This window comes from Copadichromis virginalis, linkage group LG1 (genome assembly GCF_057382275.1).
Source record: "Copadichromis virginalis isolate Kocher_CV1m ecotype Utaka linkage group LG1, C_Virginalis_male_GT1.1, whole genome shotgun sequence".
Classification (NCBI taxonomy): Eukaryota; Metazoa; Chordata; class Actinopteri; order Cichliformes; family Cichlidae; genus Copadichromis; species Copadichromis virginalis.
Window position 1 is genome coordinate 39,084,380 of NC_140618.1, and position 72,089 is coordinate 39,156,468.

Consider the following 72,089-nt stretch of genomic DNA (forward strand, 5'->3'; position numbering starts at 1 on the left):
CTCTTTGTTTTTGTTTTATTGCTTGTTTAAACAGAATTATGCACCTCACTCTCAGCTGTCATGTATGAATTTCTCAGAGACTCAAAGCAGACACACTGAAACTGCTAATTTAAAAGTCACATTCAGACTTTTCCACAGATCCACAGAAAAATTTCTAGTTCAAATAAGAATGACAAGCACGACTTATTAGTCACTCAACTCAAGTCCCAAGTTAGTTTATACACATATTCCAACTGCAAACTGCCATCATGCTTTGTATGCGAATTACAACAACTTCAGATTTATGGTGAAACACAGACATTGCCATGCCACGGCCTTAAAAAATAAATAAACAGATAGAAAAACAGAAAGTTTCACTCTTTAGTACAGTGCTACCTAATTTCATACTTTCATGGGTAAAGTGTTGAACAGCGCCAGGACTACTTTGTTGAATGTCTTTATCCTGTTTTCCTTCTCTCACCCCAACCAATCACAGCAGACGGCCCCGCCCCTCCCTGAGCCTGGTTCTGCTGGAGGTTTCTTCCTGTTAAAAGGGACTTTTTCCTTCCCACTGTCGCCAAAGTGCTTGCTCATAGGGGGTCATATGATTGTTGGTTTTTTCTCTGTATGTATTATTGTAGGGTCTACTGTGCAATATAAAGCACCTTGAGGCGACTGTTGTTGTGATTTGGCGCTGTATAAATAAAATTGAATTGATTTATTGCAGGTGGTGATGCAGAGCCATTTTACTTCACCAACATGTGTTACCCCCAAAGTATGAACAGAATACCATGACTTTTGTATTCACCAAGTTTTATCCATTTCATAAGAACAACTTCCTCCTGTGTTGATTCACCGTGCTATCAGGTTGTCGCCATTTGACAAAAAGCTCAAAGTTCTCACGATAAAATATATCAACTTGTTCGGGCTTTCCTAACGAGGGTGGCACGGGTCAATCAGCCGGGAGCAATATATCAAAGTATTGTCATTTCGTTTCATGTCATTTATGTCAGTAGGTGGCACTGTGGCTCTCATTAAATATTAGCACGTAGATTTGTATTACACATGTGAACATATACTGTTTGCACCAACACTAAAATCACTGCAGTGCCACACACACACACACACACACACAGCCACACAGCTTTGCAATTTAGCACCATGCAGGTCTCACCAAATATCAGTGTCTGTGAGGAGTTTGTTAAAGTATTGCATTTTTGAGACACCCGGCGTCAGCATAATTCAACTAAATAATAACCAGGAGTTTTCCCAAACTTAGCTTAGAGACATGCTGCTCATAAACAGTACTGATAAAAAGCCAGATGGAGTTCGAGCGTAGCATCCAGTGTGTATGGACCCATAAAATACAGAGAGACACTTTAGTTTTCCAAGTTTAACGAAAGAAATGATGAATGAGAGATTGAAGGTAAACACTCAACACTCAAACACTCTTTAAAATAAGAAACAGAAGAATAATTGCTCCACAATTAACAAGTGTGTGGTGATTGGCTTCTGTACGTTTAACTAAAACATTATTAATCAAGTTGTAAATCTTCCCTCTGTTAATTGAACTGTTTCAGCTTTAGTCAGTCACAGACAGGCTTGACCTGATGACCTCTGAATCCCACTTGTAGTTTAATCTGAAAGGTTTAGAAAGATTAAGGGTGAAATTGCTTCCAATACAAACTCTTTACAGTTAACGCTGGGATTATGCCCACCCTGTCTTTAAATGAAATCCTCTTATGACACACGCCTGTACAAATAAATACGGCCACTGCGATTGGACGAGAGCATTTCCTGAAAGTTTCTGTCCCGGGTGGTGGACTGTGCAAAAACTCGCAGACTAAATGAAAGATGGCAGTGAAGCATTGCACCATCACCACATCTGTCTCCACGGTGGGGGATTTGAAGGAAAGTGTGTGAATCCAGCATGGTCTCAGTGTGTTTATCAGACCTGAAACGATGCAGCATGAACCTGAACTACATTCTTCCACTTGAGTTGAGCGTGGAAACCCAGAAACAGACAGGAGGAGACTCTGGGGAGCTCATGTCTGTACTGTATGCCTGATGCCCCTGTCTTTCTCCCCCTGAACTGTACGGGAGGGCTCAGTGCACACAAACATGTTTAGGTTGTTGTGCTGAAAAGCAGTACCGGGCCTCTTCGTGCCCCCCTCTCTTTCTTCTATAATTGACCAAATCTGCCAGTAGCTGTCTTTGCTGCTCCTTCTGCTGTGAGAGATAGGCCTTTATTATTTTCTTATGAGGGATAAATCTGTCTCCTCCTTCTTGCTTCAACCACTTTAGAAGCACTGATGTCTTTTTTATCTTCAGTAATAAAGTCAGAGGCCTGGGTGAGGCCAGAAAGACATCGTACACAAACCCTAATCTATAAGACGCATGCATCCTCAGAAAAATGGACAACCAAAGTCCTGTGAAACACCTTTAGGTTCTCATCCATCACACAGCACCATCGGGGATACATCTAATGAGTTGGCAACAAGCCCCAAAAAAGGCCAGCACCTTGAAATGAGTATAGTTTGAAAGCCAAAGCATGTTCACTCGAAACATATGTATGTGTTTGTTTTCTATGATGTTCATTTAAAAGTATCCCTGGCATTATATGTTGGTTAGTCACTACTAGCAGGACCCATGGTGCACTGGTCTGTTAAAGGATCTCTCACTGTTTTGGAATTTGTTTGAACACTTAACAGATTAACCCAAAATAAAAACAAATTGTTAGTATTAATAATTAATATACAATCTTTTCTGCAACTCATCTTAGCAATAAACACCGACCTAAAGCGGAGAACTTATCACAAAAGTGGTGAGCTGGTGTTTCCTCACTGACGATGGTGCGATATGGCAGCCTCGCTTCTGTCAGTCTGCCCCAGGGCAGCTGTGGCTACAACTGTGGTTTGCCTCCACCAGTGTGTGAATGAATAGTGGAATTGTAAAGCACTTTAAGGGTCTCGAAAAGCGCTATATATATGCAATAATAATTATCATTATTATTATTATAACCGATGCAAACAGACTCAAAATGCAGACTCGGGAGGTTCAGTGAGTGTATTCTCCACCATCACCATCTCCCTGTGTCTGTGTAAGAGTTAGGTTAACTGGTGATTCGACATTGCCCACAGGTGTGAATGTGAATGGTTGTCTCTGTGTTGGCCCTGCAAGAGACTGGTGACCTGTCCACGGTGCATCCTACCTCTTGCCTGATTAGGTTCACCCTCCCATCCCCTTATTTTAAAACAATGAGTTTTTACTGTTATTTAAACAATTCTTATCTTAGAAAGTTGGAGATACTGTTACCCTAGCCTGACAGAAAGAAATTTAAAAGGTGAAAGAGACCCAAATACAAAAAAATAAAAAAGGCTGTTGCATCCATTAATTTTAGTGCCTTTAAGGGCGACACTAGTGATGGCAAAACGACTTTTGTTCTTCTACGGTCAAACAACCTTCAGCCCTGAGGTCACTAAACACTTTCTGATGAATTTATGGGCTCAGGCTACGTCCACACTAGCCCAGGTAGATTTGAAAATGGCGTTTTCGGAGTGGTCAAGCAGGCGCAACTCCAGGAAGAGATAAAACTTCTGAGGTGGCCAGCGTATGACCCTGATTTTCTACCTGCTTCCCACGATAGTAGATTTAAACAATGGGTGTGGCATGGAATCACTGCTGGGTGTTTGGTTATTGTAAAATCTAAAATTATGGCTTTTGATACCCTATGCAAGACTTACGATCTCGGGAAACAAGACTTTTTTCGATACTTGCAACTCCGTGACTATATTGGCAAAAGACTGAAGAGCTGTGTCCGTGGAGACTTCTCGATTGTTAATATTTTCATTGATGCTTATGACTCTGGGAGTAACAGAGCCTTGATAAGTAAACTGTATAAATGTCTGACTAAGCTCAAAGGGCACTCAACGATTTACATAAAGCAGAAATGGGAAAAAGAAATGGACATTGTGATTACAGAAGATGGGTGGGCACGGACCTGGGAGACCTCACAGCACGGACCTCACAGTTTACCACGACTAACTCCAACATGTGGCGGGACTTCTGCTGGAAGAACATTATACGCTATTTCATAACGCCTAAACAGAAGTCTAAATTCAGTGCTACACCTGCGTTTTGCTGGAGGAATTGTGGGGAAGTCATGGCTGATTACGGTCATATATTCTGGTCCTGCCCACTCATACGACCCTTCTGGACGGAAGTTATAAAGATAATTACAGAGGTGTTGGGATTCCACGTGTCTTGTACATTTACCTCATTGTATCTGGGATATTTTACAGACGATTTAGTTGCAGATGATGTTTACCTTCTGAAAGTTCTCTTGGCTTCTACGAAGAAGGCCATAACAAAACGCTGGCTCTGTAGAGATCCTCCCACTGTAACACTTTTTACCTCTATAGTGGAAGACGTCAAATTGATGGAATGTATGACTTTCACTCTGCGACTGCAGGGAGATTTGGGAAGGAGACGGTGGAGAAAATGGCTGGACTTTACAGCTTGTGGCAGCACCCTTTGATGCATAGAATTAGCGATGCAGACTTGTTGACGTATGTATGTGTGGATGTGCAGATGTATGTACAGGTGTATGTTATCTTCCCATGACCTCATACTGTTTCTGTTTTTTCTTTTTTCTTTTATCTTGTTGCATAAAAATGTTCCTAAACAAATAAAAAGTGTCAAAAAAGAAAATGGCGTTTTCATCTGAAAACACTCCGCGTCCACACTAGCGTTTTCAGTTGTTTTCACAGAGTTGTGCGTCCACATTGAAACGGCCAGAAACGCTTACGTTCCAGTCCTGCACATGTGTGAAATGCAAGAAGATTCGAGCTGCCTCATTTCTGTCTCATTTATTTACTTTCCAGCTCTTTGAAACGTCGCGGCAAAATGTCGAGGAAAAGCACCGAGTTTTTTAAATGGACTAACAATGAGGTGGAGTTGTTGCTGCGAGTAACACAAAAGTACAAAGTTGCAAAAGCGAGTGAGAATTAAAGAATTTGAAGAAAAGCTCTCTGCAGCATGTACAAACTGATATTAATCTTTAATAGGGCTGTCAAAACTGAGAGCAAACAAAACGACTGCTGTGTAATACTGTCCGCCACACTGCGACACAAAAAGGGTGTTTTTTATCCGCTTTGAAGAGCGTTTTCAAAACGCTGCGTTTTCCTTGACTAAAAACGGCGTCTTAGTGTGGACGGAGAGAAAAAGATGCGTTTTCAAACGAAAACGTATTAGTGTGGACACGGCCTCAGTCATTTATTTCGGGTCATATGACATAAGGCACAAAATCCATTTTGCATTTGCTTATTTAAAGTGTCTCAGTGGAGAATTATCCAGGATATAGGCACTGGGGACATTAACTCAAAGACTGAAAGCAGGGGAACTGTTTGTGCCCTAAACCAGTGGTAGCCTATAACTAACCTCAGCACCATATCCAAGTAGGATTTTTACTTCTTTTCCGTGTAAGAATGTTTGATATGTAGTTATTTTGAGTTTTAGGATCTTAGCTGGAGAAATAATCTTACTAACACTTTATTATCCAGATGCGTTCTGTGGTCAGCTTCTATTTGTGTAGAGTGACACAGAAACAAGAATAAGAATAAAAATCCAGATACTATGAATAGACACGACAGAACATCTGCGTGTCCTCTTCAGAGTCGGCTGATCTTGTTGTCGTTTTCACCGCCCTGCTGACAGTCAGAACCCAGGCTGACCTCGGCATGGCACAAACCATGGCTGTGCACCCCCGGGCAACTGAAGATGCACTTTTGTAGTTTGGTATCTTTTAGCAATCAGCTGCTTCAGACAAACAGGGCAGCAGCTGCGCTCCCCTTCCTTGTAATCCTCACACAACCCGACACAAACTGAGCCGTCATGCAGAATCTCAGCTCTGTTATCATCTCTAGACTGAAGAGTTTTCATAACACTGCAGCATAACTGTTGAGCAACACTGTTTGTAGAGCGTTGTTGAATCTTTCTACCTACGGTGGCATTTAGATTTCAGTCTTACTTCTTTTGGAGCATACCCCTCTCGCTGTTGACGAACAACATTTCTGGCAGAAAAATTTGCAAATACCACCGCAGCCTTTTGTTCTTATACCAGGTTTAAGAGAAACGCAACAAACTGCCGGTGTTAATTTTGGCAGGAAATATAAATTGTGTTTTATTCATAGTCTTTTGACTAAAACATCATTTAGTTTTATTCTATTGTTAGTTGACTAAATATAAGACTAAATCTGATTCAGTTGACTTAAAGTGTTAAAGTGTAGATTAAGCAGAAAAGACCAGACCAAAACTGTCGTAGAAATGCTTTCTAACTGTGCACACTGGGCATTTTAACATGGATGTTTTTGAATAATTAAACTGAGAATTACATTTTTATCCAGTTTTGGACAATGATGTGTGCTTTGGCAAATCACAGACCTCTTAGTCTCTTGTGAAAAGGCTGTCTTATCTTTCCTTTCCTCCCTGGTGACACACTGTACGCTCTCGTGTGCATCTGAAGCAGCTGTGGGTGATATTTGGCTCCTAAATCAGTGTAATGATTCTGAAGGTACTGTCAGAGTTTCACTCCAAAGAAGAAAAGAAAGACTTTAATGTCGGCACTGTGCTGTGTTTCTTTTCTCATTTGATTTGGGAGCAATTTCAGCAGTTTGCATCAGAGGTTTAAAAGTTCTGTTTTGATAGAGGTTGTTCAAAAATCTTTATGTGGCTCTGATCTGTGGTGTGACTTGTTTACTCTGCAGGCACTCGCATTGATCAGCTTCATAAGTCAGTAATGTAGTGAGCGGCTTGTGAGAGATTGCTGTGAAACATCAAGGGAAAAAAATTGGTTTACGCTCTGTAAATGACTTGTAATGGTCTCCCCTGAGCAGAGGTGGTGTTCATCAGTGAGTAAGAACAGGAGAAGCACTTGGCAAGTCAGGGACAGACTCAAGCGTGGACAAATTAAAGCAGACATGTTGACATTTTGCTCACATTTTGAACTTTCAGGGCGTCTGATCACCAGAATTCTATAGAAAAGACGAGCAGCAGGCTGATGCAGTGGTTAGCTGTGAGGTGCTAACTGAACTGATTTGCTGGCCCTCCCTGGAGTCTGCGTGCTCCAGCTGGAGACTCCAGCTTCCTCCCACAGGCCACATACATGTATGTGCGGTTAACTGGTGATTCCAAAATTAATTGCAGGTATCAATGACACCTTTTTTTATTTATTTAACCTTTATTTAACAGGAAGATCCCACTGAGATTAAAAACCTCTTTTTCAAGGGAGACCTGGCCAAGATAGGCAGCAGCAGCAGAAATTACTCAATTAAACACAGGCAGCAACAACACACATGCAAAAAAGAAATGAATACAATAAAAATAAAATTCAAATAAAAATTCAATCAAAATGACAATCTAATTGAAACAGTTGCATGTTATGGACTTGGCCTCAAGGATTCTTAGTTTAGATTTAAAAGCACTTAATGAAATGAATTCAGTCATTTTCCAGTCGTTCTGCAGTTTGTTCCAAGCTGAGGGAGTTAAATGGACAAAAGCTCTTTTGCCAAATTCAGTTCAGGCAAATGGAACAGAAAGCAACAAGTAACCATGCGGACGAACAGAATACCGACCAGCAAGCAGGGGACATATATAAGAAGGCAGCAATCGCCTTATATATATAAAACAGTAGAAATGAGAGTTCGTCCGACTGGCTAAAGCAGGCCGTTCTACCTGAGAGTATAACTCACAGAGGTGAGTCTGAGATTTACAGTTAGTGATGAGAGAAGCACGACACACAGTATCAACCGTTCGAAGATAGTGAGCAGAAGCATTCAGATAGAATATCTCCATAACCCAGCACAGGTAAAAATGTTCCAGCAACAAGCTGCTTCTTTGTATTAAAAGAAAAACTTATTTTGAAAATAAAATCTCAGTTTGAACTTCAGATTTTTCACAAGACTCTACATTTGGTTTGAAAGTGAGCGAGCCCTCAATCAAGATACCCAGATATTTATACGTGTGAACCAACTAGTGATGTGTCGGTCGCGAACGAAATGGCTCTTAGAGCCGGATCTTTGACGTGAGCCGTGGGGAGTTTTTTTTTGGTTTTTTTTCCTTTCTCTCACCCTCTCTCTTGCACTTTTTTTCCGCTTCACTCCGCACGTGAGCCTTGTGCTTTGCGCTGGGCAGAGGGGGGAGGGGCGGTAGTTACACTTAGTAGCACAGGAACAGAGCGGGAGGGAGAGAGAGAGAGAAAGAGAGCCTAGAAAGGTATAGTAATCATCCACAACTATTTTCAGTTGCAGATGATAAAGGATTCAGAAAGTTTATTCATGCAGGCCCATATGACAGAGAATGTGCATGTTCTTTTTGTTTTCATATTATAATTTATATTTAATTGTGTTGTGGTTTGCAGTGTTTTGTGTTGTTTCACTTTAAATTTGTTTAAAAGGAAAAAGCTGAAAATTTAAATAGTTAAAAGTTGAACTGTGAATAGTTGTTTTTTGTATTATATGATTTATTTATTACATTTTATGTGGAGTGAATAAATAAAAGTATATTTACGGTGGCCCCTACAGACAAAACACGTACAAAAGACAACAGAAGTGCTCCAGGATGCTAGGGGGCAGTGTTGAGCTTTTGTTACCTAGTGGCTACACAAGCCAGCAAGTACCAACGACCGGATTTGGTGTGTGGTAATAACAGGTAAATGAACATTTGTTTAAATTATTTGAATATATATGAGTGCTTGTGTATAAATACGAAAACAATACACATATGCTTTCAATTGTGTAATTTAAGTGATCTAGGCAGCTGTTCTGGAAGTTCAGTTTAAGCTAGAAATGTGTTTTGGAGTTTGTACGTGTTTTGTCTCTAGGGGCCACCGTAAATATTTATATATAAACATATATAAATAAAACCACTTTTTTTTTTTACATTAGTAATTCCTTTTGTGAATAATTTTATATTATTGTTAATAATAAATTAATTAAAGCAACAGGTTGGGAGCTGAAAGAGCTGGTTCTCTAAAAAGAGCTGGAAATCCCATCACTAGAACCAACTCTATTTTACTACCTTTAAGAGTGGTTACTGATCACCTTATTGTCTGCGTACAAATGTGGCCCTATGATAAAGTGGTAAAGATAAAGAAACACATTTTTACACACTTATAAAATCAATATTATTTGAAAATGTGAGAAGCTGCAAATCAATAGTAAATATTTAGGTTGTATTACTTTTTGTGACCTGTATTGAAGCTGACACTACACAAAAGAAAGCCTCGCTCACCACACCATCCTCGCCCTTTCATGCCGCCTAATTATATCCTTAAGCAGGAAAAAATGTTTAGAAGAGGAAAAAAGCTCCGTTATTCTAAGATTACTCCAGACCGAAGGAAAAAGGCAAAAAATCTAATTTGGTTGGGCTTTATTTACGTGGACTTGAAGCTCCTGCCAGCGAGGCACACATCAACCAACCAAATCACTACACACACACACAGAAATGGTTCACTGCCATTCATAAGTCACAGTGTAATTCTGGCCTCCTGGCTCACTGCTTTAGATGAATGTTTCTACCCAGAAAGCAAACAAGATTCTGAAACCATGTTAATATTACCCAGCTGAGTGAAACTGAAACCAATCATCCCTCTTTCTCCCAGTCTGCAGCCTTACTGTGCCACCACACTGTCAAGGGAAACAATACTACCAGTAAATAGTATTTGAGGAACAGAAGGCAAACAAGGCCAAATATCTGCATAGATGTAGTAGCACTCATGTTTATTAAACACCAAAAAATGAAATATGCAGAAAAACAGCAGCCTCCAGGGTAGCAAAATGAAACAGAACTACCCAAAACAAACGAATCCTCTAATGGTCACTTACTGCTTGGATTCATCACAAAGTCGGTTCCACAGACTCCAACGTCAAACTCACCAGAGTTACATCAGAAACAAACATGATTACAGCTCTAAACACTGGGTTTGGTTTCTAATGCTAGGTGAAACTATATACAGAACCAAAATTTAGCATCATATTTTATGTCACAGTGAATTATGCATGCACCTTGCTAACCGAGATACACACCCAGCACTAATCGGCCCTGTGCAGTCTGACTCGGCACTATTTTTAGTCCCCTCTGGTGCACTTTTGGAATGTTTCAGGATGACATTTCTGTCAAGTCTTGGATAGTGCACTTCTGAGATTAGTGTGTGCGCCTGTGTTCTTTTTAGCTTCCTAATATCACACTCTCTGTGTGTATTTCACATGAAATAAAATGGCTTTCTTGCACCAACAAAGAGCTATTAGGTAAAACTGAGTAGAAACTTGGTGCATCTTGGACTGAACGACTGAAAGATTAATAGGCTCTGTTTTGAGTTTTGTTCAAAAAAGAATGACTTCATATAAGAAAAAAATATATCACATATGCAGGACACCTTAAACTAGTTTTTTAATTAAGCAGCAGGGCAGAAAAAAGTCAGGGCTGCATCAAGACACGAGGACTAAACCCCAATTCAACCAGACCCAGAACTGATCCAGAATTAAAACAGGACTACAACAGTTCAAAATCAGGACTACTGAGGACTTAACCAAAACAGACCCAGAATCAGAACTAGATGATAGTAGCACTAAAAATCATCATAGACCTGCACTACACTTGTTTTTTAATTCTACCAAAGTCCACTATTTAGATTCAGAAACATTTATATAATTATTTACCCTTGTTGTGCAAACAAGCCTGCAAAAGTTAATAAATATAGAATTTGAAAAATAACAAACCTAAAAAGAAACACTAGGTACGAGATACATGAGGACCTATGATACGGTGATACTTTTGGTAAACAACCATTTGACTAACATGTGTGTCTCACCTGCTCTTGTTCCTCTCTCTCCCTCTCTGTTCCGCTCTCTGTGTTCCAACAATGAATCCCATTTGTATTGAAAGCATTAGTTTGCATGTGTTGTTCCCTGTATCACCTTCAGTTTTGATTTGTGGACGTTGTCGTCTGTTAAACTCTAATGAAACATCAAATAACGGTCAGTTTTTGTTTCATCCACTCCACTCTCATCTGCGTTTGAGTTCACATTTCCACCACCAGAGATCATGGCAAATATTATGTTAAAGTCATGTCTTAAGAAACATATGGCCTCTGAGACGATCCATCTGCTCTTCACTGCAGACGTACCAGAAATGGTCTCAATACTGACGTGACTGTCAAAAAGTCGTTCTTAAGGAAGGAAAAACAGCTCAAAATTTCACAAGAACTGGACTAGAAATCAGTGGCAACAGGTGTTATGGAGTGAGGAAATTCAAATTTGAGAAAATCTTTTTGTTCAGATTGGTATTTAAATGGTTGTCTACAGCTGGTGGCTCCATCATAGTTTGGGGGTTCGTTTTATCCAGTGGTACTGGGGATCTAATTATTAACACAGAACTCAATTTTAATCATCTGGAAAGCATCTGTAGCATCAAACACACTGCCAATGCAGTGAAAGCGTACCTGGATAGGAAAACATAGATTGTCCTCCCAACAGCCTGAACATCATCATTATTGAAGCAGCGTGGGATCATCATGATTGAACAAATGAAAGGCAACATCGAAAGAAGAACTTTGTCCTCCAAAAAGCCCAGAAAACCTACTGAAGACCGCTTAGAGGAATTATAAGAAAGCCTGACTAAGAGTTCAGGCTGTGCCTAAGAATAAAGGTAGTCGTACCAAATACTGAATTGAACACACTGGATCAAGACTTCAAGACTTTTGAAGAATTAAACAATCATGTTCAACTTCAAGCTAATTATTTCTATAATTCTTATTTATTGTATATCTAATATTTATGTTCATCCCATTATAAAGTATCTTTGTCAGGGACTGTACATACTGTATCTGATCTATTGTACACAGATATAGAGGAGCAGCTGGCAGGGCCTGAATTCTGGCTGGGAAATGGTAGAGCTGGTCTGTTGGAGGCTGGAGCTGAGCTTTGTCAGGTGATAGACATGAAACTGAAGCAGAGGAACAAACATCCCATACACATGAATGGAGAAGCTGAAATCATTTGTCACAGGAACAGTGACACTGAGGTTTATCTGACTGTAGATAATTGAAGTTTTCATTGGTCAGGGAGAAGTCAGACACACTCACAGTATACAAAGAACCTGGTAGCTTTTGCAAAATAATGTTGTTTCTGTGTGCAAAGTAAAAGATAGATTATGATAAGATTAAGATACGATTTTTAATAATTATTATTTTTCGGTATTTTATACAATAAAATAGTAACAACAATTTTCCAAAATAAGCAAAAAGAACATTAAAAAATAACTTGTTCTGATTATCCGCACTGGCAGCTGGAAGTGCAGCAAAATTCTTACTCCCCCTGATGCTAATAGTCAGTTGTGGGGTTTTTGCTAGATAATACCCTGCAGTCATTGGCTGCAGTTTTCAACAACAACAACAACACCTCCCCGTGTGCAATCCCAGCACATTCTTCTTTGGTGAATCGCTCAAGGTCCTCCAGATTTGATGGTCTTCAGTTCACCCCACAGATTTTCAGTAAATTCACTCTGGTCTTCTGGACATAGTTCTTCAGCAGGAATGATGTAAGTTTTGTTCCTTCATGTTGGAAGACAGCAGTGACTCAGACTGACAGACTGAAACCTGCTCGAGGTTTTCTTTCAGAATCTTCACGTATTCTTCTGTCGTTGTGATTCCTTCCACCTCGATGAAATCCACAGATCCAGAAACACTGTAGGAGCCTTTTTTTTCTTTTGTTTACTGGATGTAAATTGAACAAGATAAGTACAGCTGGATTTATTGGACTTTATCAATAGTTACTAAAGGTTTCATTCACAACAGTGGCATCAACCCATCGAACACCTCAGTGGCTTCGAGCGTAGCCTCTACAAGCACCGACTGCCTTCTTGTAGACTACAATGTGTCGATTAAGTCACTCACTGGAGTCTTTGTAGTTGTTCTGCTAAAAATGCATTTTGAAGTGATATTACACTGGGTGTGTACCTGTACCATTTTATATGCTGTACAAGGGCATAGATTTGGTTTTGGCGTTGGTGGGGACAGATGATTCCACCGCCGAACCCTGCCCTGTTTCTTTTTTTTTCCTTTTTGTCTTTGCTTCTTGATAAAATAAAAAAAGGAGAAATACACTAGCCTACATATGCTATTCTACATGCTTTTAAACCATTTAAAATCACAATTCATAGTTTTATATGTGAATTATATAATGTTAAAGTACTATTAAACAAATGACTAAGTATTTTAGACTTTAATTTACTTCAGCCATATTCCATATAAATCAGGTATCATGCTAAAATAAAAATAGCTTCAAATACAGTCATGACAATAAAAGAATATGACTTTAAGGACTTAACAACATTACTTCAGTTATAGTGCACCAACATCTCTTACACATTAGCACTAAGGGAACACTGAATGACCTGCTGGTTTTTGTCCATAAAACTACTCATCTAAGAATACCACAAAATTATCAATTCCACCTGTGATCTTGTGTCACCATTACTCTCTGAGCTTTGTGTTGGTTCTTCTGTCACCTGACAAATAGGACATTGTTGAGTATTGCTGCATCGACAGCGATCAACTCGAAGGAAAATGACAACGGAGGCAAAAATGTCCTTAATATTTTGGGAACTTTATTCCACATCAACACGCGGCAAAACTTTCCTCATGGGTGCCATTTTCGTTGTGGTATACTTTTTTCTTCTTAGGGGCGTGAGCATCCGTGCTCTTACAATGAAACAGTGCCTCCTTGTGGTGACAACTAAAATACTGTCTCTGTTAAATCCCAGTAACCATAATGCAGTTAAACACTGTACAACATGAGTACACACAATGAATATCTTAACAGACATACATGACTAGGGATGGGTACCGGTATCCGGTGCCATCATGGCACCGGTTCTGACATAAACGGTAGTAACCAGACCGAAAAGCAGCGCACATTTCGGTGCTTTATTTCGGTGCTTTTTTTTCCTGAGCTGTGATACACTTTAGATTCTAGCCAATCATTTTACATTTCCGAGGATAGTAGGCGGGGCCAGGTACGTACGTTCTTTTAGAGCAGAGCTACAGATTAAAAATGCCCAAGGCGAAGCGGTCAAAAGTCTGGCTGTACTTCACAGCAAAATATGCAAACTCAGCAGCCTGCAACAAGTGCTTTAAGGTGATACTGTGATACTGTCAAAGGAGGTAACACCTCAAATCTGATGAAACACCTGGCGACGCATAGCGTTTTTTGTTTTTTTTTAAAGCCGAGAAATGCGCCGTATTTGATAGCTTGCTGTGAGACCTCACACCGAGCACATCTACTGTGGGTGGGTTGCCTGTTATCAGACCCGGAGTTAGCAACATCCCCCCAAAAACACGAAGAGTAAAGTCCTGGCCCCTAGCCCTGCCAGTGTAGCAGAAATGATGAGGATGATGATGCAGCAGCAGCCGTTCTTCTCTGCGTGAGTAGCTTAATGTTGTTCGTGTGTAATTTACGTTGAGTAGGCTAACCACGTTATTACATTAATGCAGGTAAGGTGAACTAGCAAACATCATCATAGCTACATGCGGCTGTCTTCTTGTTTGATGGCAGATACTCCCTTCACCCTGGCCAAAAAAGGCTAAAATGACCAAAGAAAAAGTGGAAAACAGTTAAACATGAGAGGTTTTTGGACAAAGTTTGTGTTTTGTTTTTTTTCCCCCCCATTGTTTAAGCACTGCTTCCAGCCAAGAATGATACCATATATGCCCCATAGCTGCAGAAAAGGCTAACATTGTTATCTTTTTACAAAAAAAACAGCTGAACATGAGAGGTTTTTGGACCAATTTTGTGTTTGAGCACCGTTTAAGCACCGGCACAGTTTCAAAAGTACCGGTTTGGCACCGGTATCGGATAAAACCTAAACGATACCCATCCCTACACATGACAATAAGAATAAAATGTGTTTCTGTCAATTTGTGCAGATCTTGACTCATCAGTAATGTTTGTAGGGTGAGTGCATTTTTAAAACAATTTGTGCAAACTGCACTACAAGGTGGATTATTTGCGAAATCATGACTACCTCATGATATTTTGTCTCAAAAATGAACCCTATGAATATGGCAGTACCATTAGGATGAAATTATTGTGTTACCAACATTTTAACATTAGACATATAATTTTAACTTCCTCTGTAAACTAATATCCTGGCTTGCTCGAGGCTGCCGTTTTCTCTGACAGTTTTAATCAAAATTAGAAATGCTGCTCTGGGAGACTGAGAGAACTAATAGTGCCGCCTGTTGTGCAGTTAGTTTCCAAAACACGTTATTCATGGTTACATACAGTTTTAGACTGATGTGGGCCAAAGCCTAGCATAGCCTGTAACGGTATTACGACGGACACATTTTATGAGTTAATTTGGCTTTAAGTAACTTACAGGTTTCTTTGAAAAATACTTTCTTATATCCAGGTTCTTCCTTTTTGCTGCCATCCTCCTCTCCTCCTCGCAGCGCAGGCTTGCCGCTGCTAAAACTAAACAGAGCTCCCTGAAAGGCTCAGCCAATCACATTGGCCATATTTGTCACATGACGTAGGACTCCAGTAGAGGACGTAATTTAACTCTTTCTGCACCGCTGGGTGAATGAGACGCTGACAGATCGTTTTTTTCTTTCGATCGGGTTTGTTTTTCTTTACTCGAAGAGATCAAATTATTGGTGGGAGAATAATCGCTGGATATCGGTGGGGACACGTCCCTTCCGTCCATGCCAAATCTACGCCCTTGATGCTGTATCTAAAAATGGATCCTTAGAGACAACATTTGTTCAAGAATGGTACTGTTGGGTCTGTGCTCCAGCTGGTTCAGAAACGTATTCCCGTTAACAAAGCAAGACGAACAGCTCAACCGGTTTTCACATGCTAGCAAGGGGAACCGGACGGCAGCAGTCGGTGTCAAGCGAGTCCAAAGAACCAGCTTCCCCTGCAGCCTTTTATTTCTGTGACACACAGTTTACACAAACACTCATTGTAAAATCCCCCTATGGTGCATCATAAACCCTAAGGCACTGAGTGTGTATATGTATGTAAGTGCGTGTGTGTGTGTGTGTGTGTGTGTGTGTGTGTGTGTGTGTGTGTGTGTGTGTGTGTATTCATGTGTGCGTTTGTGTTTGGGGGTGCGTTTGTGTGACCTCCTGCTCACCAAAGAGTCATAAAGGCAGGAAGTTTACTAAGCAAGAAACCAGAACCTTCACATAGGATGTTCCTATAATAAAACACTACAGCCTCCCCCACCATTCAACAGGCTGGGAGGGGTCAGAAACAAAGGTCTTTGATCCCACCAAGAACCAAGACTTACAAATTTCAGTACAATAATGGCAACATTTAACAACCTAACAGGTACAGTCGTCAACGCTGGTGTTTACAACCTAATAAAAGATACACTTTTAGATATAGAACTTAAATGTTAAGCACTACATCTCACATTTGATGCCCTGCAGATTTTACATTAATATTTCTCACAAAACTTAAAGCTGCCACTCTTTATACATGCAAATGTGTATAAAGACACACAAAAACAGATCCTGTATTCACTCAGCCTGCAGGCCACCAGTGATTTTACAAACTTTGAGCATTACAGAGTTAACCCACAGCCTTGCACAGCAGTGATTTTGTGGCTCAATAAAGAGGCCAGAATCACAATCATTTTCATTTGGCCAATATTTGCACACAAACAAGGAATTTCTCCCAGGTTCACTTTGCAATCTTCGTACAACCCCCCCCCCCCCCCCCCCCCCCCCCCCCCAGAAAGGTTTCATTACTGTATAAAATATATAAAACTATACAAACTATAAATGCAAAACGGAGTTTCTGAGGGCTTGTAATATTGATCCTGGTAATCTTTGTTTTTTCTAAAATGGTTCTGTTATCGTTTGCAAATAGAAAATATTTTAATTTTTTTGAGAAAACTATTGAAAATCCTTTGCTCTGTTGAAAAAATGCAGTTGGAAAGATTTAGACAAAAACTTTAAATTTGGTAAATGAGGCTAATAATCTTGTCCTCATCTATATTTGCCATGGCCTGCATGATGGTTATTGTTAGTTGCTGTAATTCTTAGGTGGAGTTGTTTGTTTTGTCCTGAAGTTTGAGTGTATGTTTTACTGGTTACTCTGTCTGCTTTGTCCCTGTTACAGTTTTATATTAAAACCGGAGTACTGGCAGCTGGCAGTGCTGTCAAACAAAGCTTTTGGGAAATACTTTCAAAAATTGAAATTTTCATTAGGGGACTAATAATTCTGTCCCCATTTGTACATATCCCGTCCATCATCACATGTTCGAACATGTCATTTCTTCTTCTTGTTGGTTTTGCTGGTTATCCTGTTCCATTTCTCCCTGGCTCTTTACTTGCTTGTTTTCCTTACATCCTTTGTGGATTTATTTGTTTGTGTGGACTCTTCCTTCTTGGAGTTTGCCACTACTTTTGGTTTACTTTGCGTCCCTGCCAGCAAACAACATTTCTTATCTTTACACAGTTTTCCTGCTTTTGCTTCCCTATTGATCCCAACACAGATCAAACTATTAACGAATGCTGAGAACGTGTAGGCGGTCCTCTGTATCGATCCATATTGATTTGACTAATGTGGCTTCTGTTGTATTTGTCGTTATAGAGCCAGCTTTAGGCCCCTGTGTTTGTATCTGTGATATATACTGACTGTAGTAAATAACAACCTCAAAGGCAGAAAGCTGAGCAAAGATCTGGGGAAGGTTGTTGTTTCTTTCTAATTAGACTTGAAACCACCTCAAGAAAACAGCTGATCCCTTTGGACTGAGCAGCGTATCAACAGTGCTATAACAGAATTAACAAATGCTTAATTGGACAGAGTAGCTGTAGTCAGATATTAACCTCTTTCCACACAGATACTGAAATGCAAATTAATTTTGTTTAAAGGGTAACATTTTCTATTTTCTGAAATGTTTTACTTCAACCTAACCCTAAACCTGCCCGAGTGGTTTACTGGTGACCTCGTGGATCTCAAGAAGTTAGTGGTTAGATCGGTGAATTCCAATAACAAACCAAGCTCCCATAATGGACCAGGAGGAGCACAAGACATGGATCAAGTATGAAAAGTGCTTTGAATGTGCATTCTTTCTAATATAGGGGTGAATCCTGTGGTTGTGTTCCAGTCTTATAGAAGTCAGTGGGGAAAACTGTCCACCGTATCTTATCTTATCAGATTCGCACCCCTGTGGTTAAAATCTGTCTTTAAAACACCAAAACAACAACAGCAGAAATGCTCATTGTGAGATTTCATAAATGGGACCAGTGGGTTACATCAGGGTAACTACATTATATATAACTACATTATATATAACTACATTATACAGATGATGGCTCCCACATATGCTCTACCACTTGAGACAGCTGAAAGAGCCTTTACCTGGAAAAGTTCATTCATGGAATTCTGGTTGAGTATTCTTGTTTGTCCTTATGTGACATTAGGAAATCTGCTGCCACCCAGTGGATAACAAATTGCCTTAAAATGGGACTGCTCTCATTTCTAATGATTTTATTTTTTTTGACGTAATATCCCACATGCTCAACTAAGCATCCGTGCACTGTTGCACATTCAGCAGCTGTAGTAGGAAGGTAAGAACATCCTCTCCTTGTATCACTGGCTGCTGAGCACAGGCAGCTGCTGTTCTCTGCTTAGATGTTTTTATTATCATATAACTGCTAATAACCACATACAGTTCTGCCACTTTATTTAAACCTCACTGTATAAATTATTCTTTTTCAGACACTTAGGGTATAATCTTTGTGATGCACTGGATCCTTTTTTTGTGTCCTGATAATTGGCACATAGAGACAAACTTTCTTATTATACTTTAAATCAGCCATTCCCAAAGTCAAGAGTGCTGTGGCCCACTTAAAATCCTATGGAGTCCAAGCGATATTACATCTCCACTAATCAAAATACAAGAAAAATTAATGTATTTCCTTAGGGAACAAAAACTATTCTAAAAACATAAACAGCACATGAACAATGATAACTCACACGCTTTACTGAAGTTGTGTTAGTAAATCATGCAATTCTTTCTGTCCTGTACACAGTTTGCGTTTCTCCACTGCAGTCTCGTCTTTCTTTTTTTGTGTGCAATAAAAATACATATAATATCCATTTTCCTCGTCCGTGCACAGAAACTGAAATGGTCTGGTTGTAGCACAAGTCAGGCAGAAGAAAAAAGCATGGTTTGATGGTTAACCTTCTATACCTGGTATGTTACTGTAATATATTACTGCATTTAATACAGTTACACATGGTATTGCTGGCCCGCACTAGTAATCAGAAACGATCCTATTAACAAACACCTGTGTGATGATGTGGAAATCCACAGACGGAGTTTGAGGTGTATGTTAGTTTAACCATTGTGATTAGCTAATCAGGGCCGATTTTTAAATCATTTTATTTATTCATTTATTTATTTATTTTCCCGTATATTCTAAGTTTCGTGTCCCTTTAAATGTCCATGCATGTCCGCGCTCCGCCCACTGGAGAACTAAACGCGTCAACTGTTGAGGTTTTTGGAGAGTTTGTGCTTTCTTGCGTTCTTTGGCAGTTTATAGGACATGGTAAGTTAAGAAACTGCAATGTTAATTTCTTCTGCAGTTATCTGAGGCGTTAGTAATAAATCTGTCGAGCGAGAGGAAGTTTAGATTGAGGGCAGGAACGGTGTTATGCCCAAAAGTCATCGACTGCCATAAAGGGTTTTGTTTTTATGCGTTATTTATGTCACTGTGACACTTTGTACCCGGATTAAAAAAAACAGGGATGCATAAAAGTCACTGCTGAAAACTGATTGCAGGATCTAACCTGTGACACGAATGTTGTTTGAGGCTTAATCCTGAGAAACAAGTTTGACAGATTTCAGCCCAACAAGTTGTTTGTAACATTTGAACAACTTGTTTGCAGCTGAGGGAAAAGTGCATTGTGGCGAAAAGCGCTGACAGCATATTAACGTCAGACAAAACGATTTCGCTCTTTTAGCTTCTCGTCTTCTTTTTGGGTTAATTGTGAGAGAAATCTGTGACCCGAGCAGCTGAAACGCTGAGCCTACACGTTGAAGTCGCTGTAACCTGTTGGCAGCTCTGATTTATTGCTGGTACGTCCGGTTATTGTTCCCGCACAGTTTTTTTCGTTTTCCCGTTTTGTGTGTTTGTATTTTCGGCACACGTCTGCGGTGGTGTCGGACAGCCGCTCCTCATGTCTTCATATTCTTCTGTTTCGTGTTTGTTTAATGTTCAGCAGTACTTCTCGAGGCTTTCGCGTGTTTCTTTGGGAATTGGCTGCTTTTTCACTCATTTTCACTTCAACCAGTCAAACCAAGTTGTTATCGTGTCTTTAGGCACTTACTAGACTGTTGTTACTAGAAGCCTGTCACAAAGTAGAAGTTCTTCTCATTATTTGAACGTATGAAAAATACCGGCGATAACAAAGTTTTGATGGATATAAAATCTTATTTTTGATTTGAGCAGTCTGTATTCTGCATTTCAGTCAACTCCAGCTGCTGTCTGTTCTGTCTGTTGGTCATTTTGGAGTTTGTGTAGAAGTAGTTCTGTTCATCGGCACATTTCTTCCTGATGTTTCTTGTTATTTTGTAAACTGGTGGGAACAAATGTGGAATGGGGGGAATGTGGAGGGAACGTTGTACAGCTGGTCCTGAGGTAAACTGAACAGATTGGTTAGAATTCGCAGCGGGACACAAAGAACAATACACAAGGTGCCACAATTCACACTGCATATCAGTAAAATCAGCTGTTCCCTCTGTAGCACAGCTGCTGACCCTGATGTATGCATAGACTGTACATAAAAGAAGGATTGGGGCCACTGTGACATCACTCATTTGTTTCTGGCTTCCAAGTTTTAAGCTCCACCCTTCATGTGTGTTTTTATTTTTTTCAGTTATTTGGAGTCTTAATTGGATGAAAGCATGGACTGCCAAGTTATCGATTCATGCCTTGAGGCGACTTTTGTTGTGATTTGGCGCTAAAATATAAATAAAATTGAGTGGCATTGAATGTTAACTACCCTGATTAGCAAGCTCCAGCCATAAACTGTGCTTGAATACTGTAAGTGCTGAGTGACAGACTAATAAAACACTGACCACAACCGAAGTACAGATGTCTTGGGTTGTCTGTACCACACAGCAGATCAGTCTGATAATTACATTAAAAGGCTCCAACGGGCACCAGCAGCACAAACAGCGAGTTCCAGTTCAATGACCTCGTTTACCTCGTTTACAGCTGCTGTGAACAGAATAAACAGTTTGTATTTTTGTAGCAGGCTGTAAACTTTCTCTGTAGTGCTTTATAGTCGGGTATTTTTACATGGGAGTCTCATTTTTAGAGCCATAAATGGAGGCTTCAGCTTGTTTATGAGGCAGTGAGAGTGAGGGTATAAACAAAAAGTTTAGAAATGTTTTTTAAAGCTAAGAATGTCATCCACCCCGATGGGTAACTTCGTAATCAGGTTCTAAATCAAGAGCTTGACAAAAGCCTGGAAGAATGTTTCAGAAGTTCTCTGCAGAGATGTTGGGTCAGCTGGACCGGAGCTACTTTATATAGAAGATATACAACAGCTGGTTTTGAGCGAAACTCAATTAAAGGCTTCTGATCAAGCTGCTCTTTATTTTTTGTGGAGAACTAAAGCACATATTTGTTATACAGCAGGCACTGCTCATTACATGACTAATATCATCCCAGTGACTGTGGTGCTGGAAGCATCAGATAGAAATCTTCCTGATGTGTGAGGAGTGTGTTTTGGTGATGTCTAACCTGTAAACATGCATTTTGGACGGACCATAATTCCCGTGTCCCCCTCATGCAGACGAGATCTGATCTGGTCTGAGGTGAAGTCATTATCATTTTCCGTTTCCTGACCCAGAGTGAAGATGAATGAGGATGCATTCGAGGTTCCAGAGAGGACCGAGTACCGCTACTTGGTACAGGAGGAGGATGAGGAGGAGGTGCAGTATGTGCGTCACAGACACTACATCAGCCCCTTCCTGGTCCTGTCCAAACGCTGCATCTTCCTCATCTGCCTCGGCGTGCTCGCTCTGCTCGCTCTGGCCGCCTACCTGGGTTACATAGCCCAGACGCTGCCACCGGGACTCGCCCAGGTGTCAACTGACTGTGGCGACTTTAGAGGAAGATATGTGAGTTTGTACTCTTCATAATATCAGATCTAAGATGTATTGCAACCACTTTTCAAAAACTACTTTTTAATTCATTTAACCCTCATTTCCTGAAGTCTGTAACTGTAATCCTGTACCAAATGTAATCGTTAACCGAGCTTAGCCTTGCTTTCACTTCCCCAGGATGCTGCAACACACAAGATTTGTGCTTCATCTGCAGAAATAACAAAGTAGAGCTCGTGATCGAATTTGTGTCTTTTTTTCTGTGAACACGAGCTGGCTGCTGCAGGATGAGTTTCATGCAGTCAGCGCTCAGCTCAGTTATTTTTAATGATCATTTTCGCACACTGAGTATTTTTTTATGTTTCTCAAAAAAAAAAGAAGAAGTTTGTTTAATAAACTGCTTAAAAGCAGTAAAGGAACATCAGCCTGACTGTTTGATGGTGGGTCAGGGACACACAGACGTCTATATTCTAGACAACAGCACCCGGATCAGCTTCGAGTATTGGGGTGAAATCCAGAACCGGGTCTCAGACCCTGCACTGGTGCTGTGGTCGCAAATTTTGAAGCCATCCTGATAACCTTCTCCCACCAACGATGTGGAGATCCAACCCTTTTAGATCCAATTAAAATCAAGACACTTAACTCATTCACTGCCATTGACGTCTATAGCCGTCAATTGCAGTGAATGAGTCAATGGGTTTAACTCATTCACTGCCAATGGCTGGCAGTGAATGAGTTAAAAAGATGCTCTGGAAAAGAGTAGAATTCTTGGAACAGAGTTTAATACAATGAATCATATGAACAGCAGGAAAAATACATACAGACATTTAGCAAGAGAATACATAGCAGAAAGCAAGCAAAGCAAAACCCCGGGGTGTACAGCCTTAAGCACAGACAAAAGAGCAACACAGAGACGGACAGAGAGAAACAGCAGAGGGGAAAAACGAGCTGGGGGTGTCCTCTGGTCATCTAATATATAGGGACCAGTATCCCCGCCCCCTGCTGCTGGGTAACTTTCCCACCCATCCAAACACAGCTGCAGGGGTCAGGTAGCGGCCAGCCTAACTTTAAAAAGTTAGGCTTACCGGCACAAAAGTTAGGCGCACACAAATTTTATAATAATTTATATAATATAATGTGTTTTTCTGGATACACTGTGCTTTTTCAGCATTCAAAGATTGATGACACCGTGTCAGAGCACTGGCTATGAATTTCAGAAGGATCAGGCCTTAACTTAACAGAAAAGTTAGCAATAGTTCTTTTCCTATTACAGCTACATCCACTTCTGTCGTGCCTAGGCTGCTCACTAGGGCTGGGTATCATCACTGATTTCTATAATCCATTCGATTCCGGTTTTCAAAGTCCCGATTCGATTCAACTTAGCCTCAGACAGTCAGAAATATTATAATTCTGATCATTTATCAGTACTGACTTCATCAGAATTGTGAACATCACAGCAGATGCCTTTGTGTGAAAGTAACTGAGAATAAAACACAGAAAACATGAAGGAGATTTTCCTGGTCTGGCTTTTTATAGCAGATAACCTTAAAAAGATTCTACAATGTTCTGCATATAAAGTTTAAATTTCTTCAATATTGAACAACAGAAAAAAATGGGCTTTCTTGTCCGAGGTCATTTAAGTGAAAAAAAGAAAAGAAAAAGACAGCAGCCACAGCGCTGTAAACAACGGTAGACTGGTGGGTAATAAGCGAATGAATAATACAGAAAACAGAGATTGGAGACGGAAACTGTTCTTGAAGTACAGAGAGAGATAGAGAGAGCTAGCTGTGCATAAAGTGTGATTTTAATAGTCGTGGAAGCAAAACAGCAAAATTCATGACGACATTGATCAAATGTGAAGCGCAGTTTGCTGCTTCTTTTGCTGCTGGCTCAGTGAATTTTGGCTGGAGAGACAAAACCTGCAGCTCAGAATCAGCGCAAAAAGACGTAATCACAGCGCGGACCGGACGCATCAGGATCGCTAAGCTCCGACAGCGTGTCCGTCTACGGGCCAAAAGACAAAGTTGATTCTGATGCGTCGGGTCCGCTCTGTGTTTACGTCTTTGTGTGGAGTCCGTGTACCTGCTCTCATTTGCTGTTTGTTGTTGAAATAGTTTTGTGAGCTTTAATCTGAGAATCTGGCGTTTCTGGCAAAACACAGTTATATTTAAAAGTCGATTCAGGATTTAATGAATTGATATCGCTTTATTCAAGCTACTCACCTCCCACTTCCACCTGCACTTTCAACTGGACCACGGCCAATCAGAGAGGTCCCGCCCCTTACTATCTCTGATTGGTTTAGTCCACGATAGGGGCATAATGTGTGTCTGTTGTTGACCACAGGGAAGGTTGCAGATTTATTTTTTTTTTTTGCTACCCGAACATTTGGTCGCACAGGTGCAACCAAATGTTTTTTTTTAGTCGCACCACTGAAAAATTTGGTCACATTTGTGACCAAATTGGTCGCACTCTAGAGCCCTGTGTATATAGTTACATAGTTATACATATCACACAAAAATCCACCACAGTGCAGTGGGTCCTGGGATCCTCCTCCAAAACTCAGATCTTCAGGAAAGTACAACAAGTATGCTCTGACAGTTTTAATCTTTTCTTTGTAGAAAAATGGAGCCTACTCCTTTAAAGGCATGTCCTACGCTGCTCCACCTGTTGGTGGCCTGCGCTGGGCTCCTCCAGTTGAACCGGTATGCAAGAGTGGGGTTATCGATGCGGGCCACTTTCGCAGCATGTGTCCTCAGGTGAGGCCCTTGTCGAGCACGGGGAAGGTGATGGGCCAGGAGGACTGCCTGTTCATCAACGTTTGGACCCCCACCCTGCAGCCTGACGCCAAGCTTCCCGTCATGGTGTGGATCCACGGAGGATACCTGCACATGCTCAGCGGAGGAGAGAAGGGATACTCGCCTACGGAGAAGCTCGCCGCCGACACAAAAGTGGTTTACGTCAGCTTCAACTACAGACTCAATGCCTTTGGCTTTCTCGCCCTACAGATGCTGAGAGAAGGTTCTCCAAGAAACACCTCAGGTTAGTCGGTGATGCACAGCAGGACGAATGTGGAGTGTTTTACTGCAGCCTGCAAACAACTGGCTGCATGATATTTGTAGCCTGAAGCCTTAACTGAAACAAGCTAATGAATATACATGTTCTGTAAGACATTTGTTAGATATCAGGAAAGGTTAAAGGAGACCTGTTCAACTCTTCCAATTTTCTGACCCTTATGTAACCTGTTGCAATGGATTTTGACATGATTAATGTCTCAAATAATGAGGTCACTGTGCACACAACTCTCCCCTGTGAGCCTAAAGGCTTCACACTAAACAAGCTTTTCCTACGTTTGCCTCTGTATGTTGTCAGTGACAGAGATCTCAGCACCACAATTATGTCAGCGCACAAGCCCCGCCCACTGGCTTTTCATACCTTTTATTAGTTTTTTCAATGATCTGTAATATCAGTGACCTAAAATGAAGCTACGACACAGATTAGATGTCACGATCTGCGAGGCAAATTGTCAGGATATGAGCGGAGCGTGGACCCAAGTGCAGGCAAACGGAGACCAGAACGGATAATGACAAAAAGTGAGTCTTTATTTTGGCTGCTACCAAACTACAAACAGGTGGAACAGGGAAAGCTAAGAAAACCTAAACTGGGAAAAACTAAGCATGGAATAACACCTGAAACTAGAAACAAGAAACTTGAAAACCTGGAAACGGGATGGAGAGCAGAGGTAATCCGGGGGTAACACAAACTATATATACACAGAGAGAAACGAGGAAATGGCGTACAGGAGGGAGACACAGCTGATCCTCCATAAACATTACGACACAGGGAGGAAGCAAAGCAGAATACACTGACATAAGACACAGACCTTCAAAGTAAAACAGGAAACACGACACAATACGCAGCCGTGGGACACGGGAAAAGTACAGAGTAGACACGGGAACAGAGACTAACACAGGCGAAGATAAACACAAAGAGAGGAAGGACTATAATCACTAAGAACTAAAGGAAACCAAAACTATGAACAATATATCAAATTGTAAAGTCAGAAATACAAGTACTGGGTCGCAGCCCAGTACAGTGACATTAGAATAAAGTGATAACACAACAGCTAACACTTCTGAAAAAATGTAGTTCTTACAGAAGAAGAACTTTATGAAAAGTTGAAAATTAAGTTTGGCATTATTTGCACTGAAATATAGACGGTATAAAAACAGACTGCTGTGAAATAGACTGAACAGCTATTGCCTAAATTTTAAACTCGACCTTGCAGCTCAATACAAAATCATAGAAATGCATTTAACCTCTGGGGGGTCCTAGAAAAATGCATACACTATTGGGCTTAGAGCCACAAATCGACCACGCCATGAAAAGTGCCATAAAATATCTATATATTAATATTTTTTTCCACTTTAAATTAGCCAATCTTTTAGACCTACTTCTCCTTGAAATATTCATATCAAGTTTTAATTACATTTCGCGGATTTTAACCCTTTATATCCCGGTTTCGTCACATGGCCGCACTGTTTTTTTAGCCCCAAAAAACAAAGAAATCAAATATTTCCCAAAAGATACAATTCCAAGGCCCGGACTCCCGAGTACCACCAACATTCGGAAGATGGCCCATTATTTGGTTGTAATGACCGTGGAATGGGAAATAGCGTTTATAATGGGTTTCAATGGGGCACAAATCGACCACTAGGACCAATAGTGTAAGTTTATCTGTAGCTCAGCCACTGAAGCTAATTTAAGGGAGTCAGACTGGAATTTTGAAATATATGTAACCAGACTTTTTTTTGGGAAAGTTGGCTATATTCCGTTCACCACAGTGCAAATGGCGTGTATACGAACAATGAAAAATGGCACAAATCGACCCAAGACCACCCAGAGGTTAAAAAAATATTGTAATAGTAGATCAGTCCAAGTTCATTATCTTGTCCACCTCTGCCTGAGCGCTCCGCACAGTCCTGAAACCTTGGCTACTGGGCTGTGGATTTCACTTCGTTTTTAAGCATCATATCAGTTCTCCACAGTCTGGGCTCCCTGCTCAGTTTAGCTACGTTCCCCTGCTGCTCTGTACAGACAGCAACCTGCTTGGTTTTCCACACGCTTGGTCACACACTGCCCGCTCTGCTCTGCATCCTCAGCCCGGCATTAATTATTCATATTTTACCTAGCTACGCTGCCTTAAATTCATTTATCAATCAGCTGTTGCTAGCTGTGAAAGGAAGAGCAGCCTTGTGTTGTTGTGTAAACGGGCGTGTTGCTAGGCAACCCAGCATGCCATAGTAATGGTTTTGCAATAATTTCTGTGGGGTAAAGATGACATCCTCTGCAGTTCTAGGTATAAGTGGTCATGTTTTCTTTTCGCAGCCCAAAACTCCATATTTGATAAATGAGCCTGAAAATACGAGCTTATTCCAGTATTTTCAAAATGCACAAATCTCCAGTTTAAGATGAGTAAAAATTATTTGACCTGTCAAAGTAACTTAAGGAGACCAAGAGTAGAATATAAAGGTGTAGCTGATAATTATTCATCGACTTTAAATATAATCTGAAACTATAAAAATGGAACGTGTATCATTGTACTGTCTTTGCCTCGCAAAGTGGCTTGAAGTAACTGTTGTGATTCGGCGCTATATAAATAAAACTGAATTGAGAAGCCTGCAGTGAGATGACCAAACGTTGGGTATTTATAACACGTAACAAAGATCTGAATATTAGAATTTTGAGGTAACACTGAAATATGATGCGTGATAGATTATACGAATCAACATATTTAAATCAGATATCTGTCCGACTGACTTGGAAAGCTAGATCGGGTCATTTCGGTGCTTTTGTGACAGCAGACTGATGAGAACACAAAGAGATGGAGAGTGTGAGTTTACCAACAGCAACACATGACAAGTCTGTCCACTTGGTCAGAGTGGTACTTTCACCTCATTCACTCTGCTGTCTGTGCTTACTAATGACGTTTTAAAACCACTCCATCGCTCACACAGTCTGGCTAACAGCCTCTAAACTACAAAGCCTTTCCCTGTCACCATCGACCACACGGTTAGCGTACGCAGCTGGCATGCGATGTGGAACCGAGACACAGCTTGCGCTCCGTCTTCAGGCCCGTTCTCATTATTGTTTGGTTCCCTCAGAGGTGAACCATGAGCCATTTACTAAACAAATAAAGTGGAATAAAATGCAGCCGAATTTGAACAAACAAACCTTTTTACATGCTCAGTTAAAGACCCTAATTAGCGTCGTGGAGTTTCAGAAGTAGTGACACTTGCAGGGAGCTTTTAACGGCTTCTGTTAGGTCGCTGCAGTGCATCGTGTGGAGTTAAAGAAGTTCTAATGGCTGTAGTGTATTTTCTTACAAGCCATTTACCACTTAAACCGACCCTTTTAATATTTATGGTGTTTACATTGTGCTCCCAGTTAGAGGGAATGCTGAGAAGTCCATAGCCTTCCATTAAGATGTGTATACTTAATGAATGCTAATGCGATCTTTATAAATGGAGCTCTTTCCTAGGCTTCCTCCTGCTTGTTTGCATTTTTGCGCTGTGAGTCAAGTGGGTCATTTCTGTTACGCAACCCGAATAAGCCCACTGTGACCTTGATGTGACAGAGCCTTGCGTGACACGATGGTGTGATGGCAGGGCACACGACTCCTTTTCGGCATTCCAGAGCCTCCTCTCTGTCCTCTTCACTATCACTGCTCATTTTTAATAGTTGTAATCATCCCCTGCCCCATTTCCTCGCTCCCTCAGCTTGAGATGAGTTAAATTTAGTTCATGCTGCCAGAACACCACAGAAAGCTGGTTTCTGATTGAGAAAATAGGACATCAGAAAAAAGGCTGCATCAAAACCTGACTAATCGATCTCTTCTCAACTCTCCCCTTCCCTCCTCTGCAGGGAATTATGGCTTCCTGGATCAGATCGCAGCTCTGAAGTGGGTTCAGAAGAACATCCATGTGTTTGGAGGAGATCCTGGCAAAGTTACCATATTTGGACAGAGCTCAGGTATAAACAGTATTTAAAAAAATCATTAAAAGTGTCATCGGGACATGCTGTGACACATGCAGTCTCAAACTTACCCTAAAGGATTGAATGTTTTATGTCTGTGTCCTAGAAAAGATTCGATCTAATTAAAAGAAGAGATAAAATATATTAACAGGAACACAGATTAGATCTGTCATGTGGTGTTGTGATTATAAAATATAACACTCACTTGTGTTTTCGAAGTTACAGCAGTAACTCACTTGCTAGTAGAGAATGTGCACATTAAAGTTATTTATAGTGAATGCCCAAAGCAGTTACAGCGATTTGATCAAATCTACAGAAGCATTAAAGACACTGCCAGAGTCGTATAACAGTTATTTAAAAGACAAATCATGTTAAGCACTGATGTGCTGGTAGTATTTTGGTCAGTATTGTACTGCGAATGAACGCAGTGTATACTGACATAAAGAAAACTGTCATTTGAAGTAAAAACAAAAAACTGATAAAAAGAGATGGGTGTGGCGCCAGTGTTTTCCACAGTATTATATTGTATTAATGGCAGTAGCAAGTATACTTTGTATACCTTATGACCATATCATTTAAACAGGGCGATAATCAAACCGTCTGCAGTGGTAGACATTAGAGTCCTGTGGAAGTACATGGTCACTGCTTAAATTTGATTGAAGAGGCTAACTGGCAGCTAGGTGATGCTAATGAAATGCCCTTGATTAACTGATCATTGCTAAAGTATCTATAAAAACAGAAGCTGTGGCAGTTTACTGGTTTGGAGTATTCAGGCGGATGTTACCAGTGTCAGAGTCTTAGCACCCCAGCAAATTTATCCCTGGGTCAAACCCTCTGCCAAAGCTCAGAGAAACTGTAGAACACCAAAGAGCTACACTTCAGACTCAGTTGGCTTCACGAAGTTTGTGACAGAAGAATTAGAAAAATATTGAACAAAATGGCCTTTTTAGAAGGGAAAACGGCAGCAAACCACTGAACAAGAGCTCTAGAACAATTTACTAACTGCGGTAACGTATTTTCCGCACTATAAGGCGCACTTAAAATCCTTTAATTTTCTCAATAATCTACAGAGTGCCTTATGTATGAATTCTGGTTGTGCTTACTGACCTCGAACTGATTTTATGTGCTACACGGCGCTCAAAAATCTGTCAAAAATGTTTTAGTGCGACTTTGGTAAGCTACGAAGCCGCACCGCTTGATCAGTGTTGCCAACTCCTCAGGAAGGAAAATCGCTATTGGTTGTCCTAAAAGTCGCCAGATTTGTCGCTAGTTGCGTTTTAGAAAAAAAGTCGCTAAGGGGGTCTGAAAACTCGCTAAATATAGCGACAAAGTCGCTAAGTTGGCAACACTGCGCTTGATGGATTGTTGGAGCATCGTCAGGTGCCTCGCGGAGTAATCAGTGTCCTAAACTCCATCTTCTTCAGGGCCCAAAGTCAAACGAACCCTGCAGCATCACTGAGAGTTAAAAACTGTCTAAATTCTTTCATCTTTAATAAAATCATCAGCGTTGCTGCTTTACCAGGTGTAACAATTAAGTTTAACATCCAGGCATTTAACGGAGTTAGAAGTTAGCAGGAAGTTAGCTCGCTGGTTTCCACCTAAACATGATATAGCATGTTCTGACTGAGAGATTTCTGAAAAAATTCAAACGTACAGCTCTGCTATCACTTCCAACATAAATGAAGACAGAAAACTAAACAGCAGTGACGTTTGTAGGGTCACTGAAGTTGGGCTAGCTGGTATATAAGGATGTGCTACGTGATCGCTAGCGACACAGCTATGTTAGCATAACATAAACACAGTGGAGGTGGAACGTTAACTCTTTCGACTCGATAAAAGTTAACGTGAGGGTTCCCAATGGTTAGGATGCTGTAAACGGACCAAACTTCAGTGAGGAGAACAACTGAGATAATCCATCCACAATATGAGATTAGGTTATAATCCGGTGCACCTTATGGTCCGAAACATACGGTATATGCACCAATCTGTGTGTGAATGGTGCAGATGCACAAATCAGCAATTTATGACTATGTTCATACCAGAAATTTCAAAATGCCTTTTGCAGTGCAGCCTGATGGAAATGCTATCACAGAACCTAATAAGAACTGCAGAATGCCACAAACCTCAATGAACTGAAGCGATCTGTAAACAAGAGTGGGCCAAAATTCTTCCACAACCACATGAAAGATAATTACTTGCTCCTAAAAGTCCTGAAAACATAAGTGTACACTTCACATCTTTTGGGAGAGTTTGAACGTGCAGGTGCTTGCTATGTTGTCTATGTATTTAATAATAAGGCAAACCAGTAGAACCGCTCCATCACCTGCAACCAGCTGCTGCTCCCATTTTTGTACTTTGCTCTCCTAAAGGTGGAACGTCAGTGTGGACCCTGATGATGTCACCATTAGCCAAGGGTCTCTTTCATGCAGCAGTGGACATGAGCGGCTCGTACATTTACAATGCGACCCTGGAACAAGCCGAGGTGGACAACCTGGCGTTCCTGAATAAGACGGGCTGCGGAGATCTGGCCTGCCTGAGGCGCCTCTCTATCGGACAGGTCCTGCAGGTAGGGGGAGGAGGAGGCAGACAATCCATCCTAACTGGAGAGCCTTGCTGTAAAAAATCTGTGAAAGGCAACGAAGCTATCACAGTAATAAAAAATCTAATAACAGAAAAACGTTAATTTCTGTAATATTCTCCTTAATGTCTAAAGATATCAGGAAATATCTCATTCGTAGCTCATCTATCCAAACGGTTCTGACATTTTGATCAAAATTAAAATTACATTTTTCATTTTGATGGCTCATAATGTCACGTCCAGGTGCCAAAAGACCTGGACATCTCTAATTTTCCTATGCAGTTGATGAATAAATGGGACACTAAATATAATTTGCAGCCATGATTACAGGCAGCTTTCCCTCAAACACCACTGAGCTTCATTAAACTGAGGATCCTCTGATGAGAAGAGAACCTGTAGGTACATGAAGAGCTTCATTTCAACATGACGATGACCCCGGGAGGAATTATGAATAATGTATGTCATGAAATGATGATGACAGCTGAACTTTTAAAACTGTGACAGTCATCAGACTGCAGGTTACTGTTATTAGGTTTTTAAAATGTCAAAGTAAGTGATTCAAGATGCCACTCAGGAGACTGGAAAAAGAGCAGTTTCCGTCTTATTTTACCCCGTAATTCTGTTAAATACAAATTAAAAAATAGTCGTGTTTTATGAAAGCGAAACCTAAACTCACTGTGGACCAGTCGTCTTTACATACATTGTGCTCCTCTCCTGTCCAAAAGAACCATTAAGATGAATATAAGTTTGTTTCCTTCGTCTTGAATCTTATGCTAAAAACAACAAGCATGTATTCCTAGGCCATCCCATGGCAGGAGTACCCCTCCTGGGCAGCAGATGAGATGACTGACCTCCCCACCAAAGGGAAATCCATCGGCCCGGTTGCAGTAGTGGACGGCTACGTCCTCAAAGCGCCCCCTTTTGAGCTGTGGGAGAAGAAAGGAGAGCACAGTGACGTCCCTTTCCTTGTCGGAACAACAGAGCAAGAGGCTGACTTCGCGTGAGTTCACCTGCTTCCGTTTCTCCACATTCAGCTTGTGCTGAGATGAGTCTCCACTTCAGTGCTGTGTTTCCTCCACAGTCCTCCATCTACAAACATCTCCGAGTGGACCTGGGGGGACTACACGTGGTTCGTAACAGGTAACGGCTTTAAAGGGGGTGTAACCCAGGTTTTTTTTTGTAGACGTCTTCTAAATTTATCGCATGCAAGCAACCATGGAGCCACTGTGCTGGAAGAAATGACTGCTATGGTAAAATGGTACATGGCCTGTATTTGTATAGCGCTTTTCTAGTCCCTAAGGACCCCAAAGCGCTTTACACAACCAGTCATCCACCCATTGGTGATAGCAGCTACATTGTAGCCACAGCCACCCTGGGGCGCACTGACAGAGGCGAGGCCGCCGGACACTGGTGCCACCTGGCCCTCTGACCACCACCAGTAGGCAACGGGTGAAGTGTCTTGCCCAAGGACACAACGACCGAGACTGTCCAAGCCGGGGCTCGAACCGGCAACCTTCCGATTACAAGGCGAACTCCCAACTCTTGAGCCACGATCAAGGATTCTCTCAGAGATTGTAGCCACTTGGCTTCAGGGAATTAGACCAAGATCAGGGTTAGTGCTTTGTAGTTTGTAGTGATGGTTGAATGAAGTCACAGGAGGCTTGGGAATTTGATTGAGAATATTTGAATCATTAATGAATCAATATCTTTACAAACATGGCCCAATAAACATGCCTGTGTGTGTGTATTGGTTGCACCATAGAGCAGCGGTCCCCAACCCCCGGGACACAGTCTGGTACCGGTCCGTGAGTCATTTGGTACCGGGCCGCAAGAGTTGAGGCTCCAGTGTGAAATTTATGGTTTTCAGGGTCTTTTCCCGTGATGAAGCTGTGTGTCTTGTTTTGAAAGAAATATTTACGCGTTACCATAGCGACCAGAGAGCATTAAGGTGCAGAGAGGAGGATGTTACTCTCAGTGTTGTTGGCGCATTTCAGGAGGACGCTGCTAATAAAGTTACACAATTACACAGTGAATTCGCGTTTATTATTATATTTACAAAATACCACAGTTTTTGTCTCGGTCATATCATTTTATTTTGTTGTATTTTGTTGCACCTTAATGGCCGGTCTGTGAAAATATTGTCTGACATTAAACCGGTCCGTGGCGCAAAAAAGGTTGGGGCCCGCTGCCATAGAGTACCCTATGGCTGCAACCTGCAACCAAGGAAATTTTGAGCATCGTATACTTCTCAGGAATCCATTTCACCTTGCTACTGCTGGGCGTCTCCAGCAGCTACTCATGGAATACAGAATTTTGCGTAGTGATTAGCCACGCCCCCTCTCTAGGTCTGTGTGACTGGGGCTTCAGGGAAACGCTGGTAACAGAACCTTTATCCTAAATATGAGAATCATTCATTCAAACAAGGTCAGTCTCACTTACACTCTGGGTTTCCTAGCAACACATCTAAAAGATGTGAATCACATGATCACATGAAAGGTTGTCAGGATAGGCAAAGAACAAACAGACTGAAAGAAATTTCCTAAAATATTAGTAAGATATTGGGCCTTAAAGCAGACTCAGGCTTTCTACTGTCTCTACTTGTTAAAAAGGAGTTCTTCCTCCTTACTGTTGCCATGTGCTTAACATTCAAGGTTTTTTTACTGTATATTTTTTACCTGATCAGGTAAAATTATTAGCGTGGAGGAAAAAGATTTTAGAAAATAAGGTTAGGTGTGCTCTATAAAGTACCATGACAGTGTAGCCCATTAAGAAGTCAACCACGCTCTTGACACTGAAAACTAGGCTTTACCTCACTAAGCCCAAATCCAGTTTCATAGTTCAGGCCACTGTTCTGTTTGATTGCATCCTGCTCACTGACGTATGATGCCAGGGACTGAAACTGAGTTTAAACAGGAAAATCTGTGTAAGCACTTCACATGATAACATATTATGTGTGGACTGTATATGTCTGTGTCGTTTTCCTCTCAGCTAAACTTAAGTCATTCGGCGACGGTCTCGTCAAGGAGGCGTTGCGGCTGTATCCATCTTCAGCCTGGTGTCCAACCAAAGACCGCTGCCCAGAGAGGTCCTATACCACCATGGTGTCTGACATCAGGGTCACCTGTCCCAACAACGACCTGGCCCAGAGGGCTGCAGGTAAACTCATGGATCACTGAATAATATCATGATTATAATAATAAAATTGATAATAGGTTCTCCCATAATAAGAGCTTTAACCCAGATGTGCAGTGCTCAGTGATGATTAAGTGGCAGCTGGAAAACCAGCAGGGTGGATCATCTAAGTGTTTTGAAGTGGAGGCCTCACCATGGTTACTGCAACTGGTTGAATAAAGTTTGACCAATTTCTGACTGAATTGTTATTTCACAACACCCAATTTCCATCTTAGGCTTCACTTTGTCTCCACTCTAACCAGTATATGTGGGGGATTAGAGTTGAGTCTCTCTAACCCAGACCTTCCCAAAGTGTGGGGCCCGCCCCCTAGGGGGGGTGCAGAGCCATGGCAGGGGGGGTGCAGGATGAAAGGGGGGGGAGGGGGGAACAAAACGCTTGGACACTGCTAGCACAGGCGCCTACAGAAACGCAAAGCAGGAGATGAAGCATCGCTGAATATGTTTCCAAACCAACTTCATTCTAAGCCAAAGACTAGAAAATATGGTGAAGCATGTCTGCCCTTTGGCTTCACCTGCACAAGTGCCGAGGTAGGTCTCCCTGCAGAATTGGTTTTCCCTTCGTCGGGAGCAGCGCTGGGCTGTTTAAATCACGGACGCGGGGGGCAAACATTTTTCTGTAAAACAAAGGGGGGCCCAGCAAAAAAAGTTTGGGAACCACTGCTCTAACCAATCACCACATCAGTCAAGATTCAGTCAGCACGCTTAGTCAGCATACTGGTTTATACCCTTATTGTAAGAGGCAGAGGAAGTAAAAGCTGTCTACCTTTCCTTGGCTGCAGTGCTCAGCTTTAGTCTTGGCCATGGCCCTGGTAGCTGCCCTCTTGCAGCACACTGTCTTTTCATTTATTCTAGTTTGGAGATGATGATGATGGATCCCCACACACATTCATTTAGAAGCAAAGATGTGGCTATATTAAACTTTATCAAAGTGTAACATATACAGTACCTCATATTGATAATATTGATCCATCACCCAGAGCAACCCTACTCTGACATGTAGTTGAGTAGAAGAAAATCTAAATATTACAGTAAAAGTATCTGAGAACAGAAGTTATTTGCTTTCTTTGTTTCTTTGCTTTGTAATCTTTACTTTATAATACTTTCTGATATATTTATTGGTTCTTAGTGAGAGCGACAAAAGCTGAGTGTTTTTCTCTGCTGATACCAAAAGTGAAGTGATCTCCGACATATTAGTATAATGTAACACAAATATATGTTACAAGTCGTTTTCTTTTCACAGTAGCAAGCCCCCTTCCTTCCTTTGCAGTATGGCACCATTGTGCTTCGTGTAGGTTTGGTGTCAGCGGTGAAACTCTGAGTAAAGTGACATTTAGCTGTTGTGTGAGGCGACTGCAGGGCATCCTGGGTGATTTTTCTTCCACTTGCTTCATTGGGTTTTTTATCTTGTGCAGCTTGGTTTTTTTTGTTTGTTTTTTTGTCTTTTTTTTCATCTCTTGCTGAGTCACAGTCAATCTGGGCTCGAAATGACTGATAAATGGGAGATTCAAAAGGAACCTACATGTTGGTTTCAGCAAGAAATGAAACATTGCTTGTGGCTGAAATAATAGAAAAAAGCTTTTCAAATAACATTTGACTCTAAAAATGTACGTAACACCAAAAAAACACAGTTAGGTAGGTTTTATGTTTCTTAGAACAGAAATATACCGACTGTATGTACTCACATTACACTTTCATTGCATATTAACATTTTTTGTTGCTATATACTTATTTTCCAACAATTTTCACACGCCCTAATTTGCCAAAAGTATTCAGTCACCCAACCAAATCCCTGAAGGTTCAGGTGGTCTAATCACCTCCGTGGCCACAGGTGCATACACCTGTGCATGGTACCACGATAATACACCACCTGTGCAATAAGCCCAGTCAGGAAATTTCCAGTCAACCTTTAGTGGTATTATAACACAGTGGAAGACCACATGAAATCTTCGAGTGGATGTGCAGAGGTTGTTAACTTTCTGCAGAGCCAATCACTACAGACCTCCAAACTTCATGTGCTCGTCAGATTAGCTGAAGAACAGTTCATGGAATGGGTTTCCTATGCTGAGCAACTGCGTCTAAGCCTTACGTTACGGGATGTAACGCCACTGGACTGTAGAGCAGTGGAGACATGATCTCTGAAGTGATGAATGACACTTCTGTCTAGGATGTCACAGGGTGAGAAGCTGGGTCCTTCACAGATGGCCGTTCACTCTCACAGCCTTGTTAGCTAGTTAAGCTAACATGCACGTCTTTGGATTAAGGGAGGAAACTGGAGTACAAGAACTTAACTTTAGCCCCTAAATGTGTCACATGCAGGCAATTTGAAGTTTTAGCTTTAAAAACATGAATATTTCACAGTTCCAGCTGTTTTAAATCTTTGCTGCTTTTCAGGAAGGTTTGGACTGCTGCCCCAAGATTTCACAAGTGAGGGATCAGCAACAGTGTAGCTAAGCTTTTTATTTCATCCTGTCATGAGTGTCGAGAAAGAACAAAAAGTATGAGATGTCATTGGATGTCAAAGATCAACTTTTTTTGCATATAGTTCGGATCTCTGGAGGGAACTTCTATCCAGCTGGTCTTCCATCCTCGCTGACTTGCATCAGAGGTTTTGCAGACACATCGAATTGCTGCTAAAATAATCTCCCAAAAAATGTGTAATTTGAACACTCCAGTGAAAACTCCCCCCCAGACTTGCGTACTAAACGTTTGATCGTATTCGTGAATGTCAAGCATTAAAATATAAATCCAAACTAGAGTCGCTTCAACAAAGGCCCAATTAATTAATAAGCCAGAGGACAGATGGGTAATCTAAAACTATTTTTCCATTTAAGTTACTTTTAAAGTCCACGACTCAAACATTCCACTCGTATTCGCTTTAGTGTGTTGGTACATTTATTTCTCATTATATTGAGGAATGATGGTAAAAAGAATGTGGTGACTTTGCCTTTGGCTTCAAGAGACTATTGCAGACATTTTCAGTTTTCTGACACTGTGGAAGCAAAGAAATCATAAAAAAGATGTGAGGTCGCTTCCACCTGTGTAATGTCAGCAATGCTTGCGTAATTCAAAGTTTCTTTTGTCGTAAGTGTTTGAAACAAATGTCAAAAGTGTTTTTCACATTTGACATTTGGTTGAAGATTCTTTTTCTTCAGGTGACAAGAGTAATTTTAATAACAACAATTAATAAAGAGGCATTGATGCTGCAACTGCAGGATTTGTTTTCTTTTGTGTTTATGAAGATAGAAAGTGGAACATTTACAGCAGGATACATTTGGTTTTCTGTCATTTTTGACAGTCTAATAAGCTCTTTTGTAACCATTTCTCAGCTGCTCTCAAAAGTCCGGTGTATCGCTACGTGGTGAGGCACACGCCATCCGGACCTGTCAACACGTCCAGCGACCTGCTGCCATTCCCCAGCCGCTTCTCCTTCCACTGTCTGGATGCCGTGGCGTTCTTTGGAGGGCTGGAGTTCATTTTAGGGAAACCTCTCTCCGATAAGGACCGGCGCTTTCAGGATCTCATCACACGCAATCTCGTCAGCTTTGCCAAAACAGGTGAGGGCTGTTTGTAAATCATAGATAAGAGAAGTTATTGTGTGTGTGGAGTTAAAATAGTGGATTCAGGGCTTCAAATAAGTCTTTGCAAGTAATTGCTGTGAGCCAAAACTTCAGGCTAATAGACAAGTTCAGATATCTCTGTGCTTGAGAATGAACAAAATGCCACCTGCCTAAACCTTCTGTTTGCGAGGTGCAGCCAATCAGAAGAAGAGAAATAAAAACAGTTAACTGAGGTGCTACACTTTGTGTTTTAAAAAAAATCAAAGTGAGCAAACCCTACTTTATCAGATGTGATGTGATGATGGCAAGAACCCGTCTTTTTGTATTTGTATTACACATCAGTGTTTGTGCTGCTCGCCCATCTCACTGCTGCCACTCAGGACCAGAAAATGACCCCTAAAATTCCTCTAAGGAGCAGAAGAGAACAATAAGAGAATAGGGTTGCTCTTAGCATCCGAGATAAAAGCAGGTTCCTAACACTAAATGGTGTTTCTCCTTCTGCACATCTCTATCAGCTGACCTCTGTGCCCTTTGTTAAGCAGTGCTCGGAGCTTGCTGATGTTCCTTTGTTCAGAGTACCTGTGAGTTAACTTATAGCTCAGGAGGTACTTTGAACAAATTCAGCAGAAACAATCCTCATCCATCGAAAAATGTGATGTAAAAGACTTTTAGCCTTATGAAGGGCTCATAAGGAACTACCTTGGATTTCTCATTTGATGACTCAGTGTATTAGTGTGACGTGTTTTGTTTTTTTCTTTGCCTTTGTACATTGAAATTCATGTCATCACGGCGTGTCTTTATTAAGCAGCAGCCTCCAATGCTGAAAATGAAACTGCATTACACCGATGGCAATTTGAGGCTGGCTCCCAAAGATTTTGGACTCCGTCGATAGTTTGCCGTTTTGTAACAAATGTAAGGTGGTGAGATTTTGTGTAGCTGATCCACTTGCTTGCTTTGAAGGGTTAAAGCCTGTTTGTGGCTGATTGCCAGCACATGGCTTTTACCCATCGGCTGTGTGCGTGTGCTGCAGACTGTGCCGTATCATATTGTGCACAATTTTACATGAAAGTGTCATATTGTCACATCATTGCTACAAGCACACCATGTGTTTATATTTTTCAGTGTGGACTACAACAAGAAAAACCCAGGCGTGTCATACCACGTGTCCAATGATTGATTTAGTAAAACCGAAGCTACTCCAACAACCTCCAGCAAAGCACAACGCTTTGAAAAATATCCATGAAAACTGTTCTCACCAAAGGTGGGAGACACAAGCAGGTGGTGACTGAAAAGTTAAAAAATGACTCAAACTAATTCACTTGCTAGTCGCACTCCATATGACACGAAGAGCAAATGCTGGGTTGAAATGATGGATCCAGTTAAATGATGGTAAAGGAGAGCTTCGAGTATTTTCTTTTTCTATATCATCAGTTGTTATCACACGTTTTCTCCAGATATTGACATGATTTTGAGGTTATATCGCTCACCCCTTAGCACACTGGTGGACAGTAAATGGTCGGACACACAGAGATGTGGGTTCATCTGAAATTCTGATGGATATAACGTCCACTACTGAGACCCAAGCACACCCTCACAAGAGTGGCTGATACAACGGTGGTGACAGATGGCTACAAAGGGAGCGGGACACACGTTGACTCCACTAATTTCCTTTTTGCATATCACTTTCAGAGGCAGCCAAAAAGGATAAGGAACTGGCCAGATGCAGATTTAAAAAGGAAAACATACTGTACACTAGACTGTGTGCTGGACGAGGGGATTTGACCTCGTCCACCTCCCGCCTTGATACTTTTGTGCCTTCAAGTTACACTGTTTCTCTTTACTCCTTGCAGGTAAGGTGGAGACAAAGTGGTCCGAGTACCCATCAGCCATTGCTTTCTTGTCCGACATCCTTGAGGTGGACAGTAACTACACCTCTCCTCAGTGTGATCTGTGGAGGAAGAACGGCCTGTATGCCTACGCCTGGATGAACTGAGCACAGACGGCAGCTGGAAGTCACTTTGCAGTTTCTCTGCTTTGTCTCTCATCCAGCTCAAATCCCACAGCAGCCGCTGTTAGTTTGAATCCTCAACAGAGATGAAACGTTTGTTTGAGGCAGCGTTTGATTGCTCAATCTTAAATCTATTATTTTAAAGTCCAGTAACGAGCCATATTTGTGTTTTAAATAATTTCTCACTTCATTCCTAGTTTAAGTTTGTGTGGGTTTTTTTTCCAGTTACATTTCCTATCTTGGCCAGGTCTCCCTTGAAAAAGAGGTTTTTAATCTCAATGGGATCTTCCTGGTTAAATAAAGGTTAATAAATAAATTTCAGTTAGAGGTGCAGGGAATTCTGGCTGATCCACAGGATGTCGCTATGGACCGTTTTAAAACTAACAGCTTTATATTCAAGGAAGCTTAACTTGTTTGCATTAGAGCGAGGTGAGAAAGACTTAACAGACTCTGGGTCTGCATAAAGTAACTGTACATTAAACTAGGTGTGTAAGTGTAATGGAGCAGACCAATGGGAGCTGCAGTGAACTTGGGTTGTTATGGGTTTCAAAGAAAACATGTTTGTGCCAAATCAATCTGAAACATGAAATGAAGTCCCCTTTATCTGGGTGCAGTCATGTAACATTACTTTAAAACACACAGGAAGTTAAACTTCGCTGATCTGCTGAAAATGTTTATAGATCAAAAACAAGTTAGAACCCTCTTCAAAAACCTCGTGAAATCCACTCGACCGAGGGAAAGTTCTTCAAGTCTGGCTCCTCAGAGCAGTTTTGGAAATATACAAAAGAAAGTTTTTCTTTCCTCAAATTAAGCTTTAAAAAGGTAAAACATTTGGATAAAGGCAGGAATGCTGTTTTCCTCCTCTTTATATGTAATATGATGAAACATTTCTAAACCTGGAGTCTCTAAGAAGAAGTCCCTGTTTGACCGCTCACGCTGTGCAGCAGCTTCTGTTTCTGACCTTTGAATGGTCATCACTGGGATGAGAGCGGGTCTGCAGCTGAAACTCAGCAGCCGTGTCAGCCAAGTCGGACATGAAGCGAGACCAAATTGAAAACAGAGGAAACACTTTGGCCACACCAACACAATCTCCTCTTATCAACTGTGCTAACTGAAAGATTTGCCTTCCTGCAACTTCATCCACTCACAAAAATGAAAATGAAAGTGAAGTGTCTTTCAAGGTTTTTAGAAACTGAAGAGAATCCAGTGCACTCTGCAGATGAATAAGTGTAAGTGGGGACTGGGTCTTTCAGAAAGTACCAGCTGCTCTGAGGGCAGTTCAGAGGCGTACAAGGAGACACATTTGATTTCTTCTTTTTTATAAGCCAGAACATTTCTTCTCCAGCTGATATAAAGCAATAATAACCTTAACGAAGGCTCAGTGTGTCTCTCATCTTTGCAGATTGTTGCTGCTAAAGCCTTTAACTGCTTCTAATGTTTTTAAAGAAGTGCAAGGGTTCTTCAGATCATTTGTTTTCTAAAGACGTGCAAAGTCTTGTTAAATATATTTGAGAATACAAAGGAAGGATATCATTTCACTATCATTTCTGTCAACCTGGAATTTCGGGGTTTGCCAGGACACATCCAGTCCTGATGACTAAAAGGCTTTTCGAGGATTTACTTTGTGTCCTTTATTCAGATTTTAAATGAAAGACTGCAGTTACATTCCTCCTGCTTCACAAAGTTTAGTGAAATCGCAAAATAAGTTAAAAAGAAATGATCTTAATAAGAAGCTTAACGCGACTTTGTAACCATTTGTCTAATGTCCAAAGTCCACTCAGACAGAGACACAAACATAGTTGTTACAGCTGTAAAAGTATGTAAGTACACCCAGGTCATTTTCACACGGACTCTTTGTCTGTATTTACAGAGGAAATATTAAGGTATGAAGGGAATATTTTTAAAAAAGAGATTTTTGCTTTATAATTTCAAGACAAATGTGTCCGTGTTATTGTCAACTGTGAATGTGCTGTTGAGTCACGGGATGTTAGTTTTGAATTTTGTCACTTTCTGCTGTTTGCACTGATTTCAAGCTTGGCCACTGCGAACATGTGAACACGTTTCGTTCTTTGTATATTTGATTTAATTTGTTTTGATTGGTTTTAAATGCTCGCTTCCTTTTGCTCCTCATTTGTTGTGTTGTTATGTGAATCCAATCAGCAGACAGTATGTATTTAAAGATGTACCACATTTCCATTTTAATCAAACGACACTAATCATTGCCATCAGTTTGTTTCTATCTGCTTTGGTTTTGCATCGTGTTTCTGTTGTTTTTGGAAACAGCACTTTGATGATTATATTTGGCTGTGTGTTCATGTGTTGATGTTCACTTTTGTATGTTCAATAAAACTGCATCATGCTGACTGTTGTTAACCTGCTAAACTTGAGGATTAGTATTAGTAAATTAGTATCGTTCTCTTGGTTGGAAGGATGTAAACGTTTTGTTTGTTTGTTTGTTTTTTACAGTTTAATGAATTTCCTGTATTAACTGTCCAGTTTTGTTGATCAATACAATAAGAGTAGCACAAATTACCAAGTCAGAAATAAGTAGACTTAGTAAGGAACCAAGTAAGAAAAAATATAGCACAAGCTAAGGTTTTACATGTGTTTCTTTCTAGAAGCAGAGCAGGAATTTATCTAAAGAGATGCAGCTGAAATAAAATCAATATGTCTTTGATATAAAGGTCTGTTAGAAATTGTCACAGTTGGTGTGCGGTTGGGTAGGTTGAGAGCCATTCACTGGCTAAATCGTGAAAGTTAAGATGGAATACTATTAAAAACCTCTGTCAAGATTCAAGATTTGTATTTGCCATTTGCGCACAGGACAGGAAATGCACAACAGTCCATCCACACTGGAATTGTTGTGCAGAGCTCTCTAGGTCAAGTCACATTTTTAAAAGGTAGAAACAGCAAATAAAGGAAAGTAGAGATCAAGCAAAGAGTGGAGCAATCTTCTAGTAGTATTCATGATATAAAAAGATTTTTTCTTTAAAAAGTCCGGGAAGTTAGGTCTCCCGTGTTAACTCACAAAGTCCTGACAACGCGAGTACGAACTCGCATACTTGAATATTTAGAAACGGCTTAACAGTCTGCAGTCTATGAACAAGCTAACAATGTTAGCTCGGTGGCGAGTAGCCTTCAGTAATAGTAATAAAAATCACACAGCAATAGTACATCGAAGATACTGAAGTTTCGTCCGTCCCATTCTTATGAAGTGGTGTCGGAAACGCATTCCTGCCTGTGCACTGCTGCCTCTGTTGTGCTGCCTCTGGGTCCATTGTGTAACTGACGCCGCCAACATTAACAGGACGCTTACATTAGAGCCTCTTATTGCGTGTTTTGTTTGGGTGTCCTGCAATCAGAATCAGAGAAACTAAATTAATCCCAGGTGGAAATAGAGTTATCCAACTGAACTGTTTATCCCATCGTACATTTGAAATGAGGTAAAGTAGTGCTGTGTTCTTTTAAGTGTTCAGTGTCTTTTGCTTGCCATCAGTCTGACAGTTGCAGGGAAGAAGCTGTTGAAAAGCTGCTGTTGTTCTGTGTGTGATGATGCTGTCCGCTCTGTTGTGTCTGAGCAGAGAGTGAGCTGGATGGTGTGAGTCCCTGATTATTCTCTGCTCTTTTTCAGCAGCGTTGTTGTGTACAGAGAGTACATGGAAGGAGGCTTTGTGACCCTTTGCAGAGCCTTCCTCTCTGCCTGTGTGGTGGTCCCGTACCAGACAGTGATGCCTGTGGTGAGGATGCTCTCTACAAGTCCTCTGTAGGCCTGGGTGAGACGGCGATGATTCATGCCAGCTTTCCTGAGATAGAAATAAAGCCTTTGCTGGGCATTTTTCACTGTTGCTGTGGTGTTGAGAGTCCAGCTCAGGTCTGATGTAACCTGCAGGCCCAGGAATCTGTGGCCGTTGGCCCTCTCCACCTCTGTCCCTTTGATGATAAGAGGCTGCAGGGGAGGGGGGGTTCTTCCTGAAATCCAGTATTACTTCCTTAGTCTTGTCCGTGTTGAGGATGAGGTCATTTTCCTCTCCATAGGCAAGAACACTGTCTACCACAGTCCTGTACCCAGACTCGTTCCCCCCCCTTGATGAGCCCCAGGATGGTGGTGTCACCAGCATATTTGATGACGATGGAGTTTTCCTGGGTGGAGACACAGTCATGGGTGTACACGAGTTTGGGGCTGAGGCAGCGGCCCTGTCGAGATCCAGTGCTGACGGTGAGCTCAGCAGAAACGTGCCCTCCCATTCTCACCACCTGTGGTCTGTCTGTCAAAAAGTCCAGAATCCAGTTGCAAGTGGGAGTTGGGATGCCGAGGTCTGTCAGCTTCTCCATCAGCTTGCCCGGGTGGATGGTGTTGAAAGCTGAGCTCTAGTCCAGCATCTGCTGCTCTCCAGGTGTTGCAGAGTAGCTATTGCTGTTGCATCATCTACTGATCGATTGGGACGGTATGCAAACTGGATGGGGGTCTATGGTGTCCAGGACCCTGTGGTTGATGTGTGTGAGAACCAGTTTTTTTAGACACTTCATAACGACTGGTGTGAGGGCCACTGGCCTGAAGTCGTTCAGGGAGAAGCTGTCAAGTTTTTGGGAACTGGTATAATGATGGAGGATTCAAAAATACATGGGACTACTGCCTGGGATAGTGACAGGTTGAAGATATCAGTGCACACAGCTAGTTGTTCCCCACAGGCCTTCAAAACTCTGGGAGGAACTCCATCGGGTCCCACAGCCTTGTGGGGATTCACTTTTTTCAGAGCTATGTGATAATAAAGATGACGTGGAAAATGCAAAGGAACACAAAACATTACTTACCGACAGGTTGCTACCCCACCGCAGTGTTAAGGAAGATACTTTTACTGTGCCACATTCATAAATAAGCACATTACTCATTTGCACTTCAGATGTCCCATTAATAACTTCTTATTGTTGTTTTTTAAGCTACTTAACATGGACCTATGGATCTTTGAAGCTAAAATAAACAACTCAATGAAGCAGTGTTGTGTTTACACAGAACATATAACACACAACAGCGAAGAACCATTTCAAATAGTATCTTTACTAATTTGTTACTGGCAGTCTGTCACAAAAACTGATATTTTGTTCATATTTCATTGGTTTCCCAGGTTAGTTTCCCTCTCAGACTTTTTTATATTTAGTTGAATCTATGTAAAAAATAAATGAAAGATTTAAAAAAAAGTCTGAAAGGCATAAAATAACATTTTGCACCAACAAAAATGCTCAAGAATGGTTTTGTGGTAAATGGATTGGTTCCTATAGAGTGCTTTTCTAATCTACCTGAGCACTCAAAACACGTTATACATTTTATCTGAGTGCTTTCTATCTAACATTCCTGCTCCAATGGATGCATCAGAGAGCAACTTGGAGTTAGTCTCTTGCCCAAGGATACTTGACATACAGACTAGAGCACCGATTAGTAGATGACCTGCTCTACCTCCTTGGCAGCAACCCCATTTTTCAGCATGATAATGATCCCAAACACTTTGCCAGTGCAGTCAAAGCATACCTGGATAGAAAAACAAACACTGGAACAGAGTGTTCGCTCGCTCTGTGGTAGAGTATCACTTCCTGTTCCTGCTCAAACACAGTGGTGTTTCTGAGTAGCTTATTTGAGTAGCTTATTTGCTTAGCGATTTAATTAACAACTTTTAAATACATTCTTCTTTCATAGTATAATCTTCACGTGCTTCCTCCGAAGCACACTTTCTGTGTACTCACTACCTAATTTATAGCCAAAGTATTCACTCACTGTCTCTGTACTGTCTCGCTAGCCTAGCTTAGCTCGTAGCCGACTCATTAGCACCATGGCTACTTCACCTGTCCCTCCTGCACTTTCTTGCTCATTGTGTCAGATGTTTAGTTACTCCTCGGCCTCCTTTAGCAGTAATGATATCTGTAACAAATGTAGCATATTTGCAGCGCTGGAGGCCAGGATTACTGAATTGGAGACTCGGCTTCGCACCCTTCATTCACCCGCAGCTAGCCAGGCCCCTGTAGCTGGTGCAGCCGAAAATAGCGTAGGCCCCGCTAGCTGTTCCCCGGCAGGTCCCAAGCAGCTGGGAAATCAGGGCGGCTGGGTCACGGTGAGGAGGAAGCATAGTCCTAAACAGAAGCCCCAGGTACACCACCAACCCGTTCATGTGTCTAACCGTTTTTCCCCACTCGGCGACACACCCGCCGGGGGTCAAACTCTGGTAATTGGCGATTCTGTTCTCAGACATGTGAAGCTAGAGACACCGGCAACCATAGTCAATTGTCTTCCAGGGGCCAGAGCAGGCGACATTGAAGGAAATTTAAAACTGCTGGCTAAGGGTAAACGTAAATTCAGTAAAATCATAATTCACGTCGGCAGTAATGACACCCGGTTACGCCAATCGGAGGTCACTAAAATCAATATTGAATCGGTGTGCAACTTTGCCAAAACAATGTCGGACTCTGTAGTTTTCTCTGGTCCCCTCCCCAATCAGACCAGGAGTGACATGTTTAGCCGCATGTTCTCCTTAAATTGCTGGCTGTCTGAGTGGTGTCCCAGAAACGATGTGGGCTTCATAGATAATTGGCAAACCTTCTGGAGGAAACCTGGTCTTGTTAGGAGAGACGGCATCCATCCCACTTTGGATGGAGCAGCTCTCATTTCTAGAAATATGGACAAATTTATTAAACCCCCCAAAATATGACTATCCAGAGTTGGGACCAGGAAGCAGAGTTGCAGTCTTACACGCTTCTCTGCAGCTTCTCTCCTCCTGCTACCCCCCCAAAAACCCATCTCCATAGAGACTGTGTCAGCTTCCAAAAAGACAAAAAACAAACTAAAAACCAGCAACAAACAACTTAAACATAAACAATCACAAAGAAAGAACAATACAGTATCCACATCTGAACCAAAGAGTAAAACAGTGAAATGTGGATTATTAAATATTAGGTCTCTCTCCTCCAAGTCTCTGTTAGTACATGACTTAATAATTGATCAACAAATTGATTTACTCTGCCTTACAGAAACCTGGTTGCAGCAGGATGATTATGTTAGTTTAAATGAATCAACACCCCCGAGCCATTCTAACTACCAGAAATCTCGAAGCACAGGCCGAGGGGGCGGTGTGGCAGCAATTTTTCACACCAGCCTATTAATTAATGAAAGACCAAGACAGACTTTTAATTCATTTGAAAGCCTGATGCTTAACATTGTCCACCCCAGCTGTGAAACTCAGAAACCAGTCTTACTTGTTATCATCTATCGTCCACCTGGGCCTTACACAGAGTTTCTGTCTGATTTCTCAGACTTTATATCTAATTTAGTTCTGAGCTCAGATAAAATAATTATTGTGGGTGATTTTAACATCCATGTAGATGCTAAAAATGACAGCCTCAACATGGCATTTAATCTGTTATTAGACTCAATTGGTTTCTCTCAAAATGTAAAAGAACCCACCCACCACTTTAATCACACTCTAGATCTTGTTTTAACATATGGCATCGAACCTGAACATTTAACAGTGTTTCCTGAAAACCCTCTCCTGTCTGATCATTTCCTGATAACATTTACTTTTACAATAATTGATTACACAGCGGTGAAGAGTAGACTTTATCAAAGTAGATGTCTTTCTGAAAGCACTGTAACTAAGTTTAAGAATATAATCCACCCACTGTTATCATCTCCAATGCCCTGTACCAACACAGAGCAAAGCAGCTATCTGAACGCTACCCCAACAGAGGTCGATTATCTTGTTAATAATTTCACCTCCTCACTACGTACGACTCTGGATACTGTAGCTCCTGTGAAAACTAAGGCCTCAAATCAGAAGTACCTGACTCCATGGTATAATTCTGAAACACGTACCCTAAAGCAGATGACTCGTAATCTGGAGAGGAAATGGCGTGTCACAAATCTAGAGGATCATCATTTAGCCTGGAGAAATAGTTTGTTGCTTTATAAGAAAGCCCTCCGCAAAGCCAGAACATCTTACTATTCATCACTGATTGAAGAAAATAAGAACAACCCCAGGTTTCTCTTCAGCACTGTAGCCAGGCTGACAAAAAGTCAGAGCTCTTTTGAGCCAACCATCCCTTTAACGTTAACTAGTAATGACTTCATGAACTTCTTCACAAATAAAATTTTTATCATTAGAGAAAAAATTACCAATAATCATCCCACAGATGTAATATTATCTACAGCTACTCTTAGTACCATTGATGTTAAGTTAGACTCTTTTTCTCCAATTGATCTTTCTGAGTTAACTTCAATAATTACTTCCTCCAAACCATCAACGTGTCTTTTAGACCCCATTCCTACAAAACTGCTCAAAGAAGTCCTGCCATTAATTAATTCTTCGATCTTAAATATGATCAACCTATCTCTAATAATCGGCTATGTACCACAGGCCTTCAAGCTGGCTGTAGTTAAACCTTTACTCAAAAAGCCATCTCTAGACCCAGCAGTCTTAGCTAATTATAGGCCAATCTCCAACCTTCCTTTCATATCAAAAATCCTTGAAAGAGTAGTTGTCAAACAGCTAACAGATCATCTGCAGAGGAATGGTTTATTTGAAGAGTTTCAGTCAGGTTTCAGAGCTCAGCACAGCACAGAAACAGCTTTAGTGAAGGTTACAAATGATCTTCTTATGGCCTCTGACAGTGGACTCATCTCTGTGCTTGTCCTGCTAGACCTCAGTGCAGCGTTCGATACTGTTGATCATAATATCCTATTAGAGCGATTAGAACATGCTGTAGGTATTACAAGTACTGCGCTGCAGTGGTTTGTATCATATCTATCTAATAGACTCCAATTCGTGCATGTAAATGGAGAGTCCTCTTCACACACTGAGGTTAATTATGGAGTTCCACAGGGTTCAGTGCTAGGACCAATTCTGTTTACATTATACATGCTTCCCTTAGGCAGTATCATTAGAAGACATAGCATACATTTTCACTGCTATGCAGATGACACCCAGCTCTATCTGTCCATGAAGCCAGATAACACACACCAATTAGTTAAACTGCAGGAATGTCTTAAAGACATAAAGACCTGGATGGCCGCTAACTTTCTGCTTCTTAATTCAGATAAAACTGAGGTTATTGTACTCGGCCCTGAAAATCTTAGAAATATGGTATCTAATCAGATTCTTACTCTGGATGGCATTACCTTGGCCTCCAGTAACGCTGTGAGGAACCTTGGAGTCATATTTGACCAGGACATGTCCTTCAACGCACATATTAAACAAATATGTAAGACTGCTTTCTTCCATTTGCGCAACATCTCTAAAATTAGAAATATCCTGTCTCAGAGTGACGCTGAAAAACTAGTTCATGCATTTATTACTTCCAGGCTGGACTACTGTAATTCATTATTATCAGGATGTCCTAAAAACTCACTGAAAAGCCTTCAGCTAATCCAAAATGCTGCAGCAAGAGTCCTGACAGGGACTAGAAAGAGAGAGCATATTTCTCCTGTTTTGGCTTCCCTTCATTGGCTTCCTGTTAAATCCAGAATTGAATTCAAAATCCTGCTCCTCACATACAAGGTCTTAAATAATCAGGCCCCATCTTATCTTAATGACCTTGTAGTACCATATCACCCTATTAGAGCGCTCCGCTCTCGCTCTGCAGGCCTACTTGTTGTTCCTAGAGTATTTAAAAGTAGAATGGGAGGCAGAGCCTTCAGTTTTCAGGCCCCTCTTCTGTGGAACCAGCTTCCAGTTTGGATTCGGGAGACAGACACTATCTCTACTTTTAAGATTAGGCTTAAAACTTTCCTTTTTTCTAAAGCATATAGTTAGGGCTGGACCAGGTGACCCTGAATCCTCCCTTTGTTATGCTGCAATAGATGTAGGCTGCCGGGGGATTCCCATGATGCATTGAGTTTTTCCTTTCCAGTCACCTTTCTCACTCACTATGTATTAATAGACCTCTCTGCATTGAATCATATCTGTTATTAACCTCTGTCTCTCTTCCACAGCATGTCTTTATCCTGTCTTCCTTCTCTCACCCCAACCGGTCGCAGCAGATGGCCGCCCCTCCCTGAGCCTGGTTCTGCCGGAGGTTTCTTCCTGTTAAAAGGGAGTTTTTCCTTCCCACTGTCGCCAAAGTGCTTGCTCATAGGGGGTCATATGATTGTTGGGTTTTTCTCTGTATCTATGAAGCGCCTTGAGGCGACTTTTGTTGTGATTTGGCGCTATATAAATAAAATTGAATTGAATTGAATTGAATTATCAGTCATGGATTGTTCTCTCCAAAGCCCAGACCTAAACATTACTAAAGCAGTGTGGGAAAATCTGGACAGAGAATGGAACAAAAGGCAGCCAACGTCCAAAGAAGAGCATTGAATGTCCTTCAGGAACCCTGCAGAACTATTTCTGAAGACTACTTAAATAAATTGCAAGAGTTCTAAGAGAGTTCAGGCTGCATTGAAGAATGGATGTAGCCATACAAAAAATCTAATTTAGTATTTCCATTCATGCTTGCATGTTTCAGTAAAGTGCTGCACCTCATTCCCATTCTCCTCGAAAAATATTAAGAAATGAAGGGCATGGAAGAATGGAAGAAAAGCTTGCTCCGTGCACTGCTGAAACAATCTGCAGAGGTTTCCATCGTGGGCTTATCTCTCTGTGAGGAAAAGCTATAAATGTGCCTGAAAAAGCCTGAAACACTTGAAACCCATCACTCACAAACGTCAGCTGACTGACCCTTGGAATCAGCAAAGAGCTGTGGAGCGATAGTATCAGAGCAATCCCTCGGACTGCATTCTTCTGGACAGAGAACTCTGATATTGTCCACTGGGATTGCCATACCTATCACAGCTGCAGTCTTCTGCTTCTTCTCAACCACCATTATGTCTGGCTAGTTGGCCAGTATGTCTGACTGGAACTTAAAGTCCCACAGGACCTTAGCCCTGTTCTTCTTAACCACTTTTGGCGGTGCCTCCCATCAGGAATTGGAGAACTGGCCTATTCTGTGCTTCTCTGATGTTGGCTTCCAGCCTCCTTCTCCATGGAGAGAAGTCCTGTCCCATTTTTTTTTAACATGTTATTGCCATGTAATTCAAAATGAGCTAATATCTGTCTCAAAATGACACTTTTTTTCAGTTAATCATTTTGATCATTTTGTATGTTTTTCTGTATTGTGTTGTGAATAAAATATAAGTTAACAAGATTTGCAAGTCATTGAATTTTTACTTACATTTAACAGTTTCCCAACTTTATTAAAGTTGGGTTTATATACATATAGAACTGTACTCGATCTAAAATATGATGACCATTTGAAATTTACATCCTGGCTGTAGGTGAGTGAGTGCTCCCAAAAAATCCCCCCCCCCCCCCCCCCCCCCAAAAAAAAAAGTCTTGAAAGTGGAAGTTCTTGATTGTTATTATATTAGTGGTATTATATTCTACTGTGGTATTCAGGAAAGTGAGGCAGAGACAGAGGTCATCCATGGCAAAGACTAAGTAAAGTCTAAGTGGTGCCATGACACCAGTCAGTCAGAAGTGCCAGCTTAATGCCAGATCAATATATATATATCTGACCTTTTACCAGACCAGAGGCTCATCCTTATGTGTAATAACCTAACTGAAACTACATGTACTATGTTGAATAAATGTTCTAATCAAGAACCTCTACTAAAAGCTTAATAATAGAATATAAAAGTATAACAGACAATTTGAATAACCTAGTAATTCAAATAGCCTCGTCTAACCTGCTCCTCAGAATAACTTTCGGTTTCAGTTCTGCAAAGCCTGCAACTTCCTGTCAACTGCAACTTAGTCTTTCTGAAAGACACACACACACTGTTTAAACATCTGAATGCAATATCAATGCTGCAGATTATATTATTAATGCAATAGTAATGATGATGATTATTTAACAATAGCAGTAAAATAATTTCCCTGCTCCACAATATACACTGAACAAAAATATAAACGCAACACTTTTGTTTTTGCTCCCATTCCCCATGGGATGGACGTAGAGACCTAAAATTCATTCCAGATACACAATATAACCATCCCTCCCAAACAGTGGTCACAAATCAGTCCAAATGTGTGGTAGTGGGCACATCTGCCATATTGCGATAATCCATCCCACCTCACAGGTGTGCCACATCAGGATGCTGATCTGACATCATGAGTAGTGCACAGGTGTACCTCAGACTGCCCACAACAAAAGGCCACCCTGGAATGTGCAGTTTTGTCTCACAGCAAAATGCCACAGATGCCACAAGCAATGAGGGAGCGTGCAATTGGCATGCTGACAGCAGGAATGTCAACCAGATCTGTCGCCCGTGCATTGAATGTTCATTTCTCAACCATAAGCCGTCTCCACAGGCGTTTCAGAGAATATGGCAGCACATCCAACCGGCCTCACAACCGCAGACCTCGTGTAACCACACCAGCCCAGGACCTCCACATCCAGCAGGTTCACCTCCAAGATCGTCTGAGACCAGCCACCCAGACAGCTGCTGGAACAATTGGTTTGCACAACCAAACAATTTCTGCACAAACTGTCAGAAACCGTCTCAGGGACGCTCAACTGCATGCCCGTCGTCCTCATCGGGGTCTTGACCTGGCGTATACGACAGCGTGTACCAGTTCCCACGAATATCCAACAACCTCGCACAGCCATTGAAGTGGAGTGGACCAACATTCCACAGGCCACAATTGACAATCTGATAGACTCCATGCGACGATGTGTTGCACTGCATGAGGCAAATGGTGGTCACACCAGATACTGACCGGTTCTGGGTCCCCAGACCCCCAATAGCGCAAAAAACTGCACATTCCAGGGTGGCCTTTTGTTGTGGGCAGTCTGAGGTACACCTGTGCACTACTCATGATGTCAGATCAGCATCCTGATGTGGCACACCTGTGAGGTGGGATGGATTATCTCAATATAGCAGATGTGCCCACTACCACACATTTGGACTGATTTGTGACCACTGTTTGGGAGGGATGGTTATATTGTGTATCTGGACTGAATTTTAGGTCTCTACGTCCATCCCATGGGGAATGGGAGCAGTAACAAAGGTGTTGCGTTTATATTTTTGTTCAGTGTATATATATATATATATACATATATATATATATATATATATATATATATATATATATATATATATATATATATATATATATATATATATATATATATATATATATATATAAAGAAATATATGTACATACATTTTTACAGCGTATTGTGTTCTGTATCCTGATTGGCTGTAGACCATTGTCACTCAGTCTCGTGCCGTGTCTCCTGTACAGTACAGAACTCGTTCAGTTTGTCAAATTTACATAAATCTTTGATCCTAGCAGTGTGACTCTGCTGTACTGTAAGTTTGTAAGTTTTCTCCCCAACAAACACAACAATGTTGACGAAGCGTTTTGCACCGTCAAAGGCAGCTGCGGGTGCCTTTGGTTTAATTCTATAATACTGGACTTATTTTTCTACAAAGGTTTGAACTTTGAGGGTGTTTAAACAACAGAGAAAAGTGTGAAAATGTTCATGTCTGTCTGAGAAAAGTGTATAAAGTGTGTAAAGAGGAGTCTTGGAGTCTTCTCTCACCCCCATTCTCTGCGGCCTGCTGGAGCGGGGGGGCTAGGAGGAGTTGGCCGTCCGACTGCGGTCTGGAATGTGGGGCCTCCCTGCTGCTGCGGAGTCGGGGCGGTCTGCCTCTCCCCACCGCAGGGAAAAGGGTAACACCACCTGGGTCTGGGTGCAGTTCCCCCCTCCATGGGCAAGGGTACCTAGACCCGGTTTGTAGAGTACGCTTGGGGAGTGTGATCGTGTGTACAGCGTCTCTTTATGTCTGTCTCCACGTTGGTTGAGTGTGGAGTGAGTGCATATGAGAGCATGAGGGTGGGAATGGATGTTTGTGTCTGTGTGTGCCTGTATGTCTGTGTCTATATGTCAGGTTGGGTGTCAGACGCCACCTCTCTGGGGACATCTCAGGCCCTCCAAGGTTTGGAGGCCTATCTCCACCCACCACCACTTCCGCTGCCAGTGGCGGACTCCCTCAGGTGTCGGTGCGTTGGTGGTTCTTTGTGTCTGGGGGTGGGCGTCCGGGTACACACCGGCTCACTCCTTGGCGGCCGCTTATCGGGGCCTGGAGCCTGGGGCTCGCTCGGGCCACTTCGGAGGTGGGGTGCCCCCGGCCTCTCGGCCTGGGGCTCGGTCACTCAGGCACGGCTGGCTGCCGGCGGAGCTCACGGGCGTGTCACTGCAACTCCTCCTGGATTCTGCTCCGCGGCTGCTGAGTGAGCCCTCATCTGGGACTCTCCTCAGCTCTTACTGGGACAGTGGCACGGCTGCCCCTCTGTTGGTCTTCCTTGGTCTCTTGTGTTCTGGGGGCCTCTGGATGTCTGGAGTTTTGATCTCCTCCACACTCCCTAGCAGATCGTTACATGGAGAAACCTTTGGAATGCAAGCATGCTGATCCACACAGGTATGCACACAGGTGTACACACAGGTGTACACCCGTGTGTACACCTGTGTGTACACACAGGTATGCACACAGGTGTACACACGGGTATTCACAGACGCGGACTACACCTTTCTTGGCTGCTGCCTCAAAGCACATTGTGCGCTGTCTATCTTGCGTGCTGCACAGTATCGTTTATTATTTAGTATCTACTGTTATCTACTGCTAGCTAGTTTATTGTGATGGTGCTGTTTTTTTATTATGTTGCTCTTTGTTTTTTGCTTTCTCTTCTGTTTTTTTCCTCCATACAGGTGACCCAGGTGTTTTGTTTGTTTGTTTTTTCTTTCTTCCCCCCCTTCTCACCGTCTCTTCTCCCCTTTGGTTTTCTTTCTCTCCCTCTCTTTCTTTCATTCTTTCTCCCTGTCCTATCCCCCAGTCATGTCTGTCCCGTTTGTAGCAACTGAAAATAAAATAAATTCATAATTATAATAAAGGTCAATCAAATGGACCAATATGGCAAGGCCATGATGATCCACTTGGTAAAATAAATCTGCTTGGCATCTTTCTTGGCCTTAAGACAACAATTCTGATGGCTAAAGATCCAAACGGGACACAAAAAAAAAAAAAAAAAAAAAAAAGTGTGTAAAGAGGAGTTTTACAGCCCCCGGATCCAGGGAGGGCCTGTTTTGTATGAGCCTGGGCCACATAAAGCATATAAACCAAACCATAATCAGGCCAGATATGGCATGCCATCACATAAATAGTGCCATCATTTCCAGGCCTAGCCAACATCTGGTTGACATGCACCCTGCCATGACGCCAGTCAGTCAGAAGTATCAGCTTGACACCAGATCTGGGCCAGACCTGTCTGCTATGTGGGCAGAGGCTACAGAATGTGAATGACGTTCAGCAGCTTCAAGCAACTATAGTAGAAACTTTACTTCCAGGTGAGTGATTGAAGCGACTGCTAATGAGAGACTCTGTTCATGACCTGCAGTAAATAATTTAGAGGGTTAACTAAACAACCAGAGCCTGAAATGTCCAAGCAACCAGCCACCAGCTCCAAAGAAATGTGCATCGCATAAAAGTCCTCCTGCGATATTTCTGACTTCCACACTCTTCTGGTGTTTTGTGGCACCATTCTTAAGCCAGTTGTGATAACATTTAATAATCTTCTCCCACTAGAAGTTTATTAAAAGAAAAAGTTTTAGGCCTAATTTTAAAGTTAGTGTCTGAAAACTGAAACAGACATAGGAAATGTTTCTGTAGCAGGGAATTCTGATAGCTGAGGAGTCCCTATCTGTAGGAGGACTCTGGGAAGTGCTCCGTCGGGATAATATGGTGTTAGGATTCCTTTGAGATATTCACATTTTATTAAAATCACTTCAGGAGTTAACATGGAGGCAGTATTGTAAGCAAATTTCCAGTTGTTTTCTGATACAACTGAACAAGCCAGTTAACTGTTTTTTGCTGCTCTGAATTTATATTCGAATATCAGCTGTGAAGGACCTTTTTGCAAACCTCTAACTCAATCATCATTTCATCTTTTCAGTCTTACAGATGTACTCAAAATAAAAAAAGCTCTTTTCACATTTGGTCGAGACGTGTTTCTTCAAACTGAAATGCTGTGAGTTGTGTCTTTACAAGTTCTGGTTGCCATAGAAACAAGGTTGTTAGAGCCTGGAGATGCACACTTTTAGAAAGTTTGAAAACATAATAAGCGAAGAAGAAGAAGAAAAAGATAACATAAGAAAAGTGAACCAATAACTCTTTTTGAAAAGTCTTCAACAGACAGCCATGTCTTCAAGGCCCAGAAGCCAGAAGCAGTTTTCACAGTAAGTTTTTGTGGAGTGTTTCTACTGTTTTTCTCTGTGAAGCCCGATTCGGTAAATGATGTATGCTAATTACTTTTTACTGTTCTTGCAGGAACACGTGTGGTTTGGGGGAAAAGAAGAAAACCCATGATCAGAGTGTTGTCCTGTGTGAAATGCTGAAGGGAGAAAGACAGCTCGCAGGGCTTAAAGCCAAGGATGAGGAAGGCACACAGGTGTGAATTTGTCACTGGCATTTCTGGCAGTTTAAGGTTTATCAGGTAGCCAGTGTTAATGGTCAGTGTTGGGACTAACGCGTTATGAAGTAACGCGTTACAGTAACTACGTTATTATTGTGGTAACGAGCACGGTAACTAGTTATTATGCCAAAATCAGGAACGCGTTACTCGTTACTGGGATTTAGATAGGCTCGTTATTCGTTACTTCATGTGGTGGCTCTCGCGGAGCTTCCACAGATTCAATAACATTAGCAAGTGGTGGAGGCAAGCAGGTGGATGAAGGAAAGGGGAGGCAAGAGGAGGAGAGACCCGAAGCGGCCGCCCGTCCGAGTATCAGGTGAACTGACCTTCAGGTAAGAAGTTATGACCTGCAGTCTATCTGGGTCAGATATAAACCAAGTTTAGTTGGAGTTTATTTTCGTTGTGTTGACTTTTTCGTACTGCGTGCTAGCTAGCATGACGGGGTTTCTATAGAGATTGACAGACCACGTGACTTTCGCGCATTGCATGCCGGGAACTCGTGGCAAAACAATCCAAGTACCGCATCAAATGCAAGCATTTGCAGCACCGCAAAACGTTCATTCTCCGGTTCCAAAACCTTCTTGCTTTTTCTTTGCCCCCCAAAAAAGTTATGTTCTAAACGAAGGAGAACAATGCCGGTCCGTACAAAGACAGACTCGACGAAAAGTCAAAGAAAAGATAAGAGGAAAAAATCAAAGGAGTTAAAGGGTCAGACCCTTACGAGCACACAGAGGGACCAAAGATGTTAGCGTGCTGCCCAACTTTCACCGCGCTCATATTTATAATTATACGGTTCTTGGAGTGAGTGCATACACTCGTGAAGTTTAGTAACTTCAGGTCACTGCAACAAGCCCAGGTACAGTTTACCGACGGATGGGTGCAGGACCTTGAAATGCACCGTGTAGAAAGTAAAGACCATCGTACGTATCATAAGTTTACCAGTCTCACAAATCGTCTTCATAAATACACATTCGTTAACCGTTTATTAATAGGACCTTTGAGCTCAACGGTAATTAATTAGTAGTGGAAATAATTTCTGGTAGCATCACAGAAATGTAGCAGTGACAATAATACTGTATGCTGTAATCGTACTGGACAATTAGTGATAGAAAACAACAGTTTTATCCTGTGAATAAAAGTATATGTTTTTGTCAATGTACCATGGTAATAACAGAAGCGAAACGCAATATTGTGTCAGGACAATTCACTATTTATGCACAATAAACAAAGGAGCATAGCGCGACAATTTCTGTTCAGCGCCAGACTTGCTTGTAACCTATATCACCAATTATGTTATGAAAAATGACGCATTAACTACTACAAAACACTGACCTTCGTGGGAATGCTTGGAGCAGACTAACCTGTGAGCTGGAGTGTTCTGGGACGTTATATTTGATCTTTGAATGGCTGCGATCCAGGCCATCCGTCACGTCTTTGTTACTTCGGAAACATGGCTTGAACAATTTCTCTTCAACGACGTAATCCGATAACAACCGATCTCTTTACCCGTCGGCTTCCCGTGGCTGTCATGCGACCGGCTATTGCAGTTAATAATACAACAGCTTCTTGACATTTTTGTGTTTCTTTTTATCGCTGTATAACTGATTTCAATTGAAAGCCTGCGTGCGCTAGTACCTCTTGCCACGAGTTCCCAGAATCCTTTGTGGTTCTACCCCAGAATGACATCACATTTTCAATCTCTATACAGCTGGGTGGTGCTATGTTACTGATGTTGAACTTTATTTTGTTTATACGGTTAATTATTAGAGTTTCCAACCGTCCTGTAAAAAACGGAATTGTCTCATATTCAGAGAAATTATTACGCGTTTCGTATTGAGGTGAAAAGGAACAATTTGTCCCAGACTTCAGCTACAATGAAAAAGACACAAAGCTGGAGTTATTCTGTGTTTACGCTGCACAGCTGCCTCTTCTTCTCTCATCCTCTCCCCTCCCTCTCCTGTTTCTACTTCAATCATGAAACTGATCAATGATCAGCTGATCTGCTTTTCCCTCTTGTTTATTTATCGTCCGCTTTGCACCAGAAAGAGGAAACCACCGGATGTCACGTTAAACAACAGCAGCACGTTTGATCAGCTGTTGTTAGAATTTATTTAATATTACTTTCTAGTATCAGCTGATGTTTGCTGGAGCCATAAAGCTGGATATGTGGTGGTTTTGTCCCAGTCCAGCCCTGTATGCAGCTCATCTGCAGTCTGGTGTTACCTACATCTTCCTATTCAGAAGGCAGAATTTCCGAGTTCTGAGTACAATCAAAAAGCGCCACGACTGCAGTTTTTGTGTTGGATGTAAAAAGCGCACATGACGCTGTAACGTAGGCTAGAATCATGGCGGTGGTCAACGACGGTCCAGGCGTGGGATTTCTCTGTGTTCCCCGGGCCATCTTGTTGATTTTCACGTTTTGTTGCTTCCTGTTTTATTTTGTTAATCTGTCTCCATCTTGTTTTCTCTTGGTTAGTTTCAGCTGTTTTCCCCAGTGTTTTCATTTCCCCCGATTACCCCAATGTGTAATTAAACCTCTGTTTGCATTTGTTCGTTGCTGCCTTGTACTGTTTACCCGCCTGTGTGGCCTGGCCCTAGTTCAGCTTCACTTGATATCTCTTCAACACAGATGTTTTGGATACGAAGCAGTTGTTTCTTGAGAGTCTGTTGATAGCTTTATGTCCTCAGTTTTAAGCTCTTTTCAAACACACGGTTTCACCATAAGTACCCTTGAGGCCTACTGTCCTGAAAGTCATCACAAGTATTCCCTTAGTAACGTAAACCTTTTCTACTTTGTGTGCATTTCTGTAGGAGCTAAAAAGTTTGAAGGACCAGACAAAGGAGCTGCAGGATGACATTAATAAAATACAGGAGCGCTTTCATGAAGCCTTTGTTGAGGTACTGTAGAAGACCATTTCACACAAGCTGAATTTCAGTTTTATGGTTGGAACGAAACTCAAATTGGACCTGAAACTGTGTAGGATGAAGATGCTGATGATGCTCTGGAGGAAGCGAAGGCAGACAGCAAAGAGTTCATTCAAAAGGAGGCAGAGTTAGAGAGATTAAAGAAAGAGTATGCTGAACTGATGGAGAGGAGAGAGGAGCTACAGCATCAAGTTCAGAGGCACTCAATGTACAAGCACTTCATGGAGCGTGTGCTTAAAATAACAAAGGTACAGTATTTTTATTTCATGCTAACAGTAATCAGTTCATTTAAATAATGTCTTTATTGTCAGTGCGCATATCATGTGTGTATATATATATATTATTTTTTGACTTTTGGATCCAAATCATTTTCACCCCTCAGCTGTTCCAGGCTAATGGTGGGCGGCGTGGACAACTTGGTGAATGTAATAACTTGGCGACAAGTATGAGGAGACATATGATTTTGAAATTCATACCATAGCTGATCTACTACGTCATTTTTTTTTTTACCCTTATCTGTGTTTCTATTGTCCTGAACTGTCTGCCAGAGGACAGACTTTCAAACAAAGTGACCAGGGTGGGATGAACGTCTCATTGTGGTGTTTTAATTTTACTTTAATGTTATTAATGTCCTACTTTGAGGCAATAGGAATTGTCAAAGACTTTACAGGCGAGAGACAGGCATCTGATGATCTTCTGGGTGATGATGAGGACCCTTTAGAGCACTTTCTTCTCTGATGCTGTGCAGCTGTCAAATCTCATACAGATTAAATATGTCAATCTGCACTTTATGGAGCAGCAAGAGAAGGACACCAGTTGTTTTTTAGTTGACTTGGTTCTTTCAGAGGATCCTCGGGACAAGAGCAGGGACATAGAGACTGGCCCCGGTGTGGTAGAGGGTTAGCCCTGATGCTGGGGGAGACGTTGTCCAGTGTATCTGCTCTCCTTGTAGCTGATGGAATTTAGGATTAACTGCTATTAAATCAGCGTGGCTGAAGTCCTTGCTATGATGTGAACAGCCTTAGGATACATCCTGTGACTGTGTGATGCAGATGAACAAGAGCCAAGTTAGCGTCAGCATCTGGTGGAATATACACAGCAGTTATCACAACAGTACCAAACACTGTTTCAGAAATATCTCAGATATCAAATATCAATATTTGACTATTTATCCATCCATCCATTCATGACTCCCATGTTAAAATACCAGCTTTACAGTATTAAAAAGCATACAGTTAGAGTCTGCAGGAAAATGTAGTCCCAGTGCTGTGTTGAGACAAGCACAGGTGAACTATTATCAGTCTAATAGCAGAACCCACAAGCTAAACAAAATACCAAAAGGGGAACACTGGAAGCTAACGAGGAAGAGGAACAAGAAGCAAAAGCAGACAATGAGATGAAAAAATAGGGGAAGACAGAGGGGTGAGTGAAGGAACCGCTGAAAGTCAAAGGGGAAAATGAGACTGGGAAAAGTAAAACTAACAGTAACCATGCAGAACAGGGAATACCGAAATAAAACAGAGCCAATCAAAGGTTGCTTTTTGTATGAAAACGTGTGGGGGAAAACCTGCTGTGTGTCAAACTCCAGCACAGAGAGCACAGAGCACCATCCATAAGTATTGTATCAATTATTAATGATGATAATAATGATGTTAAACAGTGATTCCTCCACCGAAAACACTGAAGATAAAGCTGCAAGCAAAGCTGTGTGTATGTCTGTGTGTTACAGTTTGGGGATACTGAGGCTCTCGCAGACTACACAGAGAGTCTGCTCCATTTTCAAGATCAGTTCTACCAGAAGGAGATGAAGTTGCAGGATGAGGTCGACCAGCAGAAGAAAGCACTGTTAACCCTGCAGGACCAGCACAACTTGGTGGTAATGCAGAAAAACAGTCTGCTGTCTCAGCTCCAGACCGAGCTAGAGAAGACTCAGGCCGAAGCTCTCACATGGGTACCGGACACAATCCTGGATCACATCCCTGCAGCAGAACTAAGGCTAGGTCAAATATACACTGTGAATGGCATTATGTGTTGCTGTCTTCATACAGGAACAAAAGTGGAACCACATTCAGGAAACAGCTGCAAAGAAGACACTACAACTGGGAAAGATTAAGATGGCGATCCTAAACCTCTATGAAATGACAGCAGGTGCCATAGGAGAAAAGGAAGGAGTTGATATGAATGACACAGAGACGCAGCTGAACAAGGTAAACTCGCAGATCAGTTACTGACAAAGAGCTAGAGCAGCAGGAAATGATCAACATAACCGCCTGTTCTTCTTCTTATAGCTGCAGGTGTTCTCTGAGGATGAAAATGACATAGTGAAACAATATGAAGCCAGACTTCATGCAGCCAGTGATGGAAAGAAGCCAAACAAGGACAAAGGGAACACAAAACCCAGAAAAAAATGAACGCATATTCAGTTTCTTGGCATACCGAATCATTTATTACTTCAAATAAAGGTTGAAAATATTGAGGTTTTTGAGCTGTTTTCAAACTGAATATAACTGAATAGTTAATATTTTAGCTAGGACAGGTAACTTCAATAATACCTGAAAACTCAATTCCATGTGCAATCAGCAGCTGATTAGTTACTTTGGAAAGGCTCCTTAGTTTGTCTTCCTGGCTGTATTTATTCAGTTAGCAGTGGTGGAGCATTCGAGTGGAGCTACTGCGACTGGTTTTAATTTATTGTGTGGATGCTTTAAGCATCCACACTATTGAGTTCCTCTTGATACTTCCGTACACTTTTTGGCACTTAACTACTTCCACAATTTTCAGCCGATTTTCACCGTTCAAATTTTAAACTATTCTGCTATTTCTGCTAATGTGTGCTATGTCTTTTTGTATTTTTCACTATTATACTTTTTAAAATATTAAGCTTAATTTGTCCCAATGAAATGAATGGGAAACTTCTGCAATTCTGCTAAAATTTTCTTGTTTTTGAAACTTAACTACTTCCTCATATTTTCACGTAGAACAACCATTCAAACTTTAAAATGTTCTCAAATTATTGGGCTATTCAGGTATAAATCAGCTTTTTCAAATCTTTTACCGTTTTACTTTTATGCCTCTTAAAGTTTTCACTTGCAAAATTGTGATTTTTCACAAAATACATGCATTGTTATGGTTGCTATGCACTTGGCTTCCAGTGTGCCACTGAAGGTTTTGCAGTCTTCTCTTCATGTCCGAACAACTTCTTGCTACTTGCTCAATTTTCACTCAACTTCCACAAATTATACATCAAAACGTAGGTATTTTTGCTGGCTTTCCGAAAATGTCACTATCATTGTTGTGGGATTTATAGAATTTTGGCAAATCTCCTCAGACCAACACAAAGTCGCAAAACTCTCCATAGAAAGTCAATGGAGAGTTTGTTCAAAATCACCGCTTGATTTCTGTAATGAGAGGCATATTCGAATCGTCATATCTCCTTAATGAAGCAAAGTTAAGACATAAGGCTTGTCCCAGTATATCTTCAGACACTCCTGACGCTCACAATTCAAGAATTATTTTCTCACTTATTACCGTTCTGAAATGAGTTGGACTTGTTTGAGGGTAGGAAATTCGTCCGTCGCACAGATTTCTTCAGATTTCAAACTCTGGAAATGAACCACTTTTTTCTCTCGTCATAACTTTTTGTTGGATTTCCACAGAGACCTGAAAATTTCCATGACTGTTCACCAAAGCCTGCTGTCTCTTACGGTGAAAGAATGATATCAATGCTCCAAATAGATTTCGAGTTACAAAGCGTTGTTTGAGGGCAAGTCAAGGCAGTTTTTGCTTCACTCTACTCAGTTATGGTGCATTACAAGTCAAATATCTTTAATAATTCATATTTTAATGATAAATTGTTAACACTGGAAGATTCCCCCATCTCTTCTGAACAAAACGGTGTAAGAATGACCGCTCTAGCCCCTACGGTTAGGAAATTATGGTCATTTGTTTGAGGGGAGTCGTCACTATGAGAAATAGACTGCAATAATCCTGTGCCTCTCTGTGCTGCCTGTGTAAACAGATGCACCTGTTTTGGCGGGAAAACGTAAACAGCCACTCTGATTGGTGGATTCAAATTCAGCAGCTCCCAGGCTGACCTAGAAACTTACTTCTCTCTCCCTGTGTGTGTGTGTGTGTGTGTGTGTGTGTGTGTGTGTGTGTGTGTGTGTGTGTGTGTGTGTGTGTGTGTGTGTGTGCGTGTGAGAGAGAGAGAGAGAAAGGCTTTTAATGGGATGATCTCATTCTAAGATTTAAATTCAATATATTTAGACTGGTTGACTGAATTGGATCTTGTGTGTGTGTCTCTCTGTGCATGTGTGTTTCCTTCTGTGTACATATTTCTGATTGTGTGGCTGTTATATATTTTTTTTTGCTGATTTTTTTCATTTAACAAGTATATTTGAGGGACTCTCAGCATGTTCAGCATTTTTTCAGCTGTCCATTTTGCTTTTCCAATTTTTCTGTTTAACTTATTACTATTGTGCTAAATCAAACTATTTCTGCTATTTTATAAGATTTGTGCTTAATATACTATTTCTGCTTTTAATAGGATTTGTGCTTAATATAGTATTTCTGCTTTTTATAGGATTTGTGCTTAATATACTATTTCTGCTTTTTATAGGATTTGTGCTTAATATAGTATTTCTGCTAAATGTAGTATTTATGCTTAACCCTTTAAGACCTACCATAGAACCAAGTCCGCCAGAGCTTATATTATATTTTTACATGCTGTGGAGCCATTTTTGGGAGCATTTCAAGTTGCTATACATCAATACAACCATTATAGCCCAGATTTTAATAATATGTATTCATTAAGTGCATAGTAATTACATAAATTGCAAAAAAGTGCAATAAACTACAAAAAAATTGAAAATCGTTTTTGATTTTTTAACATATATTTGTAGTTAGAGAAATTTAAGAGTCTTATCCCTCAAAACTGTAAATACAAAAAAGTTGCACAAAATACTTTCCCACCACAGGAAATTTATTTTGAGTGTCTTCATAGTTTTATTTTTGAAATACACCAATTTTTATACACTGCAGGAAAAATGAAAATAAATATTATACTGCAAATTTGCAAAAAAGCAGCATATGCATCAAAATAAACTATTTCCAGCAGTGCAATATGAGTCCTAAGAATCCCAGAAACGACACAGAAAGTCATAAAGTCAAAGATAACTTTTAAAAAGAGCAGTATAGGCCCTGAGGCCCTGATCGCAAAAAAGACTACATTTCCGCGAAAATGACGTCACTTCCGGTTTCGGGCAGGTAATGGCGGAAATGCAAAAGTTCGCGCTGACGTCTATTCCAACGTAGGAAGTGTTTTGAACAGCTGATCAGATCGGTAAAGCGTGTTTCTGGAATATTATGTTTTTGTTCCTGCAAGCGCTTTTTATGCAGTTTTTGCAAAGCTTTATGTGGAAGGAAACCGTGACCTAGGACAAGCTGATGGCATCAGATGTAAGTGCAACTCCTCCGGTTTCATATGCAAAAAAAATTTTTGCGCTAGCTTACGTGGTTGCAGTGCTACTGGGATTTAAAAATAGTTACGCATAACAGAGCGTTCCCGCTCCGATCGGCTCTAAAGGGTTAATCATACTATTTCTATATATTTCTGCCAGGCAGCCAATCCTCTGTGCGAACTCAGACACATATCACATATCAGGGCCTGCACGGCTTCCCAGCCAGCCAATCATGTCTGAGGTCTTCCGTTTCCTCTCTCGTCATATCTCAGCGACGGTTGTACAAAGAGCAATGAAAATCGCAGTCAAAGTACACCAAAGTCCGCTGATTCACCCAGCACAAGAAATATGCCTCTAGTCCACCTAGTTTTTGAGTTACACAACGTTTTGTAACTCCAAAAAACGGCGTTTTTCGCCTCTCACCGCGATCTAATTCTGACTCCTCATCACCCTGTTTTTCAAGACGGCTCCTCTCTTTCCCAGTGGCGCAGTTGGTAATGACAAGGGTCTGCAAGCCAAAGATCGTGGGTTCGATTCCACCTTGGTCAACATGTTTTTTTCCCTACAAATTAATACACTGTCACAGACCAGTAATTCATATTCATCATTTATTACAATTCTGCAAACTGTTATGATTTTACCAGCTTTTCTAATATGGACCTCACATTCTTAACACTCCATGGCACAAATACTCTTCCCTTTAGGCTCTGTGTATGTGTGTGTGTATCAATATTTCTCCCATTTTAAAGTATTACTCCTCTATAATTGTATTTCTGTTAAATCAAAGTACTTTTACTACATCTTAGTACTTCTGCTCAATCATAGTATTTCTGCTAAATCATAGTATTTCTGCTACTTTTTGGTACTTGTGCTAAATACAGTATTTCTGCTAAATCATACTATTTCTACTATATTATATTTTTCTTTCTAAATATAGCATTTCTGCTATATAATTGTATTTATGCTATGTTATAATATTTGTGCTAAACCAGAGTATTTGTGCTGAAACATAGTATTTCTGCCAAATGATAGTATTTCTGTCAAATTATAGTATTTGTGCTAAAACATAGTATTAATTTAAAATTACAATATTCATAGTTCATCACAGTGTCTCTGGTAAATCACAATATTTCTGCTAAGTTCTGCTATGCTATTGTATTTCTGCCAAGTATTATGTTTCCTCTAAGATATTGCAGTTCTGCTAAGTTATTACATTTTAGCAAACTTCTTTTGCTTCTGCAAAGTTTTTACAATTTCTGCAACTTTTCAGCTTTTTCAGCTAGTTTTTGCAGACAGCTTCAGCTTAAAGCATCCACACTGCATTTTCGCAGGAAATGCAAATTTTTCTAGTTTATTTTGTTTTTCAATCCAGTGCCTGTTTTATTAAACAGTAGAATCAGGACATATATGTGAACCCAGCTGTCATCCTTAGTAGGCTGACACCTCAGACACACACTCCACGTCTTAATGTTACAGTATTTAGGATGTGCACTCTCAGTGACATTAAAAGGAGGCAAAACCTCATTATGTAGTCCTCATAATAAAGCAACTTGAGGCAATTGTAGTTGTGAAGTGGCATTGCATACATATACATACATATACATACAATACTGTATATCCAGAAAGCCTACATGCAGATGGTTTTGGGTGTCCACGTGACTGTTATGCAAATCATTGAAAACACAGAGGACAACACTGCCACCCTGTGGACATCAAAGAGTATTTTATTTACTCAGTGAACGAGCCCATTTATTTTCTTGGGCTGGTTAGATGTGCTTCTAATTAATAGTTAGGTAGAAGCATGTTGGATATTTGCTGAGGTTGTTGCATCTCTTAATCACAAGATGTTTACTCAGAATGCAGCAAAGCTCACACACAAAGGCACAGCCATGTGAATACAGTCCAGTGCAGTTGTGAGTAACACATCAGTGTAGATGTCTGTTGAACTAATAAAAATGTGACATGAGATTGTTTTTGGTGTCATTTCTAAAGCTCCCTGTCAGCAGAACTACACAAAAACCAAGAACAAAAATCAATGAACTCAGCTGAGAGGTGGAGCATGTGCAAAAGAAGAAGCTGCTACATTTTGGTGCTGGTGGACATTTGTGACATGGCTTTGGCCTTACTGGCCTTAAAGATTCCTTCTTGTCTGCTGCTGTTGTTTCATTAACAACCTCAGATATTTACAACACATATTTGATTTTGCTCTCAGAGTGAACACAAAGCACCAAAGACTCATTCAAGAACAGGAAAGAATGAATGAAAACCTGATTCTGTGTCATATAGCAGAAACTCAGTGCCACTAGGGATACAAACGTGTTCAAGGTAACCTGCTGAAGAAAAACACAAGCATCGGTATGAGAAAGAAGAGTGATTTAAGTGACTTTGAGTGTGAAACTGCTGATCTACTGAGTTTTTCCACATGACCTCTGTAGGGTTTACAGAGAATGATCTGAGAATGAGGAAATATCCAGTGAGCAGCAGTTCTCTGGGTGAAAACGGCTTTTTGATGCCAGAGGTCAAAGGAGAGGGCTCGGCTGCATCAAGCTGATAAGAAGGCAACAGTAACTCAGAAATGCCTCTGTACATCCAAGCTATGCAGAAGAGCATCTCTGAACACATTGAACCTTGAAACGGATGGGCTACAGCAGCCAGAGACCATATCTGGTGCCACTCCTTTCAGTTAAGGACAGGAAACCCAGGCTACAGCTCTCAGGGGCTCAGCAGAATATTGCAAAAACATTGCCTGGTCTGAGGAGTCCTGATGTCTGCTGTGACATTTATGGCAGGGCCAGAATTTAGTGTAAACAGCGTGACTCCTTCCTGCTGCTCCTGGTGTAATGATGGACATTTTCTTGACATAATTTGGATCTCTTAGTACCACTGAGCACAGCTTACCTGAGTATCGTTGCTGACTGTGTCCATCCCTTTATGACCAAGAAGGGTACACTTAGCTCTTAGCATAACCCCACTCAGTATGTCCGGTGCTGTATGAGTAAAACTCTCTGGACTCGAGATGGGTAGAGCTCAGGCGTGGTTTATTCCCCTTTTGTGGGTCTCTGCAATAACATGGGACATGAGTAACCATGGGTTTCCAGCAACAGGATTCCGCCCAAACTATCAAGAGAAGTTTCAAATTATTAGACACGACAGTCTCCTCTAGCTGTTAGCCGCTAGCTCAGCGTGTCCATTTTTCCTACCGTCTAACCCATTAATTTCAAAACAAGATCATAAAACTGAAATCTACTCAGATGCTACTGTATGGGCAGTTCATGCTGTTAATGCACTGCCATGTTAACCTCAATGAGGATTTTCAAATATGTTTTAAACTCATGTTCAGTCAGGGCGGACTGAGGAAGAACTTACCACAGCAAAAGCTTCATTGCCACTAACGGGATAAGATTAGGGAAAACCAGTTTACCAGTAGCAGACTTTTAAAATCGAATCTTTCAAAATAAACCCATGGTTGCGATCCCAAGTTTAACAGGAATTTAACCACGACAAAACCATGTTCATTCTTTTACATCATTACATTAGCAAGTACAACCTTCAGGTGGAGACCCAAACGCATGATTTGTGTAACTGTGTATTTAGGCTGTATGTGTGATGATGTTCGTGCAACGTTTAAATGAGATTGGTCCACGTGTTGGGGAGGAGAGAGGGTACATATGCAACAAGAATATTATTTTTATTATTAATATTTTATATTGTATTTTTATTAGTACATTTCCAAAACTTTCAATTCCAGTTGAGAAAAATTAAAAACGGACATTTTAATAATTTCTCTGCTTGACGTCGCTCTTCAGCATATCAATGAACAGCATCAACACACTGCTCTAAATGTTTCTGTCCGGTCAGGCACTAAAACTATCCAGTCATGAAGCTTCAGGAACAAACAAATCAAACCAGTTAGATACGGCCCGAGTGAATCCGAGTGAGTCTGTCTTGCGTTTCTGTGCAGGGTAGCCAATCAGATGTTAGGTATCATCTGATGATGAGCAATAAAAAATATTATTTATTAATTATTTTATGATGCAGATGCAGGCACCATCAAATAATTATGTTAAGTTAAATTAATTATGCATTTAATATTTTTATTTTAATTAATTAATAATATGTATTTATTGTTTATGTATTTCCAACTTGACTAGATCAATGACACTTTTGATGAACTGCACGCAGTTATTTCATTCTGGCACTCTCGGCGCTCCATACCTCTCTGGCTCCATCCCTGCACTGCAGTGTTTTTCCAGCAGATGTCGGCAGCAGAAAGCCCAGTTACTGCTTCTATGCTGGTGTTTGCGTCTCCACCGGGACAGCTGTTGTCAGAGGTTCTGTTGCTTTAAGGCCGGATGGTTTACAGCTCACACACGGCTGACGATCGGCGCCTGCTCAGTGCGTCTTCTCCGCTGCCGCTGCTTGGATCGCGGACCTGGAGGGTTTCTGTCCCGTCCGTGTGCTCCTGTGTGCGCGTATGTGTGCGCTGTGTCTGATGGTAACCCATGGATTGACGGAGGGGGAGGCTATTGTTACCAGCCCGGTGGCTTGTTCTGCTGCAGCTGCACTTTCAGCAGAGAATGCCCAAAGCAAACGGAGCGGTAACTGCACGGATAGCGCAGGAATACACCAGAGGATCAAGGTAATTACAAGCGTATTTGTTTCTTTGTAGCCATGCCCCAGATTTGTTTCTTATTCTCTGTGGAGTAATAATAATGAATAAAAACGAGGTCTCGCGCGAGGCTGTAGAATGGTGTCAAATCACAGCATCGCGCGCGGCTCGTACTATCGGAGGCTGTGGGTTTGTTTACCAGCGCTAAATGACACTTTGAGCCGCTACAAAGGTCCTGATGTCGGCGAAACACGTCCACACCGTGGGCAGCATCCTTCAGCAGCCTGGCCCTGCGTGTGTCTGGGATGGAGACACTGAAGGCAGCGGCAGCAGCTCTCGGGCCTGCTGGGGGAGCTTCGAGAATACAGCGAAGTTATTCAACATTTTTCCTGACAGCTGAAAGCAGAAGCACTGCTCAGATATTCATTACGCTTTATTATACTGGCGTGTTTCTGCTACTCCTGTTTGTCCTGAAATGATAACCCGTAACATTGTACTCTCTGAGTCTCACATAGTTTTCGCAACATTTGTGGGTCTTATTAAGTCTTTATTGGCTTAATAACTGCCTCACTCACTGATACGCATTCTGCGCAGTAACTCACATGTGATACATATTAGTAAGCACAAACACAACACAGCGGTTAGGTCTTAAATTGAACCAATGTATGCCAGTTCTTGAATACTGAGTACATGAATATTTTTTCTAATCATTGTACATGTTTTAATTTTTCTGAAGCACAGAAAAAAAGAGATTCTGTTTGTGAGGTTTCGCTGGGAAGATGTAAAAGTTTTATTTATCCAGTTTGAAACCAATGAAAAAGATCAACAAAGTGCAACGATTCCATTGTACTTGATTAGCTAATAGATGAGGAGTCTGTAAATGTTTTACAGTCTTCAGAGAGAATCATCGAGAGTAGGCTCCAGACCACCAAGGGCTAAAAAAAAAAATCCCTAATTCACTGGGTGTTCTTTATCTTTAGTAATTCAAGTAACTGCACAGGAACCTGAGTCATTCAGTTACAAAACATTTAAGTATGTCCTGCTGTACTCACTTTGTGTTGGAATTCTCTCTCACACTCTCTCCTTCTCTTTAGAGCTCCAATGATGCTTACTCCTAAATTAAATGGCATTTGATCAAATTCCCAGGCTTGTGGTCCACCAGGAAGTTTTTAACCACAGGGCTCCCAGTCAACATAAAGTACCCGGGGACGGATGGATATTCAGTTTATGTAAAAGTCCAAACCTCAGATTTTGGCAGTGACCATTACAGTTCAAACTCTATGTGCTTAACACAGGAAACACAAACATTAGACCTGTGTAGGTTTGTATTGTTTTAAGGCAGGGAAAAAACCCAAAGTAAACTTTACAAAGAAATAAAATGCAAGTTAACACACACACACACACACACACTTCCAAAGAACAGGACCACACTTACCGAAATCAACGTCTGCACACTTTGATCTAGAAATAGTTAAAAGATCTGCAGTTTAGAATATTACAGAACATTTGTTACATTTTGGTTGGAACTTGTCCTGGTGACCTTATTGCTATCATTATCAAAAGTGAGATCGCTGTCCAAATGACACTAAGGTTTCTGACTTGAAACTTTGTCTCAAGTTTGCCTTCAGTTCTAAATGTCTCAGGTTTTGAGACATCCAGACATCAGCACAGATAATTAGTGAACAGAGGTTAGATCATCAGAAAAAAAAAATTAGTAGTAGTTTATAGCTAATAGTTTTCTGTATAATATGAAGTGAAAGTTGAATAAATATGATTGTAGGTTGAGAAAAAAATATATAAACTAGACAAGCGAATCTAGAGGAATCCAAGGAAGAAGCACGACACTCTAAACAGGAATAACAGCTCCGTGTTAAACCTGTGAGATTGAAGTCGTCATCAGTTACAAGCCTAATCCAATCAGAATATGTCATTTTTTTATATTGTTGTCTAAAGATTTGGAGGTCAGAATAAAAAAAAATTCAATTTGACAAAAAAGAGTTTAAACTCCTCCACATGATATTAAATGAACACACCACTTCTTTAATAATGAATATGACTTAATGTGTTAATAT

General features: G+C 41.2%; 3 protein-coding genes across 3 annotated transcripts in view; all 3 read left to right on the forward strand.

The window, feature by feature from the left end:
* The first annotated feature begins 19,520 nt into the window (after positions 1-19,520).
* LOC146719235 (uncharacterized) lies at positions 19,521-42,894 on the forward strand. Its single transcript, XM_085461925.1, has 10 exons — positions 19,521-19,600; positions 21,912-22,182; positions 24,783-25,203; positions 29,086-29,193; positions 31,566-31,762; positions 32,575-32,774; positions 32,856-32,914; positions 34,763-34,930; positions 38,293-38,520; positions 40,374-42,894. The coding sequence occupies exons 2-10, from the start codon at positions 21,919-21,921 to the stop codon at positions 40,514-40,516; spliced, it is 1,788 nt and encodes a 595-aa protein (XP_085318051.1). The 5' UTR covers positions 19,521-19,600; positions 21,912-21,918; the 3' UTR covers positions 40,517-42,894.
* A 13,719-nt stretch (positions 42,895-56,613) lies between these two features.
* LOC146719236 (coiled-coil domain-containing protein 42 like-2-like) lies at positions 56,614-62,425 on the forward strand. The gene is made up of 7 exons (XM_085461939.1): positions 56,614-56,788; positions 56,880-57,000; positions 59,836-59,922; positions 60,006-60,197; positions 61,679-61,900; positions 61,998-62,156; positions 62,238-62,425. Exons 1-7 carry the CDS (start codon positions 56,751-56,753, stop codon positions 62,358-62,360), a joined length of 942 nt encoding a protein of 313 aa, XP_085318065.1. The 5' UTR covers positions 56,614-56,750; the 3' UTR covers positions 62,361-62,425.
* Positions 62,426-69,641: 7,216 nt separating this feature from the next.
* The window catches only part of LOC146719237 (USP6 N-terminal-like protein), a 27,987-nt gene continuing 25,539 nt past the window's right edge, over positions 69,642-72,089 (forward strand). Inside the window, exon 1 of the mRNA XM_085461952.1 lies at positions 69,642-70,047. The gene's annotated coding sequence lies outside the window, so the exon portion shown is untranslated. The remainder of the gene's footprint in view (positions 70,048-72,089) is intronic.

What these genes read in the sequence shown, in the direction of transcription:
- LOC146719235 (XM_085461925.1), top strand. Translation starts at nt 21,919, where the DNA reads ATGAATGAGGATGCATTCGAGGTTCCAGAGAGGACCGAGTACCGCTAC. An exon ending in TTCTCCAAGAAACACCTCAG is followed by an intron (nt 25,204 to 29,085) that starts GTTAGTCGGTGA and finishes CCTCCTCTGCAG; the next exon opens with GGAATTATGGCTTCCTGGAT. An exon ending in CATATTTGGACAGAGCTCAG is followed by an intron (nt 29,194 to 31,565) that starts GTATAAACAGTA and finishes GCTCTCCTAAAG; the next exon opens with GTGGAACGTCAGTGTGGACC.
- LOC146719236 (XM_085461939.1), top strand. Translation starts at nt 56,751, where the DNA reads ATGTCTTCAAGGCCCAGAAGCCAGAAGCAGTTTTCACA. An exon ending in AGCCAGAAGCAGTTTTCACA is followed by an intron (nt 56,789 to 56,879) that starts GTAAGTTTTTGT and finishes CTGTTCTTGCAG; the next exon opens with GAACACGTGTGGTTTGGGGG. An exon ending in CAGAGACGCAGCTGAACAAG is followed by an intron (nt 62,157 to 62,237) that starts GTAAACTCGCAG and finishes TTCTTCTTATAG; the next exon opens with CTGCAGGTGTTCTCTGAGGA.